The following is a 72,089-nucleotide window of genomic DNA, read 5'->3' as shown; positions in this document are numbered from 1 at the left end:
TTTGCCATGGAGCATCCAATTATGATTTCCATCATCTGATCAGATATGAGGGGTTTGACAAGCAGAATTTAAATATTTTAGCTGAAAATGATGAGAAATATATATCTATTAGCAAAATAATTAAAGTTAATAGTGTTCCTATTCACATAAGATTTCTTGATTCTTACAGAATTTTATCTGCTAGCCTGGCTACACTGGCCACTCAATTATCTGATGATCAATTCAAAATCACATGTGCTTTGTTTCCAAATCAGGACCTGAAATTAATTAGGCGGAAGGGTGTATATCCATATGATTATGTTACAGATTTTTCTAAATTTGATGAATGTTCTTTGCCACCACAAGAAGAGTTTTACAGCAAAATCAGAGGATCTGGAATCACTGATGAAGATTATCACCATGCCCAATTGATGTGGATCAATTTAAAATGCCAGACATTTGGTGATTATCACATGGCATATTTAAAACTTGATGTGACCCTCTTAGCTGATATATTGCAGGCATTCAGAAAATCTTCGATGCAAAATTATAGGCTGGATCCAGTGTATTTTTACAGTGTCCCGGGCCTAGCATGGTCTGCAATGTTTTTAAACACCAAAAAGCAATTGGATCTTATCCAGGATCAAGATATGTATCTGTTTATGGAGCAATGTATAAGAGGAGACATGGTGCAATGCTCTCAGAGATATGCCAGAGCAAATAACAAATATATGCCTGATTATGATCCAGCACGGCCATCAAATTATATATTGTATGTGGATGCAAATAGCCTCTATGGTTACGCCATGATGGATAAACTGCCACATGGAGGGCTTGAATGGGTTGAAGATTTTAATATTGAGAATCTTAAGGATTTTGATGACAGTGAGTATGGACTCTTCTTAGAAGTTGATCTGACAATTCCTGATGATTTACACAACAAATTTTCTGATCTGCCCCCAATTCCCGAGGTTCAGTGCTCACCTGGCTCTAAACAGAAGAAATTGATGATGACTCTGGAGCCAAAACAGGGTTATGTCATATATTACAAAAACCTCCAGTTCCTGATGCATCATGGTGTTCAAGTGACCAAACTTGGCAAAGTCTTAAGGTTCAGGCACTAAAAATGGTTGAAGCCATATATTAATACAAACACAGAGCTTCGAACATCTGCAAAAAGCCAATTTGATAAGGCCTTGTTTAAATTGATGGTCAATTCAGTGTATGGCAAAACAATTGAAAATGTCAGAAAACATACCGATGTTAAAATAATTACTGACCCCAGCCTGAGCAAAAAATTGGTTGCAAAGCCTAATTTCAATTATAGAAGAATTTATGATGAAAATATGGCACTTTTCAACATGAAAAAAACAAAGATTAAGTTTGATAAACCTATTTATGTAGGGGCTGCAATATTGGAATTGGCCAAATCACATATGTTCAAATTGTATTATGATGTGTTGAAACCTTTTTATGGTGATTGTGTAAAATTGATGTACATGGACACGGATAGTTTTGTTCTTGATATTAAAACAGAAGATGTTTATCAAGATATGTCACAGCCTGAATTGCTTGAATATTTTGATAGCAGTGAACATACAAGGATTCAACCCCACAACAAAAAGGTGCCTGGCAAGTTAAAAGATGAGACACTTGGTGATGTTATTGTGGCATTTGCTGGGTTAAGAGCCAAGATGTACAGTTTTGAGACATGTAGTGGTGTTGTTGCCAAAAAAGCCAAGGGCATTGGCAGAGTAACTGTGGAAAAAGAGCTCCAATTTGAAGATTATAAAAATTGCATCAAATCCAAGAATTTAATCAAAACATCAGAATCCAGAATTCAGAGTGTGGATCACTTATTGACTTCAAATGTTGTAAGAAAAGTGGCTTTGGACCCACATGATGATAAGAGATGTATTTTATCATGTGGCATACATACTCTACCATGGGGTCATTGTGATTTGAAAAATGGCAATCAATGCCCAATTACAGAGCATGATTTGAAATAAATAAACATGCCTATGAACTTATTTGGGTTCAAAAACAAGGTATTATGGAGCTGCCAACACCACAACCCTCTTCTGATAAGATATCTAAACTAAGTGGCTTGTTAATTATTCATCTAAACAGCATACTTACAGAAGTTGATGATGAAACAGGTAAAACATTGCACATATTTAACAATAATTTAAATCATTACCAATTACCTGTAGGTGGGCAATTGCAATTTATTACAACCCCTGAGGGCGATGTCAAAATTTCAATAGGGAGAAATATTTATAGAATTAAGCACTCAAACATGATTTCTGGCACTGTTTATACTGTTTCTGCTGGTGATTGCTTATATATTGAAGTCCCTGGATCTTATGACAAGCTTATACCCTTTTTTATAGAATTAAGAATCAGATATTCAATATTAAATAACCGCTAAAACAAAAATGCCTAATGATATTTTTGGCCATACAAGACATGAAGATCACAGTGATGAGATTTTGATGCTTGATGTCAGAGTCAAGAAATTGAGAAGTGATTTACAAGCTTTACAAACTACACTCAATGCCAGTCTTCAATTAGAAATTACAAATTTGCAATCACAATGCATGGACCCTCTTCTTAAAATTGATTCTGAACTCAAATTATTGCTTCAGAAATATACTGATTTGGCCACATTGGATAATTTTCAAAGTTTAGAAGAAGCTGTTGCAGCTCTTCAAGCCAAATTTAAGACCCAGGCTAACAACTCTGAGCAATTGAAACAACAATTTTAAGAACATATTAATAATATCCAGGCACAGCTCCAAACAATTGTCAAAATCATAAAATCACAAGAAGATTTTGATCTAGTGATTTCCACTCTAAAGGAACAGATTCAGTCACTCCAAATACCTAATCTGGACCCTCTGAACAATACCATAGCCGAGGTTGAAGAAAAAATTGAGACACTTGAAAATTTTATGAACAATTTGCCATCTTCTGATGCTTTGAATGCAATAACTCGGAGTGTTGCAAATATTAAGCTGCAACTTGAAACATATGAAGATTTTGGAAAAATTCAAAGTTCCATAACCCATCTTGAAGGTACAATAGCAGCAGTGCAAAGTGATTTGGCAAATGTACTAGAATCCAGATTGCCCGGTATTGTAGATACTCTTGTTAGTGTCCAGCAACAAATCACAAAGCTTGAAAACCTCAACACTGAATCTGAACTGTCTCATTTTCATCACTTGATAGATGATATCCAAACAAAACTTGAAATTTTACAACAATCAACACCCTCTCAGGCAGATATAGCCCTGCTCCAAAATGCTATGCAAAATGTGGCTCATGCTTCTGAATTAAATGAGGTGAAATTGGCACTTGAATTTTTGCAAAATACAGTGTCAAATCTTCCTACATCACAGGAACTTAAAAATATTAAGAGAGCAGTGAATCGCATATTGAAATCAGAAGATATCAAGAATATCCAGACAGAGATCAAACAACTCACACAGACAGTGGCCACTCTTCCAACCAATCAACATATTAATGAACTGCATGCCCTGTTTGAGGATATCAGAAGACAGGTCCATGATCTTACTGCTCAAAATTCAAAATTGGCAGTTGTTGAAAATTTGCAACAAATTGTAGCTAATATCAAGCAACAGCTATGGACCATGGAATCCTATCAAGCAAATACTCTGTCTGTTTTTGCCACCCAGCTTCAAGAGATTGTGCAACAATACAAGAAACTTGTTGTGGACATAAAGATCAAGCCTGGGCACGATGATGTTGTTAGAACCATCAATGAGCACCTTGAATCTGTAACAAGCAGATTGCTCACAGCAGAAAAAGAAATAACAGGCATAATCGAGAATCCAAAACATACAGTAATTCTTGAATTGTACAGCATCCCCAACAAAGAATATGATTCTCCATTTACACCAGGTGGGAAAATATATATGCTGTCCCCTGCACAATTTTATTACCAGTTTTTTGTTGGGGGCACATTGAGACCAATCAAGATCAAATATTGGCTGCAACCACAGGCACAGCACTACCCTACCTTATCAATAACAAATGCTGATAACAAAGTGAAAATCACCAGTGTAGAATTGGAGGATTTTACAGATCCCAATACATTAGAAACAGCCTATGTTGAAGATGATGGCTCTCTGGAATTTAAAATACAAATAGGGGACAAATTATATTTAGAAAATCCTGCAGTCTCAGCTGCTGAACACCCCATAGTTGCAATATTCTTGTTTACATATTATGTCTAGAAAAATTATTGTTGATGAATTACACAGACAAGCCCGACATAATTTTAAGAGACTGCCCGTAGTTACAAAAGGCATAGATGATTTATGGCAAAGCGACTTGATTGAAATGGCAAGTGGGCAGCTGAAAAACTTAGACAAAATCAACAAGGGATACAAGTATCTACTCACTGTAATAGACACATTTTAAAAATTTGCCTGGGCTATGCCACTCAAATCCAAGACTGGAACATGTGTTACAGAGGCCTTCAGGACAATCATCAATCAGAGTGGAAGATCCCCGCGCTATTTGCAAACAGATAATGGCAAAGAATTTTATAATTCAGTGTTTCAACAATTTATTAAAAGCCAGGCAATAAAACATTACTCGAGTTACAGTGACCTCAAAGCCTCAATTGTAGAGAGATTCAACAGAACCTTAAAAAATCATATGTATAAACAATTTACACTTCAGGGTAATTATAAATGGATTAATATTCTTCCAGAACTTCTACATAAATATAACAACTCGGTCCATTCCACAATCAACATGAAACCCTCCGAAGTAACTTCATCTGATGAGCAAAAATTGATCAGCACTGTTTATTATCCTAGATATCAGCCAACAACAAGAAAGGCCAAATACAGGGTGGGGGATCAAGTAAGAATAAGCAAATATAGGCACTTATTCAAGAGAGGCTTTACAAGAAACTGGAGCAGTGAATTATTTACAGTGGTTCAAGTTAAACCTGGGACCCTTAACACATATATAATAAAAGACCACCGAGGAGAAATTCTCAAAGGCAGGTTCTATGAACAAGAGCTCAGCAAAACTAAACAGCCTGACACATATCTCATAGAAAAAATCATCCGCAGAAAAGGCAAAAGTTACTTGTCAAATGGCTAGGACTTCCAGAACACAGCTGGATCGATGCAGACAAAATAATAATATGAGCACCTGGGATGTTATAAAAAGGCTGCCAGAACCTGAACAACAAAATAAGAGAAATGGAAAATTGATACCTGATAATATTAGGTGTCTTATTGTTGGGCCATCGGCTTGTGGTAAAACTACACTAATGGTTGATAATTTTTTATTGGCACCCAACTGGTTAGACTGGAAAAATAGGCACTTGTATATCTTCTCTAAGAGCTTGGAACAATTAAAATATCAGCAGCTGATGAAGCTATATGATGGATTGGATATAGCCACTTTTGAACCAGATGTTAAGCCACGTCATGACTGTCTCGATAATTCTGTTGTTGTGTTTGATGACATTATACTGGATAATCAAAACAAGGTTAGAAATTTTTTTACACAGGGCCGGCACAAAAACATAGATTGTTTCTACCTGGCACAGACTTTTTCTAAAATTCCGAAGCAGCTGATCCGAGACAACAGCAATTTTATATGTGTGTTTCATCAAGATCATACCAACCTCAAACACATACATGAAGAATATGTAGGTGGGGACCTGAGCTACAATGATTTTTCCAAGTTTTGAGCAGGTGCTGGAACCAGGACAGTTATGGGTTTGTCACAATTGATATGACAAGAACACCTAATAGTGGCAAATACAGAAATAAAATCAACAATTTTCTAGACGTGAGACGTATATAAATAACCATGAAAAGGCCAATCATTGATGATCTTAAATTAAGAGATTATCTTGTAAAAAGATTTAAGGGATGGAAATCAGAGAACCGTGGAATTTATGAAAAACACAAACAAACAGAACAGCCTGTAATTGATGCTATTAATAATTTAGGTAAGAATATCAAAACTGTTACATAGCAAAATCAAAATTTGCTCACAGAGCTTGTACCTGTAGCTGCAAGGAACATATTAGATTATCCATTCACCCCACTTTCCAGTATTCATACACCTAGTCCTATTGCTCCTAGAAGAATTGAGGCTAGTCAGGATCCTATTGAATTGGGTCTTCTTGCTCAAAAATATTTAACCACACCTAAAGACAATAAAGATGAGGTCTTTGGCTTATATGCTGACACAGAGAATGATGGTAGCATCATACATAGAATTGGCAATTTCAGAGTAACATTTATGGGAGATGATCTGATTGTATATTCAGAATCTCATCTTGGAGAAAGAGGTGCTTTTGTTAAGTATCCCGGCACACCTGGATTGTGGGAACTGATGACTAGAAAAAGGCCTGGCAAATATACAGATCAAGATTATGAACATATTAATAAAATCAGATGCTCTGTACCAGAACAATGATCCCACACAAAAAAGAGTCAAGTCTAGCAGTGGAGCAAAATACAATAATTTAATCAAGCCCATATGGTCACAAATCAAGACAGGTAGTGGAATCAAACAATACAACACCCTGCCTAAAGAATTTGTTTGGGTTGATGATGTCAGGAAACTTGTAGATAGGTTATTGGTGATAGCTGGGGAGGAAAATGCTGGGAACCACAATTTTTACAATGAAAAGGTTGGAATTATGGACATGATAAGCACCAAATTGTCTAATTTTATAGTGAATGACCCTAAGGGGATTGGATATCTTATAAAAATTATTAATACTCTACCACCTAAATTTTGGAATATTTCTGAGGGTAGGGGGCTTGTTAATGACATTATAAACAAGTTGCCATTTGAACTACACATTCCAGGCTATCAGTATTGTGGTCCAGGCACAAAATTGGATCATAGATTAAACAGAGGGGATCCTGGTGTTAATCCTTTAGATGCTGCTTGTAGAGACCATGACATAGCATACAACACACATTCTGATCTTGACAAGAGACATTTTGCAGACAAAAAATTAGAAGAGGCTGCATTTGGTAGATTTGTAAGCAAAGATGCTTCTTTGAGTGAAAAAATAGCAGCATTGGGGACCACCATAGCTATGAACACTTTTCAAAAACTGGGGTGGGAGTTGTGAATATATATATAATAAACCTACAATGAAGGCCAAGGGTGTTATGTATCAAATACCTTATGCAGGTCTTAAATCTCTTAAAACTATTGACAGTCTTTTGACCAAAAAGCAGCGCAAGAAAAAAAAATTATTGTCTTGCAAAGGGCCATGGTATGAAATTGTTACTTAGTACCCCCCAATTAAAAAAATTGCAACAATCCAGAAAAAAATCACATGTGGGGGGATTTATATTTACCATCCCTGCCATCTTAGCTGCTCTCGGGGCTGTGGGGAGCTTGGCTGGGGGATCAGCTGCCATAGCAAAAACAGTAATAGATGCCAAGAAAAATAGGGCAGAATTAGATGAGCAGAAGCGCCATAACCTGGCCATTGAGAAACAAGGCAAAGGTGTTAAGAGAGCCATGAATAAGTTTAAAAAAAACAAGAGCCGCTTACAAACCAAGATATTGAAGCTTTAATCAAGCCACTGGGCATCAAACATTTTAGAGGTGTGTACATGTCTGATTCTTTGCCAGAACAACCACTCAACAAAGAGTGTGGCATTGTTAATTTGGATGAGTACAAAAATCAGGGCACTCACTGGATTTGTTATCTTAAATATTTGAAAGATGAGGCATTTGTATTTGATTCATTTGGAGGTGTTCCACCTGAAAATTTAACAAAATATCTGAAATCAGCTAATCTTTATTACAATAATGCCCGTGTTCAAAACTTCAAAGATGTTAATTGCGGACATTTGTGTTTATCTGTTCTTTGATATATGTCTCAAATAAATAAACCATCAATTGAAGATTTTCAAAAAGCCTTGTGGTATCTGAAACATCATGGGGGTATTCCATCTCACCAGCCAAAATTCAATATTGAAGCTCAAATTGCATGATGACATAGTGTATCCCAAAACAATAGCTCTCAGGGCATTTTATGGCATGTACCTGATCCCTAATATTACACACCACAACAACACAATTGCAGTAGGGGATCAAAAAATTGTCATCACTCCAGGGCAGTATAATCTATCCACTCTAAATGCTCAATTACCCAGAGGTGTAGTGTTAAGTCAAAATTCTGTCACTCACAGAGTAGAGATTGTATCTGCCGCAGAAACAGTGGATCTGGGTACTATAGGAGAGCTGTTAGGATTTGAGAACAACACAAAACTTGAACCAGGCATCAAACACACTGCTATGAATATACCCAAATTCTTGGCCATAGAGACTCTGAATATTCACTGTAATGTGGCTGAGGGTATGATCACCAAATCAAATGGCATAGGCACTCACAAACAAACAGGCATCATTGCAACATTCAAACCTAATTCTGAATTCATGGAGCCCATCATCTACAATCCATCCCCAACATTATATTTTCCTGTGTGTCATAATAGAATAGATAATATTGAATTGATGGTCACTAATGAAAAAGAAGAATTAGTTGATTTTGCTGGAGCCACAACAACTGCAATCATAGAGATTAACATTTAAATAAAAATACATACAAGAAGAAAATGGAAAATATTGAGAGTTATGAGCTACAGTCATTCCCCCCAAACAGGAGGACATTTGCAAATTTAAATCAACCCAACACAGAAATTGAGGTTGATCTTGATGTAGGGGATGGATTTATACACCCTCACAGAGCAGATCTATACATCAAATTTGATGTTGTAAAGCTCGATGGAACAGATTATCCGGCAAATTCAAATATAAGATTGGTGGACAATTTTGTAACCCATCTATTCTCTGAAATTGAGATCAGAAAGCATGGTGTTGTTATAAACAGAATAGATTATCCCGGCATTACCGCCACAGCTTTGGCCACATTAAAATTATCCAAAACCGAGGCTTCTTACTACAAAATAGGTGGATTTGAGGCTGGTGATAAGATATTATCTAAAAACCACACTGTGCTGTTCCCCATGCGCCTGTTGCCAGGATTCTTCTCAGATTACAAAGATATTATGTGGAAGGGTGGTTTAAGAATCACATTTAGAAGAGCTGCAAATGATAACAATGCTTTGATGAGGTACAGTGCAATAAACTCTACAGGGGAAGCTTTGCCTAATACCCTACCTGATGAGGGCAAATGCATTATTCAGACTATGGAGTTAAGAATCCCTGTTGTTGAGTATGAGGCCAGCTATGCTCTTAAATACAAAGCTAATATAATAAAAAATCCACAGGTTCCTCTACAATTTTATACATATCAATGTGTACAGAAGCCCGCATCTGGTACATATTATGAGTTTGATGCCACAAATTCATTCTCCAGTATACAATACGACATGCCTGATTTTGTGGTGGTATTGTTTCAGACTGGGAGACACAACAATCAGGAAAAAAATTCAAGCAAATTTGATAACTGCAACATCAAGAACATATATCTTAAAAATGGCAGAAATGAGGTCTTTCCTAGAGAAAATTACAATTTAGACATGCCCAAGAATGATTTCCTCAAATTATATGAGGCATTTTCTTCCTTCAAACGTGTCACTACAGGCAATACTGACATGTATTACACTCCAGATGAATTCAAAGCATAGAGACCCATGTTTGTAATCAACACTTCAAAAAGGAAACAAGTTGTGGTGAATGACAGAACAAACATTAAAATTATCTGTGAATTCCATGAGGCATTACCTGATGACACCATATGTAGTGTTATTCTCATAGGTGAAAAATCATATGTTTATGATGTAAGAAATGAGAGGGTCACAGAGCAATTCTAGAAGATATTTGCTCTATTATCCTGTTGTACAACACACAAACCTCAACTGTATATCAGCTAGCAGTGAATATCTTATGTGTGGGCAGTTGTTTATATTTCAATCTTACACATTTTATCAGGACTCGAACCCAAAGCCCCTGATTACAGACAAAATTGGATTTTGTTTCTGTCATAATATTTTCTAAGTCTTGCCTAGGCTCACATTATCAGAATAGAATTGCTTTCAGCATGAAAGGCAGTTTATTGCCACTATGTCAGAAAATATGTATCTTTATCTCATTAATCTTTGTTACACTTTTACATGTTGCACAGAAAGATTAATGGCCTCTTCAGTGAATCGCACAGAAAAATTATATCTTTATCTCAATAATCTTTGTTACATTTTTACATGTCGTACAGAAAGATTAATGGCCTCTTCAGTGAATCGCACAGAAAAATTATATCTTTATCTCAATAATCTTTGTTACATTTTTACATGTCGCACAGAAAAATCATTAATGCTCCCTTCTAGCGTGTAGATTTTATCTCTTGCATGCCGGCAGGACATGCAGGCAAAACATTAGTCTTTTTGATAGATTAATATCAATTCATGCATTTCCGAGCTATAATTGCTTACCCCAAGCAATGGAATTGTAGAGCATAGAAATATGGCCAAAAACAATATCAAAAAAGCCATATTTTTGACAAGTTTATGAACAACAATCACACAGATATAGTTTTTACACACATGGCCGAATCTGTCTGAGGGGGGGATTCAAGATTCTTGGGATTTTGACAGAAAAATACACTGTGAACAATAAGATGATATGGGAACTTGGCATAATTTTAAGTATAAGCAAATCTGTCTGAGAGGCTTCACCTTTTTCTACACTTGCATTCAGAATTTCTTAAAATTAAGAGCATATCACACCTGAAGAATTGGGGTATAGGCCTTTTTTGCTATTGTTTTAAGTATAGGCAAATCTGTCTGAGAGGCTTCACCTTTTTCTACACTTGAATTCAGAATTTCTTAAAATTAAGAGCATATCACACCTGAAGAATTGGGGTATAAGCCCCTCTTGCCATTGTTTTAAGTGTAAGCAAATCGGATTGTTCAATCAAATAGCCTCTCCTTTTCTACACTTGTAAGTGGTGCTTATAATACAGTCAATACCACTACTATCTGCTTTCCCAGTTCAAGCCAATGACCAATTATTATTTGAAGTGAAACAATTATACCCCGAGGATAATCCACTTTATGTTACATTTTCTTATCAAACTAAATGTCAAGACAAGATATAGTGAATGAATTACACAAACCAGCTCGTCGCAATTACAAGCAACTAAGTGTGGTAACGAAAGGTGTGAATGAATTCTTCCAGGTTGGTCTGATTGAAACGGCAACAAGGACTTTAAAGAAATTTGGATATGATCAATCATGGTTACAAATATATGCTTACAGTAATAGATACATTCAGCAAATATGCATGGCTGTTCCCCTTAAATCTAAGACTGGTCCTTGTGTTGCCGAGGCTTTTAAGTCGATATTTAGCGAGGGAAGGATACCAAAATATTTACAGACAGATAGAGGCATTCCCGATGGCGCAGAGGTAGCGTCGTCACCTTGTAATCAAGGGGTACCGGGTTCGATTCCCGGTGGAGGCACATAGTGGTTAGGATCCCACTTTAAGCTGTAGGTCCAGTTCCGATTAGCTTTACTGTGCATAAAGTGGACTTAAAACAACAAATCAATCAATCAAACAGACAGATAGAGGAAAATAATTTTACAATTCATCATTTGCTAAGTTAATGCAACAACATAATATTTAACATTATTCTACATACAGTGATCTGAAAGCTAGTATAGTGGAACGATTCAACAGAACATTAAAAAATCGCATATGGAGGCAATTTACTCTACAGGGTAATTATAAGTGGGTGCAAATTTTACCGGAGCTAGTTCATACTTACAATAATACAGTACACAGTACTATCCACATGAAACCAGCTGAGGTAACCAAGTCTGATGACCAACGATTGATTTCTACTGTTTATTGTCAAAAACATACATACACTACCAAGAAGCCAAAGTTTAAAATTGGGGATCAGGTAAGAGTCAGTAAATATAAACATGTATTTGAGAAGGGATTCACTAAAAATTGGAGTACGGAGTTATTCACTTTAGTTCAAGTTTGCCAGGGAATAGAAATACATATATCATAAAAGATAATTATAATAAAATTTTGAAAGGGAGATTCTATGAAGATAAACTCAGTAATACAAAATATCGAGATACATATCTAATTGAGAAAATATTACGTAAGAAAAATAATAAATTATATGTGAAATGGTTACGTCTGCCAGACAAAAGTTCGATAGAAGCAAACCAGCTCATTCTTTACTACCAACATGAAATGTTGTACAGGGTTTACCAGATGTAGTGGAAACTAGTAAAAAAGTGAAGACTTTTACCCGATAACATAAGGTGCCTCAATGCAGGCCCATCCTGTTGTGAAAGAAACACTTTGCTGGTTGATAATTTCTTGCTTGCCCCAATTGGCTAGATTGGAAAAATAGACATTTTAATGTATTCTCAAAGAGTTTAGTACAACCAAAATACCAACAACTCATGAAGCTGTACGAGGGACTGGGCATAGCTACATTTGCATCAACAATAAAACCTCTCGACCAATGTCTCTAAAATTCTGTTGTGGTGTTTGATGATGTTATTCTGGAAAATCAGAATGAAATTAGAATTTTCCTTACACAGGGTCGTCACAAAGAAATAGACTGCTTTTATTAACTCAAACTTATTCCAAAATTCCCAAACAATTACTACCAGATAATATAAACTTAATCTGTTTGTTTCGTGAAGATCATACTAATTTGAAACTTGTATACGATGATTATAACCAATTTTCAAAATTATGTTCATCTTGTTGGAACAGCGACGATTTTGGATTTGTCACTATCGACATGACTCGTAAACCTAACAATGGTAAATTCAGAAATAAAATCAACGACTTCTTGAACATTGAAACCATATAAAATAACCATTAATAAAAAAATTAATATAACGAAACACAAAATTGAAGACAATTCGAAATTACGAGAGTACTTGTCCAAACGTTTCAAAGGTTGGAAATCAGAGAATCGAGGTTTTTACGAACAACACAAACGTAAAGACCAAACCCATTATCGATGCGATCAGTGGTATTGGTAAAGAGATTAAGGGTGTCACAGAACAAAATAAAAATCTCATAAATGAATTGGTACCTCTTACTGCTAAAAATTATGCAGACTTTCCACCTACCCCTTTATTTTTACAGAAGATGATTATCAAAGTTACTCTAACATTTTGACACTCTCTGATGCTCTGTATCAAAATAATGATGCCAGTCAAAAGCGAGTGAAATCGAGAAGTGGTGATAAATACAAAACCAACCCATCAAACCCATTTGGAACCAACTTAAAACCGGTAGTGGTATCAAGCAATACAATACTTTAACTAAAGAATTTGTGTGGGTAAACGATGTTAGAAAACTCATAGATAGATTGCTGGTTATAGCAGGGGAAGAAAATGCTGGGAAAAACAACTTCCATAATGAGAAAATGGGTATTGTAAACATGATTAGTGACAAACTAGCTAATTTTATTGTAAACGATCCCAAAGGTATAGGATACTTAATTAAAATTATCAATACTTTACCTCCTAAATTCTGGAATGTATCAGAAGGTCGAGGTTTGGTGAATGATATTATTAATAAACGTCCAATCGAATTACACGTATCTGGTTACCAATACTGTGGTCCGGGTACAAAACTTGAAAAAAAGGTTAGAAATAGGAGACAGGTGTATTAATCCTCTCGATGCAGCTTGTAAAGAACATGACATTGCATACAACACACACAAAGATCTGGATGCTCGTCATGTGGCTGATCAAAAATTGGGAGTGATTGCATTTGGAAGATTAACCAGCAGAGTTGCTTCTTTGGGTGAAAGAATAACAGCATTGGGTACGAATGGAGTTACGAATGCCTATAGTTGAATATGAGTCCAATTATGCTCTTAAATACAAAGCCCACATTTTGAAAAATCCTCAAATTCCGATAAAGTTTTATACTTATCAATGCATTAAGAAGCCTGTGGAGGGTAAAGATTTTGAATTCGACATTACTAATCCGTTTCAATCTTTACAATACGACATGCCAGAGTTTGTAGCTGTGTTGTTTCAAACAGTGAGAGATGACAATCAGGAAAAGGATAGCAGCCAGTTTGATAATTGTAAAGTTAAAAATGTGTATTTGAAGAATGGCAGAAATGAGGTGTTCCCTCGTGAAAATTATAATTTAAACATTGCAGAACAAGATTATTTGAAGTTATATGAAGCATTTATTGTTTTAAGAGAGTGACTGAAGGTAACATAGACATGTATTATAATCCAGATGAGTTTATAATTCACAGACCAATGTTTTTAATAAATGCATCAAAAAGAAAATTGGTAGTTATAAATGATCGAACAAACATTAAGTTAATATGTGAGGTTCATGAAACTTTACCAGACAATACCATATGCAGTGTATTTCTAATTGTAGAGAAATCATACATATGTGATGTAAAGAATGAGAGAGTGATAGAACAATTTTAATTTTTATTCTATTTAATACTAATATGTATAATGCAATATAATACAATATATTATTATTTTTATTTTATTTTAAAGAAAACATTTAGCCTTAGGGCTACTCTGCCACTACCTAACTCAAATAGATATTACAATAAATAAGAAAAATATTTAAAAAATAATAATTAATATTTATATCATTTTTTTAAATCATAAATATTTATTACAATGTTTTTCTTGTGTTATAGTGCCCAAATTCTTTAGTATGGACATTGCAATCTAATATTTGCAATTTATTATTATTACTATGAAGAGCTACTTTATTTTTGTAGTATAGTCACCTGGTAATTTGCTAGTTAAAAAATATTTTTTTAAATCTTTCATTGTAAGTTATCTTGTTCATGCTCAACTTACATTTATCACAATGTTCACTTGTGTTATTGTGTCCATATTCTCTAGTATGAACATTGCATTCTAATATTTGCAATTTATTGTCATTGTCATCAAGAGCTTTTTTTATTTTTAAATGTAGTATGCACACAATCCAAATTGCTAGTGAGATGATATGAAGATGTATTTTTTGTTTTCTTTTATAATAAACGTTCTTTAAAATTTTCCATTGTAAGTTCTCTTGTACAAGGTCGACTAACACCCTTGGCTCTTTTAATTTCTTCTTTGCCATGAATATTTAGGCAAAACATTTTTGGAATTAGACCAGAAAATTCTGTTATTATAGATCCTGATGCCTCATCTGTCATTTTCCCAGGGATCTGATTTTTGAAACTGTGTAACAGATTATTTTTTGATTTTTATGGATAATTACTAAAGTCAAAATATTCTTTTATAGATAATAAATCACTGTACAAATCGGGTGTTTCTATCACATACACAAAACTATCAGTATCCATGTATGCTATATCAATTTTATCTTTGTATATATTATATATATAATAATAATATCATAATGAAATTTATACATCTCCAATTTAGTTATTTCTATAATTGCAACACCCACAGCTATTGGTGCATCACATTTATATTTTGTTATTGGATCTTTAAATAAGAGTTTGATCATATGTAATTCTTGTAAAACCTTTGTATGTGGTATCGGCAATAAGTTTCCTGAGTTTTCTTGTATGGCATACAAATTACACCTTACTCGATTTCTTTTGTTCTCTATAAGTTTTCCATGTACATATTGCATTAATTATTAATTTAAAAAGATCTTCTTCATCTTTAGAATTTGTTTGTATTCTATTCTTTGTATTTTCCTCAATATAAGATTTTAATCATTTTTCTTGGTCAAATTTTTAACCCCTTATGGATTTTAGTAAGTTCCATACCTTGCTCCAAGTAATATTGCAACAATCGATAGTGAAGTACATTTTTTTTTCAAAAGATAATATCAATTTTGTTTCCTCTGTACCTTTGACTTTCTGAGAAACTGGTGCCATGCCTAATCCGTGGTGTTTGTCATGGAAATCGAGATCAGATGGATATTTCAAATCAACTTCCAGATCTTCATACCAATTTAAGAAATCCCTGTCTTCAAGTTCTTTCTTGCTCATCCATTTGTAATTACCAATTGGCAGTGATTGAGTCATTGCATAACCATATAAATTGTTCATATCAACATAAAATATGTATTTAGATGGATTGCTAGGATCATAGTTAGGTAAATATACATTGTTTGCTTTTGCATATCTTAAAGGACACTGCACTATACCACCACGTTTAGCAGATTCAACAAACATGAACTGGTTAATATTTTTAATAAGACCTATTTCAACTTTTGTATTTAAAAGCATGGCCTGCAAGGATAAACCGGGTATTGTGTACATAAAAACATGATCTACTTCATATAATTTAAAACAACGTTCTCGGAAAGTTTCGAATACATCAGCCAACTGGAGTATCCTAAATCAAGTAGTTGTCATGATAATCTCCCATTGTTTTACAATCTAGTATTTTCCAGACTCTATGTGCATATTGCTTATCTAAATCGCTACATTCTTCATCTTGAAGTTTGTTACAAAATGTATCTATCGATGGTAACTGTTATCTCTTTAAATTTTTCAAAATCATCCATGTGATCATATAGGTAGACCCCTTTTCTTTTCAACAATTCTATCTTATCCTCACCAAAATATTTTTTGTGTGAACAAATTTCTCGTAGGTTTATTTACTTTCTCGATAACAATATATTTACCTTTACTGCATGGTATAATATTGATATTCTTTGTATCATACCCTAATTCTTTGATAAATAACTGTGCATCAAAATTTTGCAAATTGTGAATGAATATTGGAATGAAATTAGGTTTTTCTATTTGCAAATTACATGAAATACAAATTGTATGGATATATTCTCCATTAAAATGATTGTGGTGTTTCTTTTTTTCACTATCGGAATTAAAATATCTATTACAGTATCTACAACTTAAAGTATTATCATGTTCCTGTTGTTGTTCTGGTGTAAAAGGGTTCATTGGTATTTCATTATTATATAAGATTGGACCATATGTTTTACCCCACTCGAAGTTTTTGAATACATTTTTGGTCTGCATCTTCACCTCGATAAAAATATAGTTCTGAATTATTTTGTTCATATGTTTTTACTAATTTTAGTGCAAAACCACATGCTTTATGTTTAGCTATATTTTTTGCACTTGATGCATTCGAATCTGGAAAACATGTTGCAATTGGTTCTGGTACTGTTTCAAAATCTCCATAGATTGCAAATGAATTTTTAGCAATGATTTGAAATTACTAAATTTTACACTTTTGGATGAAATATCATAAGTCCAAGAAGGATGGAGAGAGCAATATTTAATACGTTCCTTTAATTTCTCTTCACATGTTTTTCCACCTCTTCCATCAAATTTTGACAAGCATCGATCACATATTGTTATTTTGCCATGATCATATGTTATTTGACTATGTACCAATCGTTCTAGATGCTGTATGAGACAATAATGTTTCTTGTTTCTCTTTGTAACATATAATAAATGTATAACACGTGTACCATCTGCTCCTGGATAGTGACCCAGTGGATAAATTTTATTCTTTCATCAATACTATAAACTTGCACAGCTATTGATCGATTGTAGTATTCTTCATATTGTTTTTCAAATTTACTAATATCTGAGATATCTACTGGATATTTTATACCTGGCATAAGTTTTTTAAACTCTTCTATATATTCAGGATAATTGTAATTAGAGATACGATATTTATTGTTAGATGCTGGATGAAAATAGGCTATGATGCACCAGAGAAAACATTTATTATCTTCATTTTTAATATTTATTACAGCATTTTTGTTTTTGATCTGGTCGGGTAATTCAATTTAACTTGATCCACCCCCAAGAGGAACATATTTTGCTATTTTCAATTCAAGTTTATGGTTTGTATCACAAAGTGACCAGAATTGATACCTGCGGCCAGCCCTTAGTCATTACTTTTGAAAATTCTTGTTCTGGTAAAATTAGGGTGACCCTTCTATCCGTGAGATATTTTTTTAATATTCTGTAAAGGGTACCTGACATTCTATTTCTCTGAGTGCGTAATATAGATGAGACCACCACAAAATTTCGAAGGTCCCTCATATGTCAGCCAGTATAGCAACTACCTAGTTACTATTATTATCTTTTGTCAAAAATATTGTAAATTTTTCATAGCGTCTTCGGTAGACCTCCCCTAGTGATTCCGAATTGGTTTCCGCAATTATATTTTATTGCTAGGAAATCCATTAACATTTTGCTTAATATTTTTCCATTTATGTATTAAGAACGTTTATAAGGCAAATTGGACGGTAATATTTTATTTCTGATTAAGGGCGGTGTATCTATTTAATAATTATGACACTCGCCTCCTTTCAGGGTGTTTGAAATTCTATCGTATCCAAACAAAGATTGAATAAAGAAGTTAAACAGGAGTCATTTTTGGCACCGCAAGATGTATAATTTCCGCCGGGATATTATCCGCGCCAGGGTATTTATTCTTCTTAGCGATCTGATCTACATTGTCACACATTGTCACCTCCTTCTAAGTGAATGGCAGTATTCGTTCATTGTTATGATCGTCCTGGTAATTTTTTCTTATGTTTTTATGGAAGTCAGTATCGCTTTCTGGCCTGTCATTGGGAAGCAGTTCATTTCAAAAAATGTATTTTTGCATTGCAGAAAAATTGTTTCCAATTTTAATTTTATGTGTCGCATTTCATTTCTACCGCACGTGGAGCATCGACTATAAGGCCACCAGATTCCGTGGGCCCAAGCCAGGCCAGGTTCAGGGGCGTGACTCCATAGGGCAGCCAGCGGGACCAGTACCCAGCTGATCGTTCCAGCGTTCCTCGAGATAAGTACCTGCATTTTTATGATGCTAATCGTTTCGCCCCTAACTTCTCCCTTTTATCATTCTACAGGAGTGCTATGGCATACAAAATAAAACTCAATCAATTAGGTATTTAATTGTACTACGTTAATTTAACTCCTCTACCGCTAACTCGTCGCCCGTTCTTAAATGGTTCCTACCTTCCAATACAGGGATAATTCCGGTATGACTAAGATTTAACGCCCCCAATTGAGTCAGCAGCAACCCGCTCTGAGGCGGAATCTTAGCTCGTAACGTGGCCTATGGTGCCTCAGATGTCGGCCATTTTTAAAATTAAAACAAATGCTTTTGGACGATAAAGATGAGCCATGAAAAGATGTTGCTTGCGCTATTTTACTTAAAACGCTTTCAGAAAAGTAAACTTTATAAAGTAGATTACGAATGATTGTAATTTTAAGTGTATTTACGTAAATTTTATCCAAATACTTAAATGTGTCGATTAGATAATGTATTCTTCGAACGACAACCCATCAAATCAAATATATATATATATATTCAAGTCAGCTGAATGAAGATGTAAGTTGCAAATCCTACGTTGGCACAATCGTTGAGTAATACACGATTATTAGAATATTTTGCGCAGCCCGTTTTCGCGCACTAGCAAAGAAGAGCGTTGCATGTTCAGCTCTAGCCGTTCTCCGCTCATCTGAATTGCAGTATCAATGTCTGCGTTCGGAGGACTGAGCCGATGCGGAGCGGTTCACTTGCGGGCAATCACCGGAAAACAGGAATTTCTTCGAATGCTTCAGCTCAGTGATCGCACTCACGGCCGATTTTCATCTGCTGCAGACAAATGAGCAACATTGCCGTCGTCCTGGGCAGCAAGCTTGGCTGCGCTGTTGTCAAAAGTTTGCAACGGATGACCATATATTTAGGACCCTCTTACAGTTTAATTAACAGGTTTTATAGATGTTTTAAGCCCACTTTATGCACAGATAAGCTAGTCGGTACTCGAGTTAGTATTAAAGTGGAAACCGCCTCTATCGCGTAATGGTGCAAGTGCTTAACGTGAGGCGGAAGCACCAAAACTGCGTTCTGGCAAATCAGTTGGGTACCGGATCTCAGTTCCTGCCACAACATTGGAAGTCCATTTTATTTATATAATTTATTGTTACATTAATTCTTCCAAACCCGAGATGAAAAGGAAAAGGGAAAGTTCTTGTACTAAATTTATCTTCCGTCGGCGGGCAGTCAGACATTTCACGGTGACAAGGCAGGTTTCGTTTATCACATTTTTCTCTTGGTAGACGTTAATCGCAAACCTTCGGAAGATCGATGGATTTCCAAAAAGCGGAATATAAGCTTCTAGGAGGAGAATTATTTCCTATTGCTGTTAGTTATGTTCTATGAAATGCCTCTTTTTCTGTAGTTGGTTCATCTGCAACCTTATAATTTTCCCCCTTTTGTAATATAGCAGAGTCCGATTATTTTATTTTCTTTGTTATAATAGGAGATTAAAATGAAAAGGAATATTTTGCGATAATTCAGTTTTCTTACGAAGGAACGCAACTGTACTGGTATTGTGAACGAAACTGAAAAAGACTAGAGCGACAGACGTGACACATCTTGTGTTTATATAATTACTTTGGATGCAATAATCATAATAATAATAATAATAATAATAATAATAATAATAATAATAATAACAATAACAACAACAATGGTCGAATTGGTTTATAAAGCGAAGTAAAATGAATGAAATCAAACTATGGTTATTTTAATATTCATTTATTATTACTAGTAGTAGTAGTAGTAGTAGTTGTAGTAGTCGTGTACATTCAGTTGTGGCATTAGTGCTATTAAATGAAACAACTTTAACTGCCCGAACCCAGGGAAGGGGCTTTGCCCAGCCTCGAACTATGAAATATTTAAAGGTTAAACTTTCCAACAGTCGGACTCCGAATGCGGGACGCCAAGGGATAGATTCTGCCTGGGTTTAGTCTCCGGGTTTTCGGAGCTACGAATGAGTAGCGTAAGCTGGTCATATAAATCTATAACGACTGGTGGTTGGACGTGCTGACCCCACGTCACCCCATTACTGCTTGAAGATCTCGACAAGTCTAGGTAGGATTGTGAGAGGGAGACTGGCAGTCGGGAGACAGGCCAAGGCCCTTCCTGGGCTGTCCAGCTACGGGTAATTACTATTATTATTAGTATAACCTATAACAAATTAGAAAATAACTATGAAAAATCATGGAACACATGCCTAAAGACATATAATATTTCAAAATGAAACCTTAAATTGGAGTAAAGTGGAGGGTATAAAGTTGGGAGTGGATGGCAGGGTGGAAAGTAGAGGGCGCAACAAATCAACCTTCCCCGAGTAAAAATTTTATCTCGAGCCACCCCCGATAATCGTTGCTAACACGTATCATTTAATTTACAAACACATATTTTTCTAAACATAGAATTATCGTGTTCGTTCAGTGGTCCCGGAATAAGTGGTTAGCACAGCGCGCTACGACGAAAAGTGGTTCCTTGTTCGATTCCTAGCTTTGGCATAGGTGTTCCGTGTGTTGCTTCACATCAATTACATATCATCGCTCCTCCTCATCGTCGCTATTAGACAAACTTGGAAGAAAAGCAAATAAAAGAAAAAAACAATTCAATGAACTTCACAGGATTTCTGATCTTCTCTTTGTTAAACATTATTGGATCTACCTAATCTTCCTTTAAAAAATCCTGGGCACAGCAACATAAACAAAATAAATATAAAAGACGAATGTAAGAGCAACGCAAGTTACAAATTTGATTGACCATTATTAATAGAATTAAAATCTCACAATAAAAACATTTAAACTATAGCCCCTCTATATATACACACACACCCACAAACCCACACACAGACTCAAAAAAATTCTGGGTACTGGCCTGCCGAAACCCTCGAGATGTGTACATACTGACCGTGCTATGCCTCTCGCGTATAAACATTAGTTTCAAGTCGCGGCTACTTTGGATACAGAAACGCTTCCGAATGACGTTTTATTTTTAACTAAATAATAAATATAATTATAGGGTCACTTATTTGCTTGAAGGAGACTATGAATTTTTGCACTGGTTGTGACGGTAAAGTACAGCGTTTCTCGCTCATACGTATAATGAAAGAAAAATTCATAACTTCTAAACAGAATGATATGATGGTTGTTTCATTTTAAAGAATGACTCAGACATTTTTATAGCAACACATTCAGTGGTAGTTGCACATGCGCAGTAGTAGCCAGAATGTCTTGAAAACTGATATCAGTTTTTCAGTAGCCATTCGTCATGTGGTCGCCACATGAAAAGGTGTTTTGTGTTTTAACGTTTCTAAAGTGAAGTCTGTGACACTTGTGCAGAGACGATTTTGTGCACTTTATGGTTTAGGTGCTAAAGAAGTAGTTCCGTCGTACATTTCAATAAAGAAATGGAAAGAAAAGTTACGCGGAAACGGTTTAATTTCTCAAATCTCGTTAGAGACTTCCTGGACGAGCATTTTAATGGAAAATGGATTGGAAGAGGTTCGAATTTTATTGAATGGCCACCACTGTCGCCAGTGTGTGTGATTTTTGTTGTGGGGGTGTGTTCAGGACAAAGTTTACTGTACACCGGTTAGAGATTTGCAAGTCTTGTGTGAAAGAATTGTGGTTGCAGTAAGCAACATTACCCCGCACATGCTTCAAGACGTGTGGCTTGAGGTTGACAACCGGTTTGACATTTTTCCTGCCACTGACGGTTAACATGTGGAAGTGCGCTAGTTTTATTGATTTGTAAAAAAAGATCTGAGTTGTTACATGTTTGTAGAAAGTTTGGACAAAAATTATTGGTAAATAAAATAGTTGTGATTTTTTTATTTTATTATACGTATAAGCGGGACACGCTGTATATTCTCAAATGTGTAGCATATCGTGGATTCCGCATCGTCTGCTCCGCCACGTCTACTGAACGGGTTCCCTGCAGCGAGCGTACTTCCCAGGCGATCATAACAATGGCGCCCGATCGCTGAGCCTTCAGTACTGAGCACCGAATCCGTTCGGAGCACCGAATCACTGAGCCACTCCGGAACTGATCACTCCGCCGAACGCGACCAATGCCAGCAAGCGCCTGGCTCTCTTGCTGCAATTGCTGTTCATGTGTGTTGTGTTGTGGAGGAATTCAATGTATCCATGACTCTCCTTAAGTCCTGGTTTGCATAAAGTGCACATAAAACAAACTTTATTTGAGGACTAAAAGTAATAAACGTTGTAACTACCAAAAGCAAAAGTGTTGGGAAGTTGCATCGTTCCGCACATCAGCCCGTAAGAACGTGCACACGTGCACACGTAAAATACTAAGGGCCAGTTTTTCAATGTCCTGTTAATCTTTCTGTTAACTGACTGCCAGTTGGAGATAACAGCCAGTCTTAACCAGCACCGGGTTTTTCAATGTGAAAGTAACTACCAGTCAACTAAACCATGGTTCGTTCTCCGAAACAGTGTGTTGGCAATTCTGAAGCACGGAAATTAAATGAAATCGATCTGCGCGCCATCTGTTAGTATAGTTTCAAACCGCGTCGCCTGGCACATAGCCTGGCGTTTAAATGTAGAACTACAAGCACAGCGCGCTCGAAAGCACGTTATTGCATTGTGAAACGATATGAACAATGGCAGCGCATCCATTTTGTATGCTTACGAAATAAATTAACGAAAGACAGGACTACAAATTTGGTTTTCTTCTAATAAAGGCCAATTTCACGTGGGGGAAATGATGTTATGAGGCGCAAGCGCAGATACTTTCTTGTAGAAGAAACGTGAAGAACTCGAAAGTCGAGACATTAATAATAACTGTTTGTTGACATAAACACTATTATTATTATTAATATGTAAATATTGTACATTTGACTGCATGCTTTGTACCTCTCTATGCATGTTGTTGAGCGAAAAAAACAACATGTTAATAGTAAGCATGCTATCTAAACGTCTAAAAATATGAAAGTACGAGTAAAAATAATTTTAAAATTTACTGTAATATTTATCCGAGAAGATCATTCAACAATAAAGCGTGAATTGAATGCAACACACGTAATAAATAATAATAATAATAATCCTTAGCGCGACAGCCCATGAAGGGCCTTGGCTTACCTACCGACTGCCGGTCTCCCTCCCACACTTTCTCTCGTCACCTCTAAGCGTGGAGATCTTCAACCAGTATTGGAATAGTCGGGGGGTCAGCCCGACGTATCCCCAGCCGTTATAGTAGGTCGTCTCGACCGGATTACGCTCACTCACTCGGAGCTTCCCAATTTCCTCACGATGGTGGGTTGCCACCGGCCCTATACGTAGGCCGAATAAATTCCGACCAGAGCCGGATTCGAACCTCAAGAAAAAAAATACCCGTGACCAGGACTCGAACTCGTATTACAAAACACAAGACGCTCCGAAAGGTGGTGCCGTTAACAACTACACCAAATTACCGAGTGCAAACTATCACGCCTAGTAGTCCAGATATCCTGGCCACAAATTCTCTAACACAACTTTGCCCGCGAATTCTAGCAACTACACTGCTTAATTTCCATATTTGCATGGACGTTGGTAAACTCTGCCAAACAAAGCAAGTCTTTTTCTGTACCAATTTGAAAGTTTTATGAATCAAATCTTGTTTAATCTGACATTGAAGTTGCGAGTGTGGAACTTCGATAGCTGCACGCGGCATCCATGTTGCTTCGCAACTTCCAGTTAGGCTGGTAACTGCAAGAAGAAGCACCAGTAAAGATAATCGCCACCAGAGTTCCAGTTACGAGCTAACTGTACATTGAAAAACCGAAATTTTCACTAACTTCCAGTTACGTGCTAACATGAACCTTAACTGGACATTGAAAAACCGGCCCTAAGGGAAAAAAATTGTATCAGCTATTCAGTTGCTTCACAGAAATGCAACAGTGCGCCTTAATGTTAACGGGACACTGTCAACGTCTTTCCCTCTGAAACGATCATTAAGACAAGGGTTTGCAAAGTCCAATGCCAAGATTTCTGCTTTTGATCCAACTTTGTGTTGTTGAAGTGCCACTACGTCTCTTAATGTATTTATTAGTTCATACATTGCACCATGCGCTCGAACGATTATTTGTTGTGGTCCTATTAATTTCTCCGCCAATTGTTGTAGTCGTTTTGTGATTAGTCGTTTAAATATTTTATAGTCCACACATAAGAGTGTTATCGGGGGAAAATTCTTTGCCAAGATGAGTCGTCCTGGTTTCGGCACGAGTACCATCACTCCTAACAGGTTCGTTTGTCCCATGCGCTGTTTGTCCCATCGCGTCAGCATGGTCTGTACCACTGGCCAAAATGTTTGGAATAATTCAATAGGTAAGCCATCGATGCCTCCAGCGCGATCGCGTTTGCCGGCCATTACATCTAGTTCCACTTCCTCTCTTGTAAAAGGCTGTTGGAGGAACTCCCTTTCTTCCTCTGTTACTCTTGGTATATAGTTTTCGATAACGGAAAAATCTTGTTCCTTATCAGCACTTGTGTCACTTAATTTATTGGAAAAGTTATCTACTAAATGCATTTGAATGTATTTCGTATTTGTAAGTTTTACTCCTCTTTCATCGTCGATCTCTGTTATCAACTTCCGTTGTTCTCGGCGTCTTTCTCCTAGGACTTGCGCCGGCGAAGGTTGTTCTTTGGGATCGAACATTACTACTTTGCTTAGTAGTAAGACCTTTGAGTGTGTTCATATGATTTTCTCATTACTCTCTCATGGGTTATACCTTAGTTACAAACTTTAGGAAAAAGGAAGAACTTGGTCTCCGTAGCTTAAAAAATTAGTGAAACTACCAGTTGTCACAATGAGCTTCATGTTTGATGCAGTGTTCATCCCTGATTTGTACTGAAACTAGTTTGAACTTCCTGCTTGACCACAAAATATAACTGTACATTTATTTCCCAACTCTTAGCACAAATACAGGTAGTTTGAGTCCAACCTGGCATATTAAAGCACTTTTGATCACTAAATTTTGGCTAGGTGCATAACTTGAGTAACGTAATTTTGAAGGAATACATCTCACTCGTCTTTTGTAGGTTTCGGAATGTTTACAAGAGACTGATATTTCATCGGTGATTTCGGTTCCACTTGTCATGTCCAGCCTTCTTTTCTTCTGCACGGAAGCAACAAAGTCCATGATACTTATTGAAATGGTTAGTAGTGTTTACATATGAGGAAGCAGCCATGCATTTTCTTTTTCAATGCATGATAAATTATCCCTTTATTGTACACCAGGTTCAAGCATGAAGATGATTGCAGCAAGATGAGACCTCTCCAATGCCAGCCATACACAAACACAAGCCATATGTTATTTCCCCATCCTCTTTCAATTGGAGTTCTGGGAATACTTAATCTGAAATGCTGAAAGAAAAAATGGAACTAATTAGAATGAAAAATATATACCTAACTATCTGAAGTAATACACTAGCCAACATGGTAATGGTTCAGATTGTGCAATGAAATTTGCAACTTGTACAGAAAGATAAGAAATACATTTAGAATACTGGAAGTAAATTTAGAGAAACTGGTAATAGTTTAGTTTATCGGAGACACATTTCTTCAATTTTACAGAAGAAACTACTTACGGAAATGAGTTTGTCCAAGGTTTACAGCGTTCGTCGAGGTATTTTATTTCATCGTGGAATATATTTGACCGAGAAATCATGTATTTTTTCAAGAGAAATATATCACCGTCGAACAGTGGCCATTGCTTTTATTTGCTTCCTCAACAAGAACCGGATGCTGCGTACGTTTGTTGACGTAAGCCCCTGTCAGTGTTCCCAACCCCTTTTTTCAACTATGCTTGCTTAACCTAACCAAACCTAACCTTATCGGAAATGGTTTGTGGGGCTATTCGTCAGCTACCCGTGCATAATGTACAATTTTCACATGTGATGAACACGATAGTAGGTATTTTTCGGTGAAGAAGGTTGGAAACACTGGATACACACTACGGTAGTCAGCCCGCCATATTTTGTGTTACGGAAGCAGAGAAATGAATCAAAAGAAGTACTCTGTATGTGAATTTTTTTCCTTTAAAAAGCATAATGGTACCTTGAACTATGTTCCGCAATACGCAATTGGTAAGTACGAACCATTCGAAACACAAAATATTAGATTTAAATGTGTCTCCGATATACTAAACTGTTACCGAGAAACTAATTTGTAAATTTTCAATATGAAGAATGCATTAATCCATGAGCAATTGTTGTGAAAAGTAGCTTGTGCATGCTACTTTGCCACAAATCAATGATGTATATAAAATGTTCTATATTTGTGTAGCACATCAAGGAACATGTGGAAATATTAAGTATCCAAACTTACTTAAAATATAAAATAAGTAATACTGTATGTGTATGCACATAGGAATATAATTATAATGTTAAGGGCATAAACCCTAACCTACTGACGTATGCCTATAGAAACATGTTGAAATCGATCTGCACATAAAAAGGAGCTAAATAATAATGAAACATGTTCAACATGTGCTTATAGTCATGTACGGAATTCGATTCAAGTAGAAAATAATGTGTATCGTTATAACAATGGAATTATAAAATTGGAAAAACACAGTAACAATGATGAAAATCATTCTTAAATTAAAAGTAATACAAGCTTTCACAGTGGAATAACAAAATTAGGCTAAAAATGCAGAAAAATGGCTAAAAATAGAAAAGAAGCAAAATACAGACAAACATACACATTTTTTGTGGTGGTTACTTGGTGCTTGGAGTATTTTTGTGTCGAGCAATAATAGAAATGAGGTCTCTGAGTAATACGATTTAAAGGCCATGTTTTGACAACACAATATCCAGTCCTGATTAACTTTTGTGTACCAAACTAAACTTTTTCACCACTAGGCACCGTTTTATTAGATTGTGCATCTTCGCACAATTTTGCATGTTCGCAAAAATTTAAATTATATTAGATCGAAGACATCCCTCCTTATGAATGGTGCATACGGTTTTAATGAACTCATCACTGTAATTTTCATTCAACAAATACAATAATTATTTTTATATTAAGAATAGAATAGATACTTGCCTTTACGCAGCAACAGAACTTCACTTATTCTTTATATCATTGTCAACCGTGGAAGAGTTTTACTGCTATTTCCAGATGGCACAGCATGATCATTAATTGTATGCGATGTTACCGACATTTTACACTTAACACATCCGTGCATTAAGATCATACGTGAAAAAGAGTATCGAAACATCTCATTCTCTTTGATACATGCATTGGGTATTTCATTGCTGTCGAAACAAAATTATCCGCGATCAGCTGTGCGATAACCGAGATGGAAAAAGTCGCAACGCCATTGGTTACTGGTACAGTAGCCTCTCTTGCCAGCCAACATTTCACTCGGAAGCAACTCGAGACCCCGAACTCGTTAGCTGCTCAACTCGATCAGTTTCAATAATTCGACTTTCGGCTGGCAACCGAGTTGGCTACCGAACGAGAAGACTCACTCGTGAGCTAGATGTCGACTTTCAATAATAAGCTCCCTTGACTTTTAGTACACTGACGTTACGTGTGACGGACGGGTGGCATGGTCTGATAATGGTAGCGAACCAGTAACCATTTTGAAACCTTGTCACGAGTAAACAGCTGTTCCGCTGGCATTCTTTGTACAGGATATCATGTACTCTGTCCACTGTTTGTGTTTTGCTATTTACGTACGTAATACAAAATCATGTTCGCATCCTTTTCACGTTTTCTGTGACCTTTAAAACGAGGTATTACTCGACCACCCTTGCCATTTGAAATTTTCGAGTCCTTCCCTAACTTTAGACCCCCTTTTTGGGGTTACGCGGTTTCAACCTTTTTAGTCCCGCAGTCATCATGTAGCATATCGTTACAAAGCTTGTGTCCTGAACTTTCCGAAACTGTTATCGTGTTGCACTTATCTTAATTGTTATACCCTGTATACTCGATTTGGCTCATCTTCCTTTTTTGTAAAACCAATTTTTACACGGAAAACGGTAGGTGGTACAGACAAATGTTTCATATGACAATCGTATTTTTCCTCGCCTTTCGGAATCTGCATTCTAAACATAACCTTCCCATTTGAAAATCGCACGAACGGGGCATGTGCCCCCCACTAAAACCACAAATGGTGGCTTTCGGGCTGTTACAAATACTTTCTACGGATTATTTGGGCCCAACTTAGCGGTGCATTTTTTTCTTTCAACTTTATACGATCTCCCGTTCTCGACTAAAAGTAGTGTCTGGGTCGCTCTGAAACACCCTGCATTTTTGATTGACCCTTCATCCATCTTATACTATAACTACCATTCATCCTTGTATTCGTGATTAGCCAAGAGACAGAAACATGTAGTTATATAAACTACATCATTCAATAAATTTATATGACGAATAAACTTTTTGACTAGTAGCATAATTTCTTGACTATGTATTGACTTCTTGACCAATTTGTTGATTTCTTGACTTTCTCTTCAGTTTCGTGACTGGTAGACACCCTGATTAACATTATAACATACCGCAACAATATTATTTCGATTCGATGTTTTTCTGTTTCTCTCGATTCTCACACACTGATTATTTCGTTCGTCTTCATTTCTACCTATGTGTCTCAGTTATCCCCTTCTTAGTTCTTACCCTTCTATGTTCTGTTCTACTTTCTCGGACTTCATTCCGATCTCCTTATCTCACTCACCTTTCAAGGTTTTCTCATTGTTTCCTACATTTTTATCCGCTGCGAAATACACGATTAACAAGTTATTTCCATCCTGAACTTTGGGTAAGTTCTCCCTGAATCCAACAATTAACGCGTTCTGCCACGCAGGAGATTCATAAGATGCATGATTATTGTTGGTTTTCTGTTATGCGTAAACACAGGCCGAATATGGTGCACACCACACGGCAGGGTTTTATTCAAAATTTCACAATGGTTAGAATTACAATAAACTTGTTAGACGCAAGTCATAGAAACCTTTATCAATATTATCAGCAATACTATTATTATTAATATTATTATATTATTATCCTACTACTACTAATACTACTTATGTTTTTTTAAATTACGTACATTTGAAATTTCCATATTCTGTATAACCATGTTCAAAATACATACCTGTATACTTAACATTATATAATATATATCAAAATTTGCATCAGCGGTTGGCATCAGAAGAAGTGTGCAGCAGGGGTATTCTGCCACAAAAGAAGTGATGTAAAGGAGGTGACAAAAATAAATTTTATAAAGAATGTGGAGTACAGAATAAAGAAAAAATGAAGGAAAGAATGTGAAAAAGAAGGCAAAATAAATAGCCTATGGAAACAGATGGAAAAGAAGCTGCTATGAGAAGCAGGATAGACTGGACTAAAACAGAAGTAGGAAGAAAAGGGGCAGGAGAGAATTGGAAGTGAAAGAAAAAGAGAAAGAGAAAGAAAGAGAGGAAGAGAAAGAAAAAGAGAGAAGGTATGGAATAAGGAGTATGGGGAAGACCACAGAAAAGATATGCAAAGTGCTTAGGAAAGTGGGCATTAAAACTTATAGGAAGGGAGGGAGAAGCATCGTAGGAATAGCGAAGAATGCAAACAAGAAAAAGGAAAACAGAGAAGAGGAATAAGGAAGGGATTATCTACGAAGTGAAATGTAAAGAACGCCATGGTGTGTACATAGGAGAAACGAAAAAGAGGCTGAAAACAGGTTGAAACAACATACGGTTGATGTTCGACTAAGGAGAGAGAAAAATGCGATATTTAAACACACAAGAGAAACAGGACATGGCATAGAGTGGGATGAGGCTAAGCAGATAGGAAGGGAGAAGAGAATGCTAGTGAGAAAATGGAAGGAAGCCAAGGAAATAGAGAAGAAAGGTGAAGAAGACACAATGAACTGGAATGGGGGACTGAAGTTAAACAAAGAATGAAAGAAGGTGTTAGAAAGAGTGGAAAGGACAAGAGAGGAAGAGAAGAGGAGAAGGAAGAAAAATGAAGGAAAATGTGCGTGACATAAAAAGTCCAACCACATTCTATATGGAAGTAATATGTTTAGTCTTTTAGGTGAAAGTACAGTTGATAAGGGAAAGCCACCTGCTAGAAAGTTCCAGAACAACTTTCTAATAGTCCGGAGGGAGTAATGTTTGTATATACAAAATGCTCTGTTTTTGTACCTTGTTACATTTGTACTTGATACAGAGTCTGAAGAAGACCTTGTTAGAAGGTTGAAAAGTTACGTTTAGTTTATGTTTTTAATAAAATAAATTACTGCCTTGGTCAGCATATTTAGTTTTTCATAATCAGAGAAACAATGCTTAATGATGTTACACTTTTATCGCTACAATTTCACCATTGGAATTACATTTACTCTTTCCAGACATCTCAGTTCCCTCTGGCCACTCCTGCCAAAAATAAGTCCTTCTACATGTTGCGTATCACCAAGTATAATTCCACTGTAGAAGTACACATGTATTCCGACATAGTTCAACCAAAAGATGCAACTCTTTAAGCAGCAAAATTTTCACGAATCAGCATCAGTGGCGTATGCTGGGTTCAAAACCTTGGCTATCTCTCACAACATAGTATTCGATTGGACAGATTTTTGTGTGGGGGGGGGGCGTTTTATTTTTGTTCATTTATATATTAGTTTGTATATTGAAGTGATGTGACATTGTGATTATAAATATACACTTCACAAATAATTATTAAAATGTACATTGTATAATTGAGAGAATAAATAAGGAAAGTATTTCATGCTTATTTTTTTAAAAAACGGCCCATATTGTGAAATATTTACGCAGATCTACTTGCAAAAATAGAATATAACACATAATATATAATACACTTCTAACCTTTAAAACTTCGTTTCAATAGGACCTCAATTTTTCTCTTCCTCTGGGTAAATTTCAATGTCACACTTTCATAAATTGTTTCTTCGGGCAACTCTTTCATTTTCAGAAGAACACTTTTCTCGATAGATAGAACAGCTAAATTGCTAAGCCTAGCTTGCCCTTGTGTGGCTCTGAGATATGACTTTTTCAACCGTAGCAGTTGTAGACTAAAATGTTAATACTAGTTCTGCTAGTTTGTACACTTCACTATACACTAGGTCCAAATTATTGAGTTTCATGTAATTTGTAATTTCATTCACTGATTTTGCTCAAGATATGTAGCTTATCCTCGTACGGAAGCCGCACAGATGGTGTTGTCGATAGATCCTTAATTATGTCACTCATTTTAGTTCACTAAACAACACAGCACATACGCAATTTACAAAAATATAATTCACGTACGAACTGACCACAATACACGCACTCTCTCACCACAATACACGCGCGACCTTTGAGAAAACCCGCGCACTAAGCAAACGAACTTCCTTCGACATTCCCGGACGCGATTTCAACTCGAACTAACCTACTTGCCTCTGCCCTCTGTCAATCGATTATTTCTAGATGCACTCATAAAGCAGTTCCAGTCAGCTAACAAATCTCCCGAACGTCTGGTCACCATTGTAATGCAGGTTCTCTGGTTGTCTCAGAGGTCAACGGTCTCTTGTCGTGCTTGTTTGCATGTGTTCATTCGAAAGTGATGTCCTTGTCCCAGAGGGCCATTTTCCGTTTTCTCTAATAGTTTCGCTCCTAAATCACGCCCTTTTAGGGAAGTGGGAATAATTATTCCGCAACACTGACGGAATCATAGCAAGAAGACTGCCAAGCTCAACGCACGCAGTTCCCTGCGAATTTCGAAGAAAGCGGGTAAGATAGCAAACTCCCAGTGTAACAACTTCTACGAAAAAGTGTGCAAACTCCTGGAACGCCATCATCTTCTCATTGAAATAAATAATTTATGCACTCTTTGTGATCAATTTTGCTGTTTTCTAATGAGCCTGGGCTTCGCAGATAGCCTAGATAGCCTGGAATATACGCCTCTGCTCAGCATGTATTCTAAAATGTTTGCATCTGCATAGCAAAATAGCTCTCGCCCTAGTCTATCAGACATTCTAGAGAATTTAAAGCAAGTCTGGAATGAAATGAATTATCGTTACATCACACGCGGTGCTCATATTGGCTGCAATACGACTTGCATTATTTTGTCTCCAGTGATGCACAACACACTTTTGTCTATTATCGTAAGTCCAAAATGGAACTTTCTCATTAATTCTTTCAGTTTAATAACCCTGTGTGAGTATGTGTGGTTTGTGTGTGTTTGTGTTTCTTGTTTGGTATGCCTACGCGCCTGTGAGTTTCTGTATGTTCAACATTTTTAGATCTACGTTTTTTTGGATACCTATATGGGTATATCAAAATTCATTAGTTAATAACTTAGCTGTCATACCTTATTCCTTATTTCACTCATACTCATATTTATCAAGTTGTCTGCTTGTCCAGAAAATTTCCTGATTGACTTATATATTGAAGTGTTTGCATTTGCAACTATCCGTATATATTCTCTGAGCATCTCTGTTTTGGATATATTAGATTCACTGAAAAATAAACATATACAGCGTGATTCAGAATTCCTATTACACACTTCCAGGGGTTCTAGAAGGGACTTAGTAGATTAATTTTTGATACGGAACCCATGTCCGCAAACGTACCGTTTTGGTACTACACAGATGATAAGATCACATAATGTAACATCTCCATCGTCATCAAATCGCCCAAGAATGGTATGTGATCGAGTGCCACGATGCGGAAAATGCTCTGCATACAAACGTTGCGCAGCTCTACCATTACGTCCAGCTTCGTCGTAAATGAACAATATGTTGGTGTTCTCGGCAAATGTGTATTCAACCATAATGTACTGTCCTCCGCGACTGAATAGCAACTGACGTGAAGGTCGAAGCACACCGAATTGTAAACAGAGGACGTTGGAAGCAGCACAAATGACATCATGTGACTGAAGACGTCGCCCTCCGTCAATGTGGGTTGCGTGAAGAGGGACATGTGAAATTATGTGATCTTGTCATTTGTGTAGTACCAAAACGGTACGTTTGCGGACATGGGTTGCTTATCAAAACGTCATCCACTAATTCCCCTCTACAACCTCTAGAAGTGTGTAATAGGAATTCTGAATCATTTTGTATGCACACACACACACACACACACACACACACAAACACACATACACACACATATTTGTAAACGTGGTCTTGTAAGGACCGAGTGAGTGTACATATGTTGTTGGAACCAGTATAGTTTGATAAATTAGCATATTCAAGTTCACCATAAGATGTCGAGAACATGAATATGATTACAAAAACCACCGTGGATTTTGCAAATTTTCGTTAATGCAGTTTCCCCCACGAAAAATAGTTATTATTCTTGTTGGAACCTGCTGCCAATATCACCTGTCTAATTTACGTGTTGCAATTTTAATATATTTGCATCCTTTGTGGGTACCAATCAACATAGCACAACTCGTCCAACCAATCACAATTCTTGTAGGTCACATGGTTTCTACCTGTGTGTAAGCAGCTACGTGCCATACCGAATTGGACAAAAAGTTGTGAAACGCGCTTGACGGCGTCAAATGAGAGCGGGTAGCTTGGACGTCTCTGTGCAGCGAATTAGGAGGGGGCGGGGGGAGAAGAGTATTTCTCGCGACGGAGTTGAGGAAGGTATTAACTGCTGTGCAGTCAGTGGCGTATTTAAGGGATTTTACCGCAACTGTGGAATTTAGGAAAAAATACACATTTGCCCTATTTGCTGACTTTTAAATATTACTTTGCATACTTTCTGGTTTTATTTGAAGATTTCACAAATCAAAGCAGGCTTGTGCGGCCTATCATGTCACAACGATGTAAAGCGTAGTTCTTGATTGGCTCGCTTCCAAGCGACACGCAATAGGCAATAAAGCGTCAAGCGATACGTGTCCTTTAGAAGTATACCCTCAGTAATCAATTCAACCTTTCGAACCGAAGCTGCACGATAAGCTGCACGTGTCGCTCGGAATGAGCCGTTTTAACAATATTTTGCATTGTGTGTCTTCGTTATGTTGTTTGCGCGTGAGCGGTGAATATATTACTTTGGATTAAAGGTCCCGTGTTGCTTGTCGATTGTTGCCTACCGCTTGTCACTTCGATCTGAAATCTTCTTCAAGGAGCTAGAGAGGAATTCTGACGGAACCTACAAGCGAAATTGGGGTTCCACATAAACATGAGACAAGGGTCACTTTAGCCTTTCACACTAAACCATTCGCAGCATTCACAAACAACAGACGGAGGCGTGACGATGCACAGATTAAAGTGACACACAAGCTACAAGCGATGTTCGCAGCTTGTCGTTCTGCGTCAATTCGAGAAGTTGCCTTCATTACTGATGCGACAGGCGTTTCGCTTGTCACGTTGCGCTTCGGTCTGGAAGCTCCTTGAACGGCAGGCTACTAGTGACACGAGGATTTCATACCGAAGGGACAAGCGACACTTGTCCATTCAATCTGAAGCAATACATTCACTGCGCATTCGCAAAGAAGAGCACGAGGCGAGATGGTGCTCGGTATTGACAAAACTGGCCAGTCGGAGCGACACGGAAGCTACAAGTGGAACGTGAATCTTATCGTGCAGCTTTTGTTCAAAAGGTTGAATTCATTATTACTGAGGGTTTGATTGCAAGCGACAGGCATCGCTTGTCGCCTGTTACGTGTCGTTTGTCGCTTCAGTGTGAAATTTCCCTTACAAAGCTAGAAGCTGGAAGTGACAGGCGATAAGGAGAATTCACACATTAGCTGCAAGCGATAACCGAAACGACGCACTGTATTGAGATTCGCTTCATTATTGGGGGTTCGTTTCTAAGTGACTCTTGTCGCTTGTCGACTGTCGTTTGTCGCAAGGTGTGAAATATCTCTAAAGCTAAACATTCACTGCGAACAATGAACTGAGACAACAGGATGATAAAAGCCCAATTCGAGCAATACGCGAGCGACAAGCGACCGGGGCGGGTTGTCGTGTCGCGTGCCTCTTCCCTCTTGAAGCTACATTAATCCTAGAACACTATTACAGTGTAACTAGCGCTACATAAATGTTACGTACATGAAGGAATTGATTTCTAACACAACCTCTACATCATGAAAACAAGATGACGATTGTTTATGAACATTATTGTATTTATTTTCCTTCTATTGGAGTTATGTTGTACATTTTTGTAAGCCCCTACGTAGATTAAGAATGAAGGCGAAAAGTTCAAACAATGAAAAACAATAATAATATTCAAAACGCTGTAAATAAGGAACGAATGTGATTTTAAAGTCTTGCAAGAAAATAGTGTGTGCTTCAAAACTTTTGTTTTCAAAATCTAACTATCCAAATCGAATTTACAAATTACGTGCAAGATTTTTCTCGTTTCACTATAGCTCCGTAATATTGACGTACAGTGCACAACATAACAAACCAAATGAAGAACATCAGCACTTGAACCCTCCTTACTACAGTGTTATCCTTACGTCCGACAGACTGCTTGAGGCACAGCTAGGTGGAGGGGTGCGAGGTAGGGGAGGGATTTGAGCGAAATGCATACGTAAATTTCACATACGGTACTGTTCTAGGGTTAAGCTATTACTTTATTGTAAGCCAGTACTCGCAGATCTTTTGCAAAGCCACTCACTACATCTGAACTACATATTTTCTGTGCACACTCAGCCTGCACTATAATCTACTGAAGCGGCCCTAAAAACATATTGCTGAAACTAAGTTTTCACCTTTTTCAACGTTCTGAAAAGTCACTCACAATACAACTGTTAAGATTCTTGCGCCCCGTGCGTGGACAGCATTGCATACCCTAAACGAAACTAATCGATCAATTGATTGATTGAAGTTCTTTATTTTATTTCGTTTTTTCTTTGTGCCACTTTTGGCAAATTTCCGAAGATGGGGATGAGTGATGACATGATGAAATTGTTGAATGGACATTCACAAACATCCATGCCCAGGCCGGGATAAGAACCCGGGACCATTGGCGTCGTAGCGCGATGTGCTAACCACTCCACCACTTAATGGAAATTTGAATAGAATCTTTCATCTCAAACAAATTCAATATTAATTGAATAGGGCATAATTGAATTAATGATTAATTGAAAGTAGAGAGTATGAACTTGATGTGAAGTTTACAGAAATGTTTGTTTCGCGAGTGGAGCGAAGAAGAACACGTTGCCTAAATCTCATTCTTTGCAACCACCCAATCACAGTAACTGTTAATCACCTGACTTCTACTTCCACGTCATCCAAGAAATCTGCTGGTGCTTCTTTGCGTCCAAGTTCATAGACAATTAGCCTTTCGTTTTTGCGATTCTTTTTTTACCGGACGCCCGCTCCTATCTTACTTCGGTAGTTCTCCCCGCAGTGAAGCATGAAGGATGCGAGTTCTACCTGCGCCAAAGCAAGCATACAGTCAAGTATAAATATCGTGTGTGGATGCCGATCCCCCGTCTCAAGCGCAGGATATAATAAGGAACCCTTTTTACCACCTTGTTGCCTCGATATTACAAATACTACATCCTTGCGATAGGCAACCGCAGGGTGCAGGCAAGGTTGAAACCAACCTCCTCGCAGCCTTTCATATATGAAACTTCGAGCGACGTTATGAGGTAGGAACATTGCAGCAATGTTCGTAGATTTGTTTGTCTGTGAGCTCTGTGTTGATTCAGTGACATTTTTCTTTGGAATGTCGGCCCGTCAGCATGTAATTGTAAAATACGAGTGTATTTGTTCTAACAGACAGTTATAACTCATGTACAGTAAAATGTATCACTTATTCCTTTATTCTGCATAACTTCCTAGAAACATAATTTGTACATTTTTTAAACTTTACAAAATATGTCCCCTTTAATATGCTGTTACAACTTACATTTGAAACTTCTTTCGTGTAATTTTTATAATTTTGCTGTAGTCGCGTCACCCCCCCCCCCCTCCGTGGTGGAGTGGTTAGCACATACTGATCCTACGCCAGGGGTTTCGAGTTGGAATCCCGGCCTGGGTATGGATGTTTGTGAATGTCCATTCAATCCTCCGTACTTTCACGTGTCGCCAAAATAGAAAAAATGGAAATACAATCTATACTTGGACTTTTCAGTTGCCATGTTCTTGTAGATCCCCTGATGTTCTTTTGTTTTCAATCCAGAGCGTCGTTAGGTAGTAATATACAGGTTGGTCCATTATACTTGGTACGGCGATTTGAAGTGTGATGTCAAAAGGAATAGGTTATGACGTACTTTTGAATATTGATCCTCACCAAATTCAATTAACGGCTTTACCTTCTTATTAATGTTTTATGTTATATATTTATTAGTATTTTTTTATTTTTTACCTATTTAAAACAAATTGTATTGATGATGATCCATGATTATTTCATGAAGTTCATTAAAAAATGAACCAACATGTCCTAATCAAGACTCGAACTTTTAAACTACAATTTTGAAATCTCGAGTCGACCACTCAACCAACTGAGGCGACTGTGAGAGGCAGTGTCGGCGATTGGGTTGCCAAATTAGGGGGCAAAGTACAAAAAGAGGGGGCAGTACAATTTACTTTCCCTTGGTACATAAGATTTAACATAGTGTGGGGGCAAAATTTGCAAAAAGTGGGTGGGGGCAACTACACCCCTCGACCCCCTAATCGCCGCTACTGGTCTCTGGTTTCGAGTCCCCCACCTCAACCTCATAGTGTTGATGGAACCAGTTGGCTGTTGCTTCAAATATGGCCTAAAGGAATAGGAAGGTAAACTGAAGTGATATCCATCCCAGTCACTAATGATTCCTTCCATGATATCTGAAATCGTATCCAAGTTATACGATGTATCCTGAACACTGAATGTCTATGGTACAGAGGTTCGGACCCCATTTTCAACTCTATGTCTAGTCCCGATTAACATAGATTTGTTTTGTATAAACTGAGCTTACAACCGAACCAAAAATTCCTTTAGAATTAGTTCAAATCATTCCTTAGAGCCGCGGTGGTCTAATCGGTTTGGCGTCTGACTGCCACACGGGTTACACGAGTTCGATTCCCGGAGTGGGTGATCTAAGGTAGTAATTTTTCCGGCCTTATCACCTAATAAAGCGGCTCTAGGAGCTAACCACCTTAAAATCAATGTGTTCCTGGAGGCAAACCTGCTGGTTAAAGCGGCGCTGGTGCTGATCACAACACCTCCAAAATGGCCGAGGTCGAGAATGTGTGGAATCCTAAACCCAGCTCCCCTGAATATGGCACGGTGCAGTATGCACGGGGAAGTTACCTTTACGTTACCAAATCCTGTCACGTGCCAGTTCCGACTACACAATGAAAATGCAAGGAAGAACTGTTTCCCGAAAGCGACGACAGAAGGCAGCACGCCATATAAAAATAGCAGAGTTCATTGTAGAAAATAGGAGCGGAGAAGAGCGATTATATATATTACAGTAAATTGAAAATACATAAAGGAAGAGTATAAAAATTATAGAAGGAGTAAATATAATGTTGTAAATAGCCAATTAAGATAATTAAGAATATTCTCGTGTATGAAACAATCAGGAAAGTTAATAAGTGAGCAAATGAATTCAGAAATGTATATCTCTCCTTTTTGATCTTAGTGATCAAAATTTTATTTAATACCTCTGACGAAGAGAACATCGTGAGCTTTTATATTTGCCTGTCCCTCGGTGGCGCTGTGTCCAATTAGACGCCCCGAAGCACTTATGGTTGCGCTTGTTATTATACGCTCTGGGCCATAGCAGCGCTTGCTGTTAGCTATCCTGGGTTATTCATGTCTGTCAACCTGTAGTAGCACCATTTTGAATTCGAAAAATTCCTATGCCATGATAATCTATGGGTTTTGTATTGTTTTGAACAACCTTTAAAAAGTTTTGAATCCGATTCAGTTTTTCGTAATAACGAATTCAAAAATGCTACTACAGGTTGACGCCTCAGTAGCACTTTCACCAAATTCAACGGAAACGATGCCATTTCGTAGTCTAGGTTATGTATCGTTTTGAACAACCTTCAGAAAGTTTTGAATCCGAAGGACAACTTCAAAAATTCAAATTCAAAAATGCTACTATAGCAGCTCTTGTTTTTAATTCGAAAAATTCCTATGCCAGGATGATCTGTGGGTTTTGTATAGTTTTGAACAACCTTTAAAAAGTTTTGAATCCGATTCAGTTTTTCGTAATAACGAATTCAAAAATGCTACTACAGGTTGACGCCTCAGTAGCACTTTCACCAAATTCAACGGAAACGATGCCATTTCGTAGTCTAGGTTATGTATCGTTTTGAACAACCTTCAGAAAGTTTTGAATCCGAAGGACAAGTTCAAAAATTCAAATTCAAAAATTCAACTATAGCAGCTCTTGTTTTGAATTCGAAAAATTCCTATGCCAGGATGATCTGTGGGTTTTGTATAGTTTTGAACAACCTTTAAAAAGTTTTGAATCCGATTCAGTTTTTCGTAATAACGAATTCAAAAATGCTACTACAGGTTGACGCCTCAGTAGCACTTTCACCAAATTCAACGGAAACGATGCCATTTCGTAGTCTATGTTATGTATCGTCTTGAACAACCTTCAGAAAGTTTTGAATCCGAAGGACAACTTCAAAAATTCAAATTCAAAAATGCTACTATAGCAGCACTTGTTTTGAATTCGAAAAATTCCTATGCCAGGATGATCTATGAGTTTTGTATAGTTTTGAACAACCTTTAAAAAGTTTTGAATCCGATTCAGTTTTTCGTAATAACGAATTCAAAAATTCTACTACAGGTTGACGCCTCAGTAGCACTTTCACCAAATTCAACGGAAACGATGCCATTTCGTAGTCTAGGTTATGTATCGTTTTGAACAACCTTCAGAAAGTTTTGAATCCGAAGGACAACTTCAAAAATTCAAATTCAAAAATGCTACTATAGCAGCACTTGTTTTGAATTCGAAAAATTCCTATGCCAGGATGATCTATGGGTTTTGTATAGTTTTGAACAACCTTTAAAAAGTTTTGAATCCGATTCAGTTTTTCGTAATAACGAATTCAAAAATGCTACTACAGGTTGACGCCTCAGTAGCACTTTCACCAAATTCAACGAAAACGATGCCATTTCGTAGTCTAGGTTATGTATCGTTTTGAACAACCTTCAGAAAGTTTTGAATCCGAAGGACAAGTTCAAAAATTCAAATTCAAAAATTCAACTATAGCAGCTCTTGTTTTGAATTCGAAAAATTCCTATGCCAGGATGATCTATGGGTTTTGTATAGTTTTGAACAACCTTTAAAAAGTTTTGAATCCGATTCAGTTTTTCGTAATAACGAATTCAAAAATGCTACTACAGGTTGACGCCTCAGTAGCACTTTCACCAAATTCAACGGAAACGATGCCATTTCGTAGTCTAGGTTATATATCGTTTTGAACAACCTTCAGAAAGTTTTGAATCCGAAGGACAACTTCAAAAATTCAAATTCAAAAATGCTACAAAGCAGCACTTGTTTTGAATTCGAAAATTTCCTATGCCAGGATGATCTATGGGTTTTGTATAGTTTTGAACAACCTTTAAAAAGTTTTGAATCCGATTCAGTTTTTCGTAATAACGAATTGAAAAATGCTACTACAGGTTGACGCCTCAGTAGCACTTTCACCAAATTCAACCGAAACGATGCCATTTCGTAGTCTAGGTTATGTATCGTTTTGAACAACCTTCAGAAAGTTTTGAATCCGAAGGACAACTTCAAAAATTCAAATTCAAAAATGCTACTATAGCAGCACTTGTTTTGAATTCGAAAAATCCCTATGCCAGGATGATCTATGGGTTTTGTATAGTTTTGAACAACCTTTAAAAAGTTTTGAATACGATTCAGTTTTTCGTAATAACGAATTCAAAAATGCTACTACAGGTTGACGCCTCAGTTACACTTTCACCAAATTCAACGGAAACGATGCCACTTCGTAGTCTAGGTTATGTATCGTTTTGAACAACCTTCAGAAGTTTTGAATCCGAAGGACAACTTCAAAAATTAAAATTCAATAAAGCTACTATAGCAGCACTTGTTTTGAATTCGAAAAATTCCTATACCAGGATGATCTATGGGTTTTGTATAGTTTTGAACAACCTTTAAAAAGTTTTGAATCCGATTCAGTTTTTCGTAATAACGAATTCAAAAATGCTACTACAGGTTGACGCCTCAGTAGCACTTTCACCAAATTCAACGGAAACGATGCCATTTCGTAGTCTAGGTTATGTATCGTTTTGAACAACCTTCAGAAAGTTTTGAATCCGAAGGACAACTTCAAAAATTCAAATTCAAAAATGCTAATATAGCAGCACTTGTTTTGAATTCGAAAAATTCCTATGCCAGGATGATCTATGGGTTTTGTATAGTTTTGAACAACCTTTAAAAAGTTTTGAATCCGATTCAGTTTTTCGTAATAACGAATTCAAAAATGCTACTACAGGTTGACGCCTCAGTAGCACTTTCACCAAATTCAACGGAAACGATGCCATTTCGTAGTCTAGGTTATGTATCGTTTTGAACAACCTTCAGAAAGTTTTGAATCCGAAGGACAAGTTCAAAAATTCAAATTCAAGAATGCTACTATAGCAGCACTTGTTTTGAATTCGAAAAATTCCTATGCCAGGATGATCTATGGGTTTTGTATAGTTTTGAACAACCTTTAAAAAGTTTTGAATCCGATTCAGTTTTTCGTAATAACGAATTCAAAAATGCTACTACAGGTTGACGCCTCAGTAGCACTTTCACCAAAATCAACGGAAACGATGCCATTTCGTAGTCTAGGTTATGTATCGTTTTGAACAACCTTCAGAAAGTTTTGAATCCGAAGGACAACTTCAAAAATTCAAATTCAAAAATGCTACTATAGCAGCACTTGTTTTGAATTCGAAAAATTCCTATGCCAGGATGATCTATGGGTTTTGTATAGTTTTGAACAACCTTTAAAAAGTTTTGAATCCGATTCAGTTTTTCGTAATAACGAATTCAAAAATGCTACTACAGGTTGACGCCTCAGTAGCACTTTCACCAAATTCAACGAAAACGATGCCATTTCGTAGTCTAGGTTATGTATCGTTTTGAACAACCTTCAGAAAGTTTTGAATCCGAAGGACAAGTTCAAAAATTCAAATTCAAAAATGCTACTATAGCAGCACTTGTTTTGAATTCGAAAAATTCCTATGCCAGGATGATCTATGGGTTTTGTATAGTTTTGAACAACCTTTAAAAAGTTTTGAATCCGATTCAGTTTTTCGTAATAACGAATTCAAAAATGCTACTACAGGTTGACGCCTCAGTAGCACTTTCACCAAATTCAACGGAAACGATGCCATTTCGTAGTCTAGGTTATATATCGTTTTGAACAACCTTCAGAAAGTTTTGAATCCGAAGGACAACTTCAAAAATTCAAATTCAAAAATGCTACTATAGCAGCTCTTTTTTTGAATTCGAAACTTTCCTATGCCAGGATGATCTATGGGTTTTGTATAGTTTTGAACAACCTTTAAAAAGTTTTGAATCCGATTCAGTTTTTCGTAATAACGAATTCAAAAATGCTACTACAGGTTGACGCCTCAGTAGCACTTTCACCAAATTCAACGGAAACGATGCCATTTCGTAGTCTAGGTTATGTATCGTTTTGAACAACCTTCAGAAAGTTTTGAATCCGAAGGACAACTTCAAAAATTCAAATTCAAAAATGCTACTATAGCAGCACTTGTTTTGAATTCGAAAAATCCCTATGCCAGGATGATCTATGGGTTTTGTATAGTTTTGAACAACCTTTAAAAAGTTTTGAATCCGATTCAGTTTTTCGTAATAACGAATTCAAAAATGCTACTACAGGTTGACGCCTCAGTTACACTTTCACCAAATTCAACGGAAACGATGCCACTTCGTAGTCTAGGTTATGTATCGTTTTGAACAACCTTCAGAAGTTTTGAATCCGAAGGACAACTTCAAAAATTAAAATTCAATAAAGCTACTATAGCAGCACTTGTTTTGAATTCGAAAAATTCCTATACCAGGATGATCTATGGGTTTTGTATAGTTTTGAACAACCTTTAAAAAGTTTTGAATCCGATTCAGTTTTTCGTAATAACGAATTCAAAAATGCTACTACAGGTTGACGCCTCAGTAGCACTTTCACCAAATTCAACGGAAACGATGCCATTTCGTAGTCTAGGTTATATATCGTTTTGAACAACCTTCAGAAAGTTTTGAATCCGAAGGACAACTTCAAAAATTCAAATTCAAAAATGCTACTATAGCAGCACTTGTTTTGAATTCAAAAATTTCCTATGCCAGGATGATCTATGGGTTTTGTATAGTTTTGAACAACCTTTAAAAAGTTTTGAATCCGATTCAGTTTTTCGTAATAACGAATTGAAAAATGCTACTACAGGTTGACGCCTCAGTAGCACTTTCACCAAATTCAACCGAAACGATGCCATTTCGTAGTCTAGGTTATGTATCGTTTTGAACAACCTTCAGAAAGTTTTGAATCCGAAGGACAACTTCAAAAATTCAAATTCAAAAATGCTACTATAGCAGCACTTGTTTTGAATTCGAAAAATCCCTATGCCAGGATGATCTATGGGTTTTGTATAGTTTTGAACAACCTTTAAAAAGTTTTGAATCCGATTCAGTTTTTCGTAATAACGAATTCAAAAATGCTACTACAGGTTGACGCCTCAGTTACACTTTCACCAAATTCAACGGAAACGATGCCACTTCGTAGTCTAGGTTATGTATCGTTTTGAACAACCTTCAGAAGTTTTGAATCCGAAGGACAACTTCAAAAATTAAAATTCAATAAAGCTACTATAGCAGCACTTTTTTTGAATTCGAAAAATTCCTATCCCAGGATGATCTATGGGTTTTGTATAGTTTTGAACAACCTTTAAAAAGTTTTGAATCCGATTCAGTTTTTCGTAATAACGAATTCAAAAATGCTACTACAGGTTGACGCCTCAGTAGCACTTTCACCAAATTCAACGGAAACGATGCCATTTCGTAGTCTAGGTTATGTATCGTTTTGAACAACCTTCAGAAAGTTTTGAATCCGAAGGACAACTTCAAAAATTCAAATTCAAAAATGCTACTATAGCAGCACTTGTTTTGAATTCGAAAAATTCCTATGCCAGGATGATCTATGGGTTTTGTATAGTTTTGAACAACCTTTAAAAAGTTTTGAATCCGATTCAGTTTTTCGTAATAACGAATTCAAAAATGCTACTACAGGTTGACGCCTCAGTAGCACTTTCACCAAATTCAACGGAAACGATGCCATTTCGTAGTCTAGGTTATATATCGTTTTGAACAACCTTCAGAAAGTTTTGAATCCGAAGGACAACTTCAAAAATTCAAATTCAAAAATGCTACTATAGCAGCTCTTTTTTTGAATTCGAAACTTTCCTATGCCAGGATGATCTATGGGTTTTGTATAGTTTTGAACAACCTTTAAAAAGTTTTGAATCCGATTCAGTTTTTCGTAATAACGAATTCAAAAATGCTACTACAGGTTGACGCCTCAGTAGCACTTTCACCAAATTCAACGGAAACGATGCCATTTCGTAGTCTAGGTTATGTATCGTTTTGAACAACCTTCAGAAAGTTTTGAATCCGAAGGACAACTTCAAAAATTCAAATTCAAAAATGCTACTATAGCAGCACTTGTTTTGAATTCGAAAAATCCCTATGCCAGGATGATCTATGGGTTTTGTATAGTTTTGAACAACCTTTAAAAAGTTTTGAATCCGATTCAGTTTTTCGTAATAACGAATTCAAAAATGCTACTACAGGTTGACGCCTCAGTTACACTTTCACCAAATTCAACGGAAACGATGCCACTTCGTAGTCTAGGTTATGTATCGTTTTGAACAACCTTCAGAAGTTTTGAATCCGAAGGACAACTTCAAAAATTAAAATTCAATAAAGCTACTATAGCAGCACTTGTTTTGAATTCGAAAAATTCCTATACCAGGATGATCTATGGGTTTTGTATAGTTTTGAACAACCTTTAAAAAGTTTTGAATCCGATTCAGTTTTTCGTAATAACGAATTCAAAAATGCTACTACAGGTTGACGCCTCAGTAGCACTTTCACCAAATTCAACGGAAACGATGCCATTTCGTAGTCTAGGTTATATATCGTTTTGAACAACCTTCAGAAAGTTTTGAATCCGAAGGACAACTTCAAAAATTCAAATTCAAAAATGCTACTATAGCAGCACTTGTTTTGAATTCAAAAATTTCCTATGCCAGGATGATCTATGGGTTTTGTATAGTTTTGAACAACCTTTAAAAAGTTTTGAATCCGATTCAGTTTTTCGTAATAACGAATTGAAAAATGCTACTACAGGTTGACGCCTCAGTAGCACTTTCACCAAATTCAACCGAAACGATGCCATTTCGTAGTCTAGGTTATGTATCGTTTTGAACAACCTTCAGAAAGTTTTGAATCCGAAGGACAACTTCAAAAATTCAAATTCAAAAATGCTACTATAGCAGCACTTGTTTTGAATTCGAAAAATCCCTATGCCAGGATGATCTATGGGTTTTGTATAGTTTTGAACAACCTTTAAAAAGTTTTGAATCCGATTCAGTTTCTCGTAATAACGAATTCAAAAATGCTACTACAGGTTGACGCCTCAGTTACACTTTCACCAAATTCAACGGAAACGATGCCACTTCGTAGTCTAGGTTATGTATCGTTTTGAACAACCTTCAGAAGTTTTGAATCCGAAGAACAACTTCAAAAATTAAAATTCAATAAAGCTACTATAGCAGCACTTTTTTTGAATTCGAAAAATTCCTATCCCAGGATGATCTATGGGTTTTGTATAGTTTTGAACAACCTTTAAAAAGTTTTGAATCCGATTCAGTTTTTCGTAATAACGAATTCAAAAATGCTACTACAGGTTGACGCCTCAGTAGCACTTTCACCAAATTCAACGGAAACGATGCCATTTCGTAGTCTAGGTTATGTATCGTTTTGAACAACCTTCAGAAAGTTTTGAATCCGAAGGACAACTTCAAAAATTCAAATTCAAAAATGCTACTATAGCAGCACTTGTTTTGAATTCGAAAAATTCCTATGCCAGGATGATCTATGGGTTTTGTATAGTTTTGAACAACCTTTAAAAAGTTTTGAATCCGATTCAGTTTTTCGTAATAACGAATTCAAAAATGCTACTACAGGTTGACGCCTCAGTAGCACTTTAACCAAATTCAACGGAAACGATGCCATTTCGTAGTCTAGGTTATGTATCGTTTTGAACAACCTTCAGAAAGTTTTGAATCCGAAGGACAACTTTAAAAATTCAAATTCAAAAATGCTACTATAGCAGCACTTGTTTTGAATTCGAAAGATTCCTATGCCAGGATGATCTATGGGTTTTGTATAGTTTTGAACAACCTTTAAAAAGTTTTGAATCCGATTCAGTTTTTCGTAATAACGAATTCAAAAATGCTACTACAGGTTGACGCCTCAGTAGCACTTTCACCAAATTCAACGGAAACGATGCCATTTCGTAGTCTAGGTTATGTATCGTTTTGAACAACCTTCAGAAAGTTTTGAATCCGAAGGACAACTTCAAAAATTCAAATTCAAAAATGCTACTATAGCAGCACTTGTTTTTAATTCGAAAAATTCCTATGCCAGGATTATCTATTTGTTTTGTATAGTTTTGAACAACCTTTAAAAAGTTTTGAATCCGATTCAGTTTTTCGTAATAACGAATTCAAAAATGCTACTACAGGTTGACGCCTCAGTAGCACTTTCACCAAATTCAACGGAAACGATGCCATTTCGTAGTCTAGGTTATGTATCGTTTTGAACAACGTTCAGAAAGTTTTGAATCCGAAGGACAACTTCAAAAATTCAAATTCAAAAATGCTACTATAGCAGCACTTGTTTTGAATTCGAAAAATTCCTATGCCAGGATGATCTATGGGTTTTGTATAGTTTTGAACAACCTTTAAAAAGTTTTGAATCCGATTCAGTTTTTCGTAATAACGAATTGAAAAATGCTACTACAGGTTGACGCCTCAGTTGCACTTTCACCAAATTCAACGAAAACGGTGCCATTTCGTAGTCTAGGTTATGTATCGTTTTGAACAACCTTCAGAAAGTTTTGAATCCGAAGGACAAGTTCAAAAATTCAAATTCAAAAATGCTACTATAGCAGCACTTGTTTTGAATTCGAAAAATTCCTATGCCAGGATGATCTATGGGTTTTGTATAGTTTTGAACAACCTTTAAAAAGTTTTGAATCCGATTCAGTTTTTCGTAATAACGAATTCAAAAATGCTACTACAGGTTGACGCCTCAGTAGCACTTTCACCAAATTCAACGGAAACGATGCCATTTCGTAGTCTAGGTTATATATCGTTTTGAACAACCTTCAGAAAGTTTTGAATCCGAAGGACAACTTCAAAAATTCAAATTCAAAAATGCTACTATAGCAGCACTTTTTTTGAATTCGAAAAATCCCTATGCCAGGATGATCTATGGGTTTTGTATAGTTTTGAACAACCTTTAAAAAGTTTTGAATCCGATTCAGTTTTTCGTAATAAGGAATTCAAAAATGCTATTACAGGTTGACGCCTCAGTAGCACTTTCACCAAATTCAACGGAAACGATGCCATTTCGTAGTCTAGGTTATGTATCGTTTTGAACAACCTTCAGAAAGTTTTGAATCCGAAGGACAACTTCAAAAATTCAAATTCAAAAATGCTACTATAGCAGCACTTGTTTTGAATTCGAAAAATCCCTATGCCAGGATGATCTATGGGTTTTGTATAGTTTTGAAGAACCTTTAAAAAGTTTTGAATCCGATTCAGTTTTTCGTAATAACGAATTCAAAAATGCTACTACAGGTTGACGCCTCAGTTACACTTTCACCAAATTCAACGGAAACGATGCCACTTCGTAGTCTAGGTTATGTATCGTTTTGAACAACCTTCAGAAGTTTTGAATCCGAAGGACAACTTCAAAAATTAAAATTCAATAAAGCTACTATAGCAGCACTTGTTTTGAATTCGAAAAATTCCTATGCCAGGATGATCTATGGGTTTTGTATAGTTTTGAACAACCTTTAAAAAGTTTTGAATCCGATTCAGTTTTTCGTAATAACGAATTCAAAAATGCTACTACAGGTTGACGCCTCAGTAGCACTTTCACCAAATTCAACGGAAACGATGCCATTTCGTAGTCTAGGTTATGTATCGTTTTGAACAACCTTCAGAAAGTTTTGAATCCGAAGGACAACTTCAAAGATTCAAATTCAAAAATGCTACTATAGCAGCACTTGTTTTTAATTCGAAAAATTCCTATGCCAGGATGATCTATGGGTTTTGTATAGTTTTGAACAACCTTTAAAAAGTTTTGAATCCGATTCAGTTTTTCGTAATAACGAATTCAAAAATGCTACTACAGGTTGAACCCTCAGTAGCACTTTCACCAAATTCAACGGAAACGATGCCATTTCGAAGTCTAGGTTATGTATCGTTTTGAACAACCTTCAGAAAGTTTTGAATCCGAAGGACAATTTCAAAAATTCAAATTCAAAAATGCTACTATAGCAGCACTTGTTTTGAATTCGAAAAATTCCTATGCCAGGATGATCTATGGGTTTTGTATAGTTTTGAACAACCTTTAAAAAGTTTTGAATCCGATTCAGTTTTTCGTAATAACGAATTCAAAAATGCTACTACAGGTTGACGCCTCAGTAGCACTTTCACCAAATTCAACGGAAACGATGCCATTTCGCAGTCTAGGTTATGTATCGTTTTGAACAACCTTCAGAAAGTTTTGAATCCGAAGGACAACTTCAAAAATTCAAATTCAAAAATGCTACTATAGCAGCACTTGTTTTGAATTCGAAAAATTCCTATGCCAGGATGATCTATGGGTTTTGTATAGTTTTGTACAACCTTTAAAAAGTTTTGAATCCGATTCAGTTTTTCGTAATAACGAATTCAAAAATGCTACTACAGGTTGACGCCTCAGTAGCACTTTCACCAAATTCAACGGAAACGATGCCATTTCGTAGTCTAGGTTATGTATCGTTTTGAACAACCTTCAAAAAGTTTTGAATCCGAAGGACAAGTTCAAAAATTCAAATTCAAAAATGCTACTATAGCAGCACTTGTTTTGAATTCGAAAAATTCCTATGCCAGGATGATCTATGGGTTTTGTATAGTTTTGTACAACCTTTAAAAAGTTTTGAATCCGATTCAGTTTTTCGTAATAACGATTTCAAAAATGCTACTACAGGTTGACGCCTCAGTAGCACTTTCACCAAATTCAACGGAAACGATGCCATTTCGTAGTCTAGGTTATGTATCGTTTTGAACAACCTTCAAAAAGTTTTGAATCCGAAGGACAAGTTCAAAAATTCAAATTCAAAAATGCTACTATAGCAGCACTTAATTTTAATTCGAAAAATTCCTATGCCAGGATGATCGATGGGTTTTGTATAGTTTGAAAAACCTTTAAAAAGTTTCGAATCCGATTCAGTTTTTCGTAATAACGAATTCAAAAATGCTACTACAGGTTGACGCCTCAGTAGCACTTTCACCAAATTCAACGGAAAGGATGCCATTTCGTAGTCTAGGTTATGTATCGTTTTGAACAACCTTCAGAAAGTTTTGAATCCGAAGGACAACTTCAAAGATTCAAGTTCAATAATGCTACTATAGCAGCACTTGTTTTGAATTCGAAAAATTCCTATGCCAGGATGATCTATGGGTTTTGTATAGTTTTGAACAACCTTTAAAAAGTTTTGAATCCGATTCAGTTTTTCGTAATAACGAATTCAAAAATGCTACTACAGGTTGACGCCTCAGTAGCACTTTCACCAAATTCAACGGAAACGATGCCATTTCGCAGTCTAGGTTATGTATCGTTTTGAACAACCTTCAGAAAGTTTTGAATCCGAAGGACAACTTCAAAAATTCAAATTCAAAAATGCTACTATAGCAGCACTTGTTTTAAATTCGATAAATTCCTAAACGAAAATGATCTGTGGATTTTGTATTGTTTCCAGCAACCTTTGAAAGGTTTTGAATCCCAATCGGTGTTTCAAAATGACGAATTCAAAAACGCTTCTTCAAATTTGCAACTCAGGATAAGTTTCAACAAAATCTACTGTTGAATTTTCCATTACTTAACACACTCAGGACTGTGCATATTACACTAGAAATTGTTTCATCTTAACACGTAATATTGAAGTGCCTTATAATTTTGTCCGGATTGCAGGAGCGAATTACTGATAAAATAATGTGGACAGATATAATGTTTATGAGTTTTACAAGCACGTATTCTCTGGCCCTCTTACTCTCATTCTCTCTCCTATTTTTTTTTCTTTCGCCTTTTCTCTTTGCTGCTGCATCACTTCTTACTTACCCTTTTCCACCATTGTCCTCTGCTTGTAATCCAACCACATCGCGCTAAGACGCCAGGTGTCCCAGGTTCGAATCCTTGCCTGGGCATGGATGTTTGGAGTGTCCATTCATCAATTTCATCACATCATCACTCATCCCCATCTTCGCAAGTTAGCCAAAAGTGGCACAAATAGCGAAGCAAAATAAAGCAAATCAATCAATCAATCAATTGTATTACAGCCCTCTCTTCCGCTTTCTCCGTTTTTCTAATGTTCTTGTTAACTGTCTCATTTTTAGTATCTCTATCCATTCCAATCTGGAAAGAAGTAGGGAAGGGACTCGATGTTGTCACCTGTTGTAAAGCAGCTTGTCTACCATTCCCATCTCTCCTGTTTCAATCTTCACATAATCTCCCTATTTCTCTCCCTCTTGAGTTTCCCTAGCTCCGGTCTCCGTGGCGGAATGCATAGCGCGTTTCTCGGTTTTGAATCCCGGCCTGGGAATAGGTGTCCCTTCAATCAATTTCATCTTAGCATCACTCATCTTCATCTTCGCGATTAGCCATAAGTGGCAGAAAACCGAAACAAAATAAAATAAATCAAATGAAAGTTTCCTAGCCTTCATTGTATCCCTGTCCATGTATTTCAGTTGCTCGCTGTAGACTTTTTCTCTTTAAGTTATACTAGTATATTAGGTGAACCAAGCAAATTACATTAATTGATATGAATGATTTGTATCATTTAGATTATTATACTGGCTTTGAGTCAAGATGTCTAAGGTTTGTGAGTCCGCAAAATGCAGTCTAGGGTGTACTAAGTTAGCATTTAGGGAACAGATTAGAGTATATTGTTTAATTCATGTGACAATTATGAAAAATATGGAAAATTTTCTTTACAAGTGCAAGTGACACCCAAGTTATACTAAAGCCGTCCGTAGGAGAGGAGCAAGGTTTCACACTTCATGGATGGAAGCAAACGAGCAGCAAAACTTTTTGAAATGTAATTTTAGCGTTTAGAATCTATTTTGTATGTATGCAACCCACCACAGGAAACGACCGCTCTGACTTAACTTCCAGGGGAGCGCGGCAGGGTTGCCACTAGCGGCACTTGGCAGTCTTACTTGAGTTAAATACAAAAGAGTAATGATACAAGGGTCACTATTTATATTTTGAGCCTTCGCAACACTGATTGAAGTTAGGCGCGATTTGACGTTTGCACGGAATCGTCTGGCATTATTGACCATAACGTACTTCAAATGTTTTGTCAATAGCTTCATTTGTGTAGTTTATGTTGCCTTGGAGATTGCGCGACAACAATAAAATGGAATTAACTCGTGAACATTTTCGTGCGATGATTTTTTACGATTTTCGACGTGGATTATCAAGACAAGAGTGCATCGATCAACTTACTTCCACATTTGGCGATGAAGCCCCATCCTTTTCCACTGTGAAACGCTGGTATAACGAATTTAATGGTGGCCGCCATTCGCTCACCGACGAGATTCGCGAAGGTCGTCCAAAATCAGTTGTTGTTCAAGAAAACATTGATGCTGTGCAAAACCTAATACTGCAAGATCGTCATGTGACATACTGTGAGATTGAGGCAATCATAGGCATTAGTTCCACCAGCATATTTAAAATATTACATGATCATTTAGCTGTGAGAAAGGTATGTTCTCGTTGGATCCCACACAATATGACAAAAACTCAAAAAGACGCTCGCGTCAATTGGTGCAAACAAATGCTCAATAAATACAATCGTGGTGCTTCAAAAGACGTATATAAGATTGTAACAGGTGACGAATCATGGATATATGCATATGAGCCGGAACGTAAACAGCAGTCGACTGTATGGGTGTTTCAAGATGAACCCAATCCAACAAAAGTTGTTCGCGCTCGAAGCACATCGAAACAAATGGTCGCCTGTTTTTTCGGGAAAACTGGTCATGTGGCAACTGTGCCTTTAGAGGAACGTAGAACGGTCAACTCTGAATGGTACACAACAATTTGTTTGCCAGAGGTCTTCGGTCAAATACGGAAAACAAACAAACGCCGTCGGATCATTCTTCATCAAGACAATGCCAGTCAGCTGTCACACATCTCGTCTAACAACCTACTTTATGAACAGACAAAAAATCGAATTGATGGGTCACATGCTGTATAGTCCTGATTTGGCACCCAATGACTTCTTCTTGTTCCCGAATGTCAAGAATAAATTGCGTGGACAAGGATTTTCGTCGGCGGAAGACGCCGTTGATGCGTTCAAAAACCATATTATGGAGGTGTCTCAAGAAGATTGGAAGAACTGCTTTGACAAATGGTTCGAACGAATGCAAAAGTGTATTGACCATAAAGGAGAATACTTAGAAAAACAATAAAGCAGTTTTCAATGCCAAATTCCTGTTTTTTCATTGTTAGGCTCAAAATATAAATAGTGACCCTCGTATTTGCGATGTTGTAAGAATTACATATTTACAGTACTTATTAGAATCAACACTCTTGACAGTGGTAGCGTCATTGCCTTGTAATCGAGGGGTTCCGGGTTCGATACCCGGTGGAGGCTCAAGTGGTTCGGATCCCACTTTAAACTGTAGGTCCAGTCCCGATTAGCCTTACTGTGCATAAAGTGGACTTAAAACACCAACTCAACACTCTTGAATTTCAGTATTCATTTATTTGAAATCCTTTGCATTGGTAAGTTTGTAAGTACTGTAAATACTACTTACAACATCACAAATAACATTATTCTTTTCAATTTAGCTCAGGTAAGACTGCCAAGTGACCCTAGTGGCAACCCTGCAGCGTTCCCCTGGAAGTTATGTCAGAGCGGTTGTTTCCTGTGTTGGGTTGCATACATTTTAAGCGCTTGTAGCGCAGAAACTAAGCGCTTTCGAGGAGAAGTATATTAGGAAAGGTTACTTGTTTTTATGATATCTACCAGCACCCAAGCGTTGTTGAAGTTGTTTTGCGACACCCTGTAAATTAAATATAAAATTGATTTAACTTCTGATTTTCCTGTGTTCAGTACTGTCCTTCACTTCTCAAAGTTCTCTCGATCCATCCAAATAGGAGTAGCTACGTCTGTCCATCTTGAAGTGCTTCTGAGTTCTAATTTGAAGAAATCCTGCTTTCAAGAAGAATTACAAAACAACCCTCTTTCTAGCTCCACCTTTTAGTCTACAAGGAACGGACATGTTTCCATTTTCATACTGGTGCTAATGCAGGCCCAGACTGGCCCACCTAGACACCCGCCAAAATCCTTTCCGAAAACACATTTTTGTCCCCACGTTTTTGTCAACTCCTGGCAATCGGCGCCCTGTTGAGAAAAATTGCCACCGACCTCTTGGCAGCCCCAGTCCAGCGTAGTGCCAATGCACGTGTTTCTGGAGAACAATTAACAACACCTTGCAGTCACGGTAGCACGTAACACATTAACAGAATAACGATTTACCTTCTTCCGTTTGGAAACTGTTTTTGGGGAAATGTTTACTGGAATGTTTTCGATTCTGTATGATTGTATTGTTTGTCTCAAAACTATAAGTAACTATCGATCTAACGATACATAGCTGTTAACAATTGGGTCGTAATTTGAGACGGAGTGGTGGACTATTGCGGTAGTGGTTTAGATTTGTCATCATTGGATATACTATATGAGTCAATAAGTTGAATTGTTCTACAACTCGCACCTAGTATCAAAAAATAAAAGAGAAGTTTAACGCGGCAGAGTTGAAACCTTTCAACGCCTTTACATAAATGGCAATCACACTGTATTTTTGTCTCCAGGTCTGAAACTTCTATTTTAGGGATTTCTTTGTATTGGTATGTGCGCCCGCTCGTGTTCGTATTTTACCGTATATCTTCCTGCACTCTATGGAAATACAAAAATATCGTCCTGTTAATATTTACTACAATTGGTCCACTTTGCATGTCAAATGTACGCCTAAAAAGTATATCTGACTGTACTAAAGGAACGTGGAAAAATTCTATAGGCTGAATTGAATTAAGTAAATGTATCGAACAGAATGCAGTGGTCATTATTCAGCTGATTAGAAAGTACTTTCGTTTCTTGTTTTTCAAATTGCCTCGATACACTTATCGCCTTTAAAGAATGGTATCGAAGGTGTCGTTATTGAGATTGAACCCAAGATAAATTTGTTCTTAGTCTTAGGAATGTTAGGAATGTTTCTGTTAAGTTTTCTTTAAAACGTATTGTTGAATTCAAAGAACATCCTCTGTGGGATTTTAAAAACATTATTTTAGAAATTTCAGATTCTCGCCCGCAATAGCAGAATAAAAAGTTCGGTAGGGGAGACTGTTGTCCTATGGAACACTTCTAATTTACATTTAAAGTGTATATTGTTTACAAACATTACCTTCTTCTTTAAAATAATTCAAAGCACTGTGAACATATTCTACAATATTGTGGTAGTTAGTTCACTTTATCTGCGCTCTTGTAAACATTTTTGAAAGAGATGAAAATTGTTTAAAATGGGTGTGTAATGGTGTAATATGAAGAAGTGTAGTTACAGGATATTACGTCGATTCAGTGCCGGATCTACAAGCCGCAAAACCCCGCAGTGCAAGGGGGGCGGAGACAAGCAAACCTTTAGGGGGCCCTCAGCCATTGTCATAGTGGAGGGTTAATATATGCATAGGCTATGGAAAAAATACAAACTTAGTTACTCAGGGGTACAGAAACGAATACAATATATACAGGTAAAAGAAAAATTATATTCCCTGTGCATATAGCACCGTGCTATGAAGGCACATTTAGGGAATGTGGCCTCACAGATTTTCGATGTCGGCCATCTTGGAGATGATGTGATCAGCACCACGCTGCGGTTGCCTTTACCCCCCGGCCAGATTCCATTTGATTTGAGGTTGGGTGGGCCCTAGAGTCGCTTTATACGGGGACAAAGCCGGAAAAATTACGACCTTAGATCACCCACCCTGGGTCTCCCGCGTGGCAGTCAGACTCGAATCAAATCAGGCTAGAATTTTACGAGAAATGCAGAGGTGAAGGTTTCTTCAACCTATCTCTAATCAGGAAAAAAATATGACTGCATGATTGTAACAAATGCATAATTTTCCAGTTGTGAGAAAACAGTGTACTATATACGATCACATAACCCCCTTCCCATTTAAAAAAAAATTGAGTTGGGTGGGTGCGTGTAGGTGGGTGGAGGTAGGGGGTAACCTTTGGTAATATTTTGCGGGGGGGCCAAGACTTGTAGATACCGCACTGTGTCTATTGCTTGATAAGATGTAAATTTGTTTCAGAAGATTATGCTGCAGGCCTTCTTTCCCTCAGATTTTTTTAAAAATAATTTTCCGAAAGTAAATACCGTACTTACACAATTCACACAAAAGATATTGTAGGAATTTTTACTACCTATGAAATTATATATATTGTACCTTTTTGTATTCCATCACTAAGAAGAATTGATATTTTCCTCATTGTATGCAGGGTGGCTCAAAAAGTCACTTAACAATCTCGGTACAAGGCCACTGCAGCGCGCAACATGGAAATGGTGATGACCAATCGTTATCAGGCCAACGGGGAACCACATTGACGCCAACCTCACGGTCGGCGGCCATCTTGATGTCCGCCATCTTGAATTCAACTTTAGAATTTTAAATGGGAAGGGGGTGATATGATATATCAAATCAGGCTAGAATTTCACGAGAAATACAATGGTGAAGCTTTTTCGTCTTATCTTTAACCAGTAAAAAGTTAACACCTCGAAAAGGAGCAAATTGGTACAAGAATTCAGTCATAACTTTTTACTGGTTAAAGATAAGACGAAAAAGCTTCACCATTGTATTTCTCGTGAAATTCTAGCCTGATTTGATATATCATATCACCCCCTTCCCATTTAAAATTCTAAAGTTGAATTCAAGATGGCGGACATCAAGATGGCCGCCGACCGTGAGGTTGGCGTCAATGTGGTTTCCCGTTGTCCTGATAACGATTGGTCATCACCATTTCCATGTTGCGCGCTGCAGTGGCCTTGTACCGAGGGTGTTAAGTGACTTTTTGAGCCACCCTGCATACAATGAGGAAAATATCAATTCTTCTTAGTGATGGAATACAAAAAGTTACAATATATATAATTTCATAGGTAGTAAAAATTCCTACAATATCTTTTGTGTGAATTGTGTAAGTACGGTATTTACTTTCGGAAAATTATTTTTAAAAAAATCTGAGGGAAAGAAGGCCTGCAGCATAATCTTCTGAAACAAATTTACATCTTATCAAGCAATAGACGCAGTGCGGTATCTACAAGTCTTGGCCCCCCCGCAAAATATTACCAAAGGTTACCCCCTACCTCCACCCACCTACACGCACCCACCCAACTCAATTTTTTTTTTAAATGGGAAGGGGGTTATGTGATCGTATATAGTACACTGTTTTCTCACAACTGGAAAATTATGCATTTGTTACAATCATGCAGTCATATTTTTTTCCTGATTAGAGATAGGTTGAAGAAACCTTCACCTCTGCATTTCTCGTAAAATTCTAGCCTGATTTGATTCGAGTCTGACTGCCACGCGGGAGACCCAGGGTGGGTGATCTAAGGTCGTAATTTTTCCGGCTTTGTCCCCGTATAAAGCGACTCTAGGGCCCACCCAACCTCAAATCAAATGGAATCTGGCCGGGGGGTAAAGGCAACCGCAGCGTGGTGCTGATCACATCATCTCCAAGATGGCCGACATCGAAAATCTGTGAGGCCACATTCCCTAAATGTGCCTTCATAGCACGGTGCTATATGCACAGGGAATATAATTTTTCTTTTACCTGTATATATTGTATTCGTTTCTGTACCCCTGAGTAACTAAGTTTGTATTTTTTCCATAGCCTATGCATATATTAACCCTCCACTATGACAATGGCTGAGGGCCCCCTAAAGGTTTGCTTGTCTCCGCCCCCCTTGCACTGCGGGGTTTTGCGGCTTGTAGATCCGGCACTGAATCGACGTAATATCCTGTAACTACACTTCTTCATATTACACCATTACACACCCATTTTAAACAATTTTCATCTCTTTCAAAAATGTTTACAAGAGCGCAGATAAAGTGAACTAACTACCACAATATTGTAGAATATGTTCACAGTGCTTTGAATTATTTTAAAGAAGAAGGTAATGTTTGTAAACAATATACACTTTAAATGTAAATTAGAAGTGTTCCATAGGACAACAGTCTCCCCTACCGAACTTTTTATTCTGCTATTGCGGGCGAGAATCTGAAATTTCTAAAATAATGTTTTTAAAATCCCACAGAGGATGTTCTTTGAATTCAACAATACGTTTTAAAGAAAACTTAACAGAAACATTCCTAACATTCCTAAGACTAAGAACAAATTTATCTTGGGTTCAATCTCAATAACGACACCTTCGATACCATTCTTTAAAGGCGATAAGTGTATCGAGGCAATTTGAAAAACAAGAAACGAAAGTACTTTCTAATCAGCTGAATAATGACCACTGCATTCTGTTCGATACATTTACTTAATTCAATTCAGCCTATAGAATTTTTCCACGTTCCTTTAGTACAGTCAGATATACTTTTTAGGCGTACATTTGACATGCAAAGTGGACCAATTGTAGTAAATATTAACAGGACGATATTTTTGTATTTCCATAGAGTGCAGGAAGATATACGGTAAAATACGAACACGAGCGGGCGCACATACCAATACAAAGAAATCCCTAAAATAGAAGTTTCAGACCTGGAGACAAAAATACAGTGTGATTGCCATTTATGTAAAGGCGTTGAAAGGTTTCAACTCTGCCGCGTTAAACTTCTCTTTTATTTTTTGATACTAGGTGCGAGTTGTAGAACAATTCAACTTATTGACTCATATAGTATATCCAATGATGACAAATCTAAACCACTACCGCAATAGTCCACCACTAAGTCTCAAATTACGACCCAATTGTTAACAGCTATGTATCGTTAGATCGATAGTTACTTATAGTTTTGAGACAGACAATACAATCATACAGAATCGAAAACATTCCAGTAAACATTTCCCCAAAAACAGTTTCCAAACGGAAGAAGGTAAATCGTTATTCTGTTAATGTGTTACGTGCTACCGTGACTGCAAGGTGTTGTTAATTGTTCTCCAGAAACACGTGCATTGGCACTACGCTGGACTGGGGCTGCCAAGAGGTCGGTGGCAATTTTTCTCAACAGGGCGCCGATTGCCAGGAGTTGACAAAAACGTGGGGACAAAAATGTGTTTTCGGAAAGGATTTTGGCGGGTGTCTAGGTGGGCCAGTCTGGGCCTGCATTAGCACCAGTATGAAAATGGAAACATGTCCGTTCCTTGTAGACTAAAAGGTGGAGCTAGAAAGAGGGTTGTTTTGTAATTCTTCTTGAAAGCAGGATTTCTTCAAATTAGAACTCAGAAGCACTTCAAGATGGACAGACGTAGCTACTCCTATTTGGATGGATCGAGAGAACTTTGAGAAGTGAAGGACAGTACTGAACACAGGAAAATCAGAAGTTAAATCAATTTTATATTTAATTTACAGGGTGTCGCAAAACAACTTCAACAACGCTTGGGTGCTGGTAGATATCATAAAAACAAGTAACCTTTCCTAATATACTTCTCCTCGAAAGCGCTTAGTTTCTGCGCTACAAGCGCTTAAAATGTATGCAACCCAACACAGGAAACAACCGCTCTGACATAACTTCCAGGGGAACGCTGCAGGGTTGCCACTAGGGTCACTTGGCAGTCTTACCTGAGCTAAATTGAAAAGAATAATGTTATTTGTGATGTTGTAAGTAGTATTTACAGTACTTACAAACTTACCAATGCAAAGGATTTCAAATAAATGAATACTGAAATTCAAGAGTGTTGAGTTGGTGTTTTAAGTCCACTTTATGCACAGTAAGGCTAATCGGGACTGGACCTACAGTTTAAAGTGGGATCCGAACCACTTGAGCCTCCACCGGGTATCGAACCCGGAACCCCTCGATTACAAGGCAATGACGCTACCACTGTCAAGAGTGTTGATTCTAATAAGTACTGTAAATATGTAATTCTTACAACATCGCAAATACGAGGGTCACTATTTATATTTTGAGCCTAACAATGAAAAAACAGGAATTTGGCATTGAAAACTGCTTTATTGTTTTTCTAAGTATTCTCCTTTATGGTCAATACACTTTTGCATTCGTTCGAACCATTTGTCAAAGCAGTTCTTCCAATCTTCTTGAGACACCTCCATAATATGGTTTTTGAACGCATCAACGGCGTCTTCCGCCGACGAAAATCCTTGTCCACGCAATTTATTCTTGACATTCGGGAACAAGAAGAAGTCATTGGGTGCCAAATCAGGACTATACAGCATGTGACCCATCAATTCGATTTTTTGTCTGTTCATAAAGTAGGTTGTTAGACGAGATGTGTGACAGCTGACTGGCATTGTCTTGATGAAGAATGATCCGACGGCGTTTGTTTGTTTTCCGTATTTGACCGAAGACCTCTGGCAAACAAATTGTTGTGTACCATTCAGAGTTGACCGTTCTACGTTCCTCTAAAGGCACAGTTGCCACATGACCAGTTTTCCCGAAAAAACAGGCGACCATTTGTTTCGATGTGCTTCGAGCGCGAACAACTTTTGTTGGATTGGGTTCATCTTGAAACACCCATACAGTCGACTGCTGTTTACGTTCCGGCTCATATGCATATATCCATGATTCGTCACCTGTTACAATCTTATATACGTCTTTTGAAGCACCACGATTGTATTTATTGAGCATTTGTTTGCACCAATTGACGCGAGCGTCTTTTTGAGTTTTTGTCATATTGTGTGGGATCCAACGAGAACATACCTTTCTCACAGCTAAATGATCATGTAATATTTTAAATATGCTGGTGGAACTAATGCCTATGATTGCCTCAATCTCACAGTATGTCACATGACGATCTTGCAGTATTAGGTTTTGCACAGCATCAATGTTTTCTTGAACAACAACTGATTTTGGACGACCTTCGCGAATCTCGTCGGTGAGCGAATGGCGGCCACCATTAAATTCGTTATACCAGCGTTTCACAGTGGAAAAGGATGGGGCTTCATCGCCAAATGTGGAAGTAAGTTGATCGATGCACTCTTGTCTTGATAATCCACGTCGAAAATCGTAAAAAATCATCGCACGAAAATGTTCACGAGTTAATTCCATTTTATTGTTGTCGCGCAATCTCCAAGGCAACATAAACTACACAAATGAAGCTATTGACAAAACATTTGAAGTACGTTATGGTCAATAATGCCAGACGATTCCGTGCAAACGTCAAATCGCGCCTAACTTCAATCAGTGTTGCGAAGGCTCAAAATATAAATAGTGACCCTTGTATCATTACTCTTTTGTATTTAACTCAAGTAAGACTGCCAAGTGCCGCTAGTGGCAACCCTGCCGCGCTCCCCTGGAAGTTAAGTCAGAGCGGTCGTTTCCTGTGGTGGGTTGCATACATACAAAATAGATTCTAAACGCTAAAATTACATTTCAAAAAGTTTTGCTGCTCGTTTGCTTCCATCCATGAAGTGTGAAACCTTGCTCCTCTCCTACGGACGGCTTTAGTATAACTTGGGTGTCACTTGCACTTGTAAAGAAAATTTTCCATATTTTTCATAATTGTCACATGAATTAAACAATATACTCTAATCTGTTCCCTAAATGCTAACTTAGTACACCCTAGACTGCATTTTGCGGACTCACAAACCTTAGACATCTTGACTCAAAGCCAGTATAATAATCTAAATGATACAAATCATTCATATCAATTAATGTAATTTGCTTGGTTCACCTAATATACTAGTATAACTTAAAGAGAAAAAGTCTACAGCGAGCAACTGAAATACATGGACAGGGATACAATGAAGGCTAGGAAACTTTCATTTGATTTATTTTATTTTGTTTCGGTTTTCTGCCACTTATGGCTAATCGCGAAGATGAAGATGAGTGATGCTAAGATGAAATTGATTGAAGGGACACCTATTCCCAGGCCGGGATTCAAAACCGAGAAACGCGCTATGCATTCCGCCACGGAGACCGGAGCTAGGGAAACTCAAGAGGGAGAGAAATAGGGAGATTATGTGAAGATTGAAACAGGAGAGATGGGAATGGTAGACAAGCTGCTTTACAACAGGTGACAACATCGAGTCCCTTCCCTACTTCTTTCCAGATTGGAATGGATAGAGATACTAAAAATGAGACAGTTAACAAGAACATTAGAAAAACGGAGAAAGCGGAAGAGAGGGCTGTAATACAATTGATTGATTGATTGATTTGCTTTATTTTGCTTCGCTATTTGTGCCACTTTTGGCTAACTTGCGAAGATGGGGATGAGTGATGATGTGATGAAATTGATGAATGGACACTCCAAACATCCATGCCCAGGCAAGGATTCGAACCTGGGACACCTGGCGTCTTAGCGCGATGTGGTTGGATTACAAGCAGAGGACAATGGTGGAAAAGGGTAAGTAAGAAGTGATGCAGCAGCAAAGAGAAAAGGCGAAAGAAAAAAAAATAGGAGAGAGAATGAGAGTAAGAGGGCCAGAGAATACGTGCTTGTAAAACTCATAAACATTATATCTGTCCACATTATTTTATCAGTAATTCGCTCCTGCAATCCGGACAAAATTATAAGGCACTTCAATATTACGTGTTAAGATGAAACAATTTCTAGTGTAATATGCACAGTCCTGAGTGTGTTAAGTAATGGAAAATTCAACAGTAGATTTTGTTGAAACTTATCCTGAGTTGCAAATTTGAAGAAGCGTTTTTGAATTCGTCATTTTGAAACACCGATTGGGATTCAAAACCTTTCAAAGGTTGCTGGAAACAATACAAAATCCACAGATCATTTTCGTTTAGGAATTTATCGAATTTAAAACAAGTGCTGCTATAGTAGCATTTTTGAATTTGAATTTTTGAAGTTGTCCTTCGGATTCAAAACTTTCTGAAGGTTGTTCAAAACGATACATAACCTAGACTGCGAAATGGCATCGTTTCCGTTGAATTTGGTGAAAGTGCTACTGAGGCGTCAACCTGTAGTAGCATTTTTGAATTCGTTATTACGAAAAACTGAATCGGATTCAAAACTTTTTAAAGGTTGTTCAAAACTATACAAAACCCATAGATCATCCTGGCATAGGAATTTTTCGAATTCAAAACAAGTGCTGCTATAGTAGCATTTTTGAATTTGAATTTTTGAACTTGTCCTTCGGATTCAAAACTTTCTGAAGGTTGTTCAAGACGATACATAACATAGACTACGAAATGGCATCGTTTCCGTTGAATTTGGTGAAAGTGCTACTGAGGCGTCAACCTGTAGTAGCATTTTTGAATTCGTTATTACGAAAAACTGAATCGGATTCAAAACTTTTTAAAGGTTGTTCAAAACTATACAAAACCCACAGATCATCCTGGCATAGGAATTTTTCGAATTCAAAACAAGAGCTGCTATAGTTGAATTTTTGAATTTGAATTTTTGAACTTGTCCTTCGGATTCAAAACTTTCTGAAGGTTGTTCAAAACGATACATAACCTAGACTACGAAATGGCATCGTTTCCGTTGAATTTGGTGAAAGTGCTACTGAGGCGTCAACCTGTAGTAGCATTTTTGAATTCGTTATTACGAAAAACTGAATCGGATTCAAAACTTTTTAAAGGTTGTTCAAAACTATACAAAACCCATAGATCATCCTGGCATAGGAACTTTTCGAATTCAAATCAAGTGCTGCTATAGTAGCATTTTTGAATTTGAATTTTTGAACTTGTCCTTCGGATTCAAAACTTTCTGAAGGTTGTTCAAAACGATACATAACCTAGACTACGAAATGGCATCGTTTTCGTTGAATGTAATGAAAGTGCTACAGTGGCGTCAACCTGTAGTAGCATTTTTGAATTCGTTATTACGAAAAACTGAATCGGATTCAAAACTTTTTAAAGGTTGTTCAAAACTATACAAAACCCATAGATCATCCTGGCATAGGAATTTTTCGAATTCAAAACAAGTGCTGCTATAGTAGCATTTTTGAATTTGAATTTTTGAAGTTGTCCTTCGGATTCAAAACTTTCTGAAGGTTGTTCAAAACGATACATAACCTAGACTACGAAATGGCATCGTTTCCGTTGAATTTGGTGAAAGTGCTACTGAGGCGTCAACCTGTAGTAGCATTTTTTAATTCGTTATTACGAAAAACTGAATCGGATTCAAAACTTTTTAAAGGTTGTTCAAAACTATACAAAACCCATAGATTATCATGGCATAGGAATTTTTCGAATTCAAAATGGTGCTACTACAGGTTGACAGACATGGGTTATTCCCCTCTTGGTCGTTACATAGGAGGTGGCGCTATTGTCAGTTTAGTCGACCTACTCTTTCTATAAGTATAGCTTGTGTCTTTTTGTCAAAGAAGCGGTGAAAGCAAGCGCATATATATATAATAAATAAGATTACGCTTTAAAAAGAAAGACAATAAATTAGAAGAAGGGAAAGAAGAAGAAGCCTTTTAACAAAATAGAAGGATAGAAAAGAAGAAGAAGCTCTTTCCCAAAATAGAAGGAAGAAAAGAAGAAGAAGCCTTTTTCATTTGTGATATATTATTACAATATAACTTAATTCCAGTCAGGAGGGACGCGCACGCTTTGTAATAAATGAGTAGCAGGTACGATTCCTGGCGAGACACATTGAATTGTGATTTGAATCCCTTCCGTTTAAGGCATTTGAGAATAAAGTGAATTTGAGATCAACTTGGCAATCAGACTAAAAGTTATAAAATTTGATACAGGAAAGTTTACTGATGAAAGAATTAAGAAAGATTACCAAATTAAACTGTCAAATAGATTTGATGTTTTGCAGGATTTAAATGATGATGAAAATATAAATGAAACAGACGTAAATAAGAATTGGGAGCACATATATAATGCAATAGAATCAGCAGCTAAAGAAAGTATAGGATACCATAAACCGAGAAAAAGTAAGCCATGGTTTGATAATGAATGCCATAATCTAATAGAAATAAGAAATCAGGCTAGACTTAGGTGGTTAAATAACTCTGATGATACAAATCTAAACAATTATAATAGAATAAAGCGAGAAGTTAACCGCACGTTTAGAAGTAAAAACAGAGATTACTTGAAAAGCAAAATTAACGAAATTGAAACAAACAGCAAAAATAAAAATATCAGAGATTTATATAAAGGTGTAAATGAGTTTAGAAAGGGGTGGCAACCTAAAGTAAACTTGACAAAAGATAAAGACGGTGATTTTCTAGCTGACCCAAGCGATATTCTAAATAGATGGAAGAACTACTTTAATGACCTTTTAAATGTCCATGTAGGAGATAAATCAGAAGTAAATGAAGTACACACAGCAGAACCTTTAGTTCCAGAACCTAACTTGACTGAAGTTAAAGATGCTATTAAAAGGCTAAAGAATAACAAAGCACCTGGCATTGATTTAATACCAGCTGAGTTAATTAAATATGGTGGAAATTCATTAATATGTCAAATTCATAAATTAATTTGTTTAATATGGAATAAAGAAGAAATCCCTCAACAGTGGAAAGAATACATAATTGATCCTGTGTTTAAAAAAGGTGATAAAATGAACTGCAATAATTACCGTGGAATTTGTCTACTCTCAACAACATATAAAATATTATCTAAGATTCTTTTAACAAGACTAACCCCATATGCTAATGAAATTATTGGTGATTATCAATGTGGATTTAAACGTAACAGATAAACTACAGATCAAATTTTTCACATCAGACAGACACTTGAAAAAAAGTGGGAATATAATCAAAATGTCCATCAGCTATTCATTGATTTCAAAAAAGCATATGATTCGGTCAAGAGAGATTGGAATACCTAAGAAGCTTGTTAGTATGATAAAAGTATGCACCAGTGAAACAGAAAGTAAAATTCGTGTGGGTATTAATATGTCTGACAAATTTAGAATTCATGATGGGTTAAAACAAGGAGATGCATTATCTCCATTGCTCTTTAATTTTGCCTTAGAATATGCTGTTAGGAAGGTAAAAGAAACTAAAGAAGGACTAAAATTAAATGGTGTGACTCAGTTGTTAGCATATGCAGATGATGTAGACTTACTGGGGGATGATGTGAATACAATTAAGAACAATGCTAAAATATTTTTCAAAAGTGCTAAAGAGATAGGTTTGGAAGTTAACAAAGAGAAAACTAAATATATGCTTACAGGCCGAAACCAAGTGTTAGGTAATAATCAAAAATCTAATTATTGATAACAACTCGTTTGAACCAGTTTCCAAATTCAAATACTTAGGAGTAATATTAACAAATGAAAATTATATTAAAGAGGAAATAAAAAGTAGGCTTAATTCAGGAAATGCATGTTACTTCTCTCTTCATAAACTTTTGTCTTCTCGTTTAATATCTAAGAAACTAAAAGTTAAAAGATACAAAACAGTAATTTTGTTTGTAGTATTATATGGATGTGAAACTTGGTCCCTTACATTGAAAGAGGAACATAAATTGAGAGTATTTGAAAATAAGATCCTTAGGAAAATCTTTGGACCTAAACGGGATGAGGAGACAGGTGAGTGGAGAAGGTTACATAATTTAGAACTACATAATTTGTATTCATGTCCAGATATTATTAGAATAATTAAATCAAGAAGACTTAGGTGGGCAGGCCATGTGGCACGAATTGGAGAGGAAAGAGGAGTTTACAGGATTCTTGTTGGGAAACCTGATGGTAAGAGACCTGTAGGAAGGCCAAGACGAAGATGGAGGGACAACGTTGAGATGGACCTAAGGGAAATCAGTAGGGATGGAAAAGAGTATATAGATCTTGCTCAAGATAGGGACAGATGGAAGGCCTGTGTTGCTGCAGCCATGAACCTTCGGGTTTAAGAAGGCTAGAGAGTTAGTTAGTTAGTTAGCTTGTCAATCAGAAGAACTGATTCGAGAATCACGAAAAGATTTCTCAAAATTGTAAGGTCAAATACACAAGTAATGTGATTACCTGAGCTACATTATTTGGGTTAAAGGTATTTCAACAGCAGTGGCCGCGATTAGGGGGGCGAGAGGGGGAAGTTGCCCCCCACTTTTCGCCACTTTTGCCATCGCACTATGCTACACCTTATCTACAAAGGGAAATATACTGTATTTCCCCCCAGCCCTCAGTTTCGGAACCCAATCGCCGCCACTGTTCACCAGTATTGTATGAAAGAAGGAATTGTCAATTTCCATCAGTAAAATCTACGCAAGAGGGGAATAGAAACACCAGAGAAAAAGAAGAGCGCGTCCGACAGCATGGCGCCTTGAAACCGAAAGGTTAGGTTACGATGAAACGTTGCACACAGAATGAAGCAACAACTGTATACAATTTATCACCGCCGAAACTTAAACCATGATGATTATTTATTTATATCTCGAGGTTAACAGCTTCGATGACGTGAGTGTTCATTTACTGACGAGTAGATAAACGGGGATCAATGGCTCTGTCTGTAGAATGAAATACTACGAAGCCAACGGTTGTGAACTAGATTTACTTGTCACCCGGCGTCCACTGTTCGAATTCTGGACTGGGCGTGTCACTTCATATACTTCATCCTCATCGTCGCGATTAGTCAAAAGTGGCAGAATAGTGAAGTTAAATAATGAAGACAAATAAAAAGTCGTAGAAATTAGGGTAGATAAATATTATTACAGTTATTAAACAATATTATTCTCTCTAAAAAATAAACTAATTTCAAGCCGACGAAAGTTCTAAGGAACTACGGCGAGTCTATTTCCTACGTAATTCACTTCGTTCTCCAGCAAATTACTTGTTATTAAGACTCACCAATTTCATTCGTTAGCCTATTTGTGTTACACCTATGTGGTCGCAGAATATATTGGTCACACATTGGAAATGAATAAATTATGTATAGTTGTTTTCAATCTGCTGTATTAATTCATGTTTATATGTAAATTAGTGTGATCCACAGATAAGGAAAATATAGAGAGAAAGAAACAGAGAGCCTTTGTGCCACGGAAGGCGGAATTATTCTAATAGAGTGATTTTCGGTGGGTCCGGACACACCATATATACGTTTCCAATCAATACAATAAAACAGAGAGATGGAATGCGCTATTCCTTTTTTCGACTGGAATTTCATCAATAATTTTGCCTCCCTCAATAAGAAGGTCTGTGCACGCCCATGATCTTTCTGAGAAGCGGAAAGAGAAGAAAATTAATTTGTAGGCGAGTAACAATCCATTTTACATGTAAGTTTTAGTGGTATACCATACAATTACTATATCAGCTCGTGTCTCGTCTTCTCTCGTATTGTAAAAGTAATGCAGGATATCATACCAACAAGATTTAAACGTGAGAGACATCACAAAATATTATTCCGAAAGGGGTTAAATCTTGAAACCTTTTGTTCCCTGTACAGCGAGAATTAATAAGTTTCGTAAGTCCTCCTCCGTAGTCGAGCGGGTTAAGGCGTTCACTCGTCTTGAGATCGTTCGCTGCGGGACGGCGTAGGTTCGAATCCGGCTCTGGTCGGAATTTATTCGGCCTACGTATAGGGCAACACACCATCGTGAGGAAATTGGGGAGCTCCGAGTGAGTGAGCGTAATCCGGTCGAGACGACAGTAGGTGGAACCCAACGTTCTGGACACGTCCTTTGACCTACTTTTTATTTTACGATGTTTTACGGACTAAACTAACCTACAATGAGAGAAAAGTGGACAGAAGCAGCTCTGGCATAATTTTTTTTAGCTATTTTTTACCTCCTGCAAATTTTGCTCTTATGCCAACTCATCCTTTGACCTACTTTTGAAATAACTTAAGACATTTTCCTATAAGGCTGCTGTCTCCTCTTACTGTAAGGTCCCTCAGTATAATCTACCACGACCTTGCTCTCAGCGTAATCTGCCACGATGTTTTTTTTTTAAACTCATGTGTGATCTTCTACAATATGTGCCCTCCCCCTGCTACGACCTAAACGGGGACCTCTCTCCTACGATGTTTTTGGGCCCCCTCTCCTCCTGCTACGATGTTTTTCTCCTCATGATGCAAAAAAAAATGATATGGTAGCGACTGTGCTGTGTGAAGGGCACATGTTCAGTGAACAAATAGGAGAGTGGGAGAGTATAAGCAAGCGGCCCCTCATTTTTTTTTTTTTTTTTTTTTTTTTTTAAGAAATTCGATTTGTCAAGTTAGTTTTTTGATCCTAAAAAACACTCTGAAAACCTATTGGAGTGCTTTGGATGTGTTTTAGATTAAACATTTTGTAATTGGGATTGTAGAAAAGCCATTCTTGCTTGTTGGCGATATTTTTAAAACTGCTCCGTGACCCTCTCGTTCTTCACGTCGTACGCGAAAGACTTCTCGGCGATGAGGATGACGCTGCACACGGTGTCCTCGGGCAGCGCGTCGTGGAACTCGCAGACGACCTTGATGTTGGTGCGATCGTTCAGTACGAATTCGACCTTCACCCGCAAGTTCGGGAACCAACCGCTCGTGCAGGTGATCGATCAAGCTAGCCTGATCACGTTTATCCATGAGTATGAAAAGCGAATCCGTGTCCATGTACATCATGCGCGGTCGCTGGGGTTCGAGGGGAAATTTTCGACCACGTCAGTAGTGGGGTTTGTGGTATTATAAACTCAGGAAAGTATGAACCCCCCTCAGGCAGATTTGCCTACACTTAAAACTAGCTCGAATGGACGCGAAACAGAACACGGCGAAGTTGATGATGAACAGCATGTACGGTCAGATGTACGAGCTGAAAGACATTCCCGAAGAGATTCGCGCTCACGTGAACCAACCTTACGTTCGCAGGCCGTACGGAAAAACGTTGGGGGTTCGTTCGTTTCGAAGAACCCCGCTTGCGCGTCTCTCGTTACTTTTCTGGCGAGAACCATCCTACTAAAATCGCGCGACGTGAGTAGTGAGGTTTGTGGTATTATAAACTCAGGAAAGTATGAACCCCCCTCAGGCAGATTTGCCTACACTTAAAACTAGCTCAACATGCCCATATGAGCTTTTTGCTCAAGTGTAGAACCCTGTCTAATCCAAGATTTTTGTAAAAAATGCCCTCGGGAATTTCTCGGAAAGTATGAACCCCCCTCGGGCAGATTTGCCTATACTTACAAAAGTTGCATCTGCCAGATTTTTGACCATAAGCTTGTCAAAAAAATGCTTTTTTGATATTGTTTTGATTACACTTAAAATTAGGCCAAAATGCTCATATAAGCCATCCATACCCACACCTACCCACTTACACCCACCCACACCCATACATATTTACTTCCGGCCCGGACGGTCCAGCTTCCCCATTTCTGTAAGTAGAGTAGATGGAAAATGGGGAAGCTGGACCGTCCGGACGATTCGTAGTTTTTTATGCTGTATATTTTGAGGTACCTTCAGGATAAAAAATTTTTGAATTACAGAGCAGCTAGTATTGTGAGAGTGGCTGAAAAGTGTGGGTATGTTGATGCAGTGCTCCTCTTATTTTTTTAAAAAAACACAAAAATATAGCAGATTTGTATAAATTGAATTTGTTTGATTTAATATACAGAATTTTTTATTATTCATATCAAACATATTTACACACACACACACACACACACACACACACACAGATACACAAAACACACTGCTGAACCCAATTGATATTTTTTATTAAGCATAGAGTTTTGATTTGAACCCCAAGAAATTTTATATAAATACCAAAGCCAAAAAATATTAACACACATACACACACACACACACACACACACACACACACACACACACACACAAAGCACACTGCTGAACCCAATTGATTAAGCATAGAATTTTGATTTGAATCCCAAGAAATTGTATATAATAAACAACAACAAAAATGCCAAGTCAAAAATATTGTAATCAATGCAATAAAAATATATCCAGCCCCAATTGGGCCAAGCACCAAAAGATTTGTAACCCGGACAAATACAGAACTCCCACAAAAATATGCCCCAAATGCAATAGAAAATATAGCATGCAATACTTCACATATACACATAAAAATACTTGTTCTGCACAGTCATCAACATTGCCCTCACAACCATCCACATCTGGTCTGAAAAGAAAGCATGAAGCACCTGTTAATGCTGTACCGGCAAAACAGCCATGCTATGCACCCATCCATAGCAGTTTTAATGGCCAATTAAGAGATTATCGGTTTGTATCAGAGCCAAGATGTGGCATTGAGAATTTTTTGAACAATATAAATCCTGATCTGCAGGCAATTTTAAATGCACAAAATGGCTCTTATAAGCTCTCCCTCAAATTGTTTGCACAATATAAGAAACCAAACGGCACAAAATTTACACAGCCCCACATAACAGAAACTGTACCTGTATATTCAAATGCAAATTCAGACAAAATAATAAGCAGTTTGATAGATCAATTGAACATTAAACACTCTGAATTTGCAGCAAAAGAGTCTGGATGGAGCCTATGCGGATCTCCACACAAGTTATATGTTAATATTTCTGAATTCAGCCCATTACAAGGATCTACATATCTGCCATTACCTGCTAATATTAAAAACAAAAGAGCCGTGGTTAATATTGAAAATACCGACCAGAAATGCTTTTTGTGGTGTATATTAGCTGCTTTGTTTCCAGTTTCAAGAAATCCTCAGAGAATAAATTATTACAAACAACATGAACATATTTTTAATGAAGCAATGAAGGTTTTAGAATATCCAATATCTGTTCAGAATATTGATAAATTTGAAAAAAAAAGCCCGGGATATTAATGGCAAACAATTATCTATTAATGTATTTATTTGTTCCACTGGCCGTGGCAATTGCTTGATAGAACCTCTCAGAATCAGTACATTTGATGATGATTCTCCTGTTCCGATTGATCTGCTCTCAATTGATGGGGATGGCACATATCA

This window comes from Lepisma saccharinum, chromosome 17 (genome assembly GCF_977018435.1).
Source record: "Lepisma saccharinum chromosome 17, izLepSacc3.1, whole genome shotgun sequence".
Taxonomy (NCBI): domain Eukaryota; kingdom Metazoa; phylum Arthropoda; class Insecta; order Zygentoma; family Lepismatidae; genus Lepisma; species Lepisma saccharinum.
Note: the sequence above shows the minus strand (reverse complement) of the source record.